Source organism: Xiphias gladius, chromosome 8, assembly GCF_016859285.1.
Source record: "Xiphias gladius isolate SHS-SW01 ecotype Sanya breed wild chromosome 8, ASM1685928v1, whole genome shotgun sequence".
NCBI lineage: Eukaryota > Metazoa > Chordata > Actinopteri > Istiophoriformes > Xiphiidae > Xiphias > Xiphias gladius.
Genome location: NC_053407.1, coordinates 20,261,715 through 20,313,877, shown reverse-complemented (window position 1 = coordinate 20,313,877; position 52,163 = coordinate 20,261,715). Strand labels below are relative to the sequence as shown.

The following is a 52,163-nucleotide window of genomic DNA, read 5'->3' as shown; positions in this document are numbered from 1 at the left end:
GAGCTTTAATTTCCCCATGCCTTCCTCTTCGGCCTACTTTCAGCTGTCTGGAATGTTTTTTCTATCACTGATGTAGACAGGAGCTTTACGGTTTGCAAGGTAATTGGTATGTTGCTGTTTGAGCCCATGGATGGGAATATTGGTTTGATTTCTGATGTTATTGCTGTTTTCATGAAGACTTATAATCTCAATGCACACATTGCAGTCAGGGCATCTTTGGTCCAGGCGTCTCGAAAGCTATAAATTATTATTGTATGGGCTGTTTTCATTATCTTTGTAATGAGCAGGCTGTTATTTGTGGTTGATGTTATTTTTGTATGAGAAAAACTTATATATTCTGAAATGTTCTGTGCTATTTTCTGATGAGTCCCCCAAACCCACAGATAAAGAATGCTCATTAAAATGAAATCTTCACCCTTTTTGCTTGAACTTTCTTTTTGCCCATTATCATTTCCCACAGTTCACTCTCCGTATCTTCCTCTCACTCTATCATTCGTCTCCTCCAAGCTTTTGCTGACTTGAGTGATTTATTCGCATCTCAGATTCAGTCTCTTGGCAAAATGTGAATGACGTCTGTGTCCCTGGGGCAGCTGGCTGACCACACCTGAATACACTCTGAGCCCACTTCTCTCTGTCCCTGCTTATCATTATCTCCCTATTTTACTTGAGCAGTACAGAGTCTACTTATTCTCTACAGAGAATAAGTAGACTCAGACTAATGCAATAACATCAAACTTCCTGTATTTCAATCATTTTAGTTCTGCAGACATATCAAAAAGTTTTTCTTAAGCTTACTTGGTTATATGATAAGTGTGTGGGTGGTTTTTGCTGCAATGATCCATCAAAATAACATAAGTGTCTTAACAATGCATTAAGTGGGATATCTTATGTAAAAATAATATGCTTCACATGGCACTGTTCAAACAAAACACTCATCTTAAGAACCTAAACGACAAAGCGCGGCTAGGATAGAGCAGAGTGTTCTATCTCCCAGTGTAGGTGCTGTAAATGCCATTTATACTGTGTACCCAAATAAAATTCTGACATCAGATGTGGCTACTGCTCTGCCGAAAGATAAATCAGATGCAAAGAAGCACGGAAGTAATTTGTCACCATTCGTCTTTTAGATACATTTCAGTAGAAAACAAGACCTATGCCACATTCACTTCATGTGGGATGGACAATAGAGATGGGAAAGATTCCCATGTTAAGGACTTGCGAGCGTTCATGTCATTGCGACAGTCATATGAGTAAAGAGTTTGTCATGCGAGGATAAACATACTGTGGAATGACAATGTAACACCATATCTATAAATTTGAGTTAAACTTTGCTGGACAACGGTCTGGACTGATGTGAAGCATCTATATTTGTTTGGTTTTCAGGCATTTCTGTATTACTAAGTGCCAAGTTGGATATATTGGCAGTTTCCCGGTTGTAATTATGACTTGGAAGATGAAATGAACGCAATTTAAAGGCCAGAAACTCGTAATTATGTTAACTCTGATATGACATGAATACGACATATAGAGTCTACAGCCGCTCTGTGAAGCTACACTCAGCTAAATGCTAAAGTCAGTATGCTAACATGCTCACATTGACAATGCTAACATGCTGATATTTACCAAATCTTTACCACGGTCACCATTTTAGTGTTGTGTTTTAGTATGTTAAGATTTGGTAATGAGCACTAAACGCACAGTGGCCTACAGATGAGGCTGATGGGAATGTCAATAGTTATTAGTTAGCATAAACCAAATATTAGACAAAGTGAAATTTTGACCCAATGATGGAGCTACAGGAAATGTCAAAAGACCACCAAAGTCAGTAGGAGTCATCTTGCGGGGACCATGAATGTCTTTTGACATTTTGAGATATCTCAGTCTGGCGGACAGTGTAGTTTTGGAACGACAGACTGTTATTGCCATCCCTAGCATCATGCTGCTAGCATGGCTTTAGGTGATAAAGTTAGGCTTACCATCATGTCTTTTCAGTACATTTCAGCCCAAAACAGAGTAATATTGGTAAAAATGAGCATGCTGCGTGCCATTTACTGCATTTTCCATGATATCTTGATACTAAGGGTCAAATTTCCAACACCTGAGTCTCACTGACAGGTTCGCAGTGTAGTTTTAAGTTTCAACAGTTACAGAAAAAAGTCTTAGAAAATTAATTTAGTATTCTTTTCTGTGAATTCTGTGAACTGGAAAAACTGGGAAATATTCCTCTCTGTAAAGGTTTACACAAGCTCAGAATTATTTCTAAATATGGTTTGAGCCGGTGACAGGAAAGACATTATGTACCTCAAATAACTGCTATGACACTTTGAAGGAGCTGATCACATTGACTTTGCCTTTGGTCTTTAGTGTTCACCAAAGGAGAAGGTATTCTGATCTAGAAATAAAGGACTGGAAGGAGCAGAGTGAAGTGTAAGAGAACTCGGCTGTCCTTCTATACAACCGGAGAGAGCTGTATTTTCGAGTGTCAGCTAGGGTCTCATTTCACCTCCTGTTGGAGAGGCAAGAAAGAGACAGTTCTCACAGTTCTCTCTCTTCACATCAATGCAATGACCGGCCTGTCAGCAGGGTATGGGACAAATCAATATGTGCCTTTACACGCGAACGTCTTTGATGAGCTGAGGTTGTCTAACCAACTCACAGCTAGCTATCAAGGCACTAGATGAGCCTGATGCACACTTCAAGAGTTTTCCTCTCTGACTTCTGTTAAATTATTCAGATTTGAGTTGAACACAAACTTTTACTCAAGTCATTTACTGAATTTTTTCTAGGAGTCAAATTACCAGTATGCAGGCCCATCACCTTCACTCGGTTTCATTGGAGGAGTTAAATTGTGCCCATTTATTTGTGGCAAAAAGAAAAAAACATCTTTCATTTATTTTTCAAGCCCCTGTTTTTCCTGTGTCTGTGGGCTGTGGGTCGTTTGCTGAGGTGTGAACCCTGACAAAGACAACCCTGTTCATCTACTCACAGTATCAACTGTAATCTCTCAGCTTGCTAGAGATTCTGCCCAAGAACTTTCAATCCTCCTCTTTTATCACGGGCAGTGAGCTGGACTCTAACCTATTTTTTACATTCTACTGCGCACATGCATCTCCCTGTGGGCCACGGTTCAAGCTGTTCTTCAATGGTTGAATCATATTGTATAATTTTCTCCCAGATTTCTAAGAGTAGGACACATAGTGAATGTCACAATATACTCTATTGTTATACATGATATATTTGCGATATTAATAGAGTGCTGCAAGGATGATGTATTTTTGTAGGCCAAACCGGAAGTTAGCATCACAATTGGGTTTTTCCATTGGCTTTTGGATTACTGCAGAAGATAAACGCTGTGACAAACAAAGTTTATGATACTTACAAGTTTTGTTCAGCAAGATCATTGCAATTTATAGATTGGTTTTCATGTTCAGCATGATGACGGTTAATGTCCCCAACAACCTCTGTAGTCTCATTTAGCCACTTGTTAGCAACTGCCTTTTTTAAGACACGTAAAAAGCTTAAAAAAATCATGAGCAGGGTATTTACTGACATAATTTATGTCGTAAAATAAACTGTGAAAATGTCTTGAGCTCATGTTAACCACAGACCTTATTTCAGGCATCTAACCAAAAAACCCATTCAAAAAACCACTCGACTTTTGAAGTGCAAAAATGCTGACTTATTTCATGGTTTTAGGACTCATTCCTGCAGCACTCTAAAACACTAGCATTGCAATAATCACTGTTGCGTAACTAAGCAGGATTTACAGGATTTCAGTCCTTTCCTGCACACATCTCATGATCTCTTTTGCTTATTGATAGTTCATCCTTTTAGCAGATGATACCTGTTTGATATTGAAATTATGTATTCATGTTGTGTATGTGTGTGTACTTAGGAACAACAGTGCTTTGAACTAAATACATAAACGTCAGCATGTTAACATGCTAACAATGACAATCTTAATATGTTCATTTTTAGCAGGTACAATGTTAACAATGTTCACCATCTTAGTTTAGCATGTTAGTGTGCTAACATTTGGTACTTTCAGTGGTTTTGCAGGTAAAGTAAAAAACTGACATAATGATGGCAACACCTAAGATGTTAAGGAGTCACCAATTTATAATGGTTACATGAGTGTGTGTAACAAAATTCATGGCTTTACATCCATTGGATTTCATGGCTTTATGTGCAAAATGTTGTTAAAATCCATCTAATAGTTTTGGAGACATTTCACTAAAAACCAAAATATCAAACTCATGGTGGCACTAGAGAAAATGTAAGAAGCTCACCAAAGTTAATCGTCCCCTGGGGACCACAAATGTCTGTAAAAGCTGAAATGGCAATCCATCCAATAGTTGTTTACATATTTTAGTCTGGACCAAAGTGGTGGACTAACCGACTGAGTGACCGACCAACATTGCCATCCCTACAGCCAACTGTGAGCATGGCTGAAAGCACAACCAGATTATCTACATTTTGGTACACACAATTTTGTCTAAACTGTATTATATTAACAGTATAGGTTAATATACTAATACACTTGTTAATAATTTAGCCTTTTTAAATGTTGGCCTTCGCTCTTGTGAGATATTGTACTTGGTAGAATCGCCATGTAGTGATACTACTTGTCAACTAAAGGAAAATATTAAGATCATACCTTGTGATTCTCGGCCCTGCAATATAAGATTATTGGCTACTGAACACAGAAGGTAATGTTGCGGGTAAATGCACCTGTCTAAAAAGTCAGGATATTTCCTGCTACTATACATTACAGAATCTCATTAAACATTCCAAGTCTGTGTTGTACCAGCAAAACAAAGGTGTCCTTTATTTAAACAGCGTTCCGTTTCTGTGAATGCTGCAGTTTGTTCCTTTGTGTATCCTCAGTGCTCATGGATGGAGGGGAGAAGCTAGCCCATATCGGCTATGAAATTATTCACCTCTTACACTAGGCAGTTTTCTTCCTTAATGATGACATATCACATAAACAGTGTATGCAGCCATGTGCAGGACGTCATAAATTAGTTCTAGAGGCTGAAGTGTGTGTTGATCCCGAGGGAAATGCTGTACAGGCCTAGATTTATACCATCTTTGGTGTACACACAGCTGATGTGGGTGTTATAGGAGTGTTTTTGACCATTTACACTTGCAGTTATTGGTTTAAAAGGTACAAACACTATTGGTGATATCTGAGCGTGCAGTCTTGTCTGTGCATCCAGTCAGCTGATAGCACAGTCAACACTCACTTTTCATTTCAAAACAGAATTAATTAGAATGAATCTGTTTTTAATTAAGTTATTAGCATTTCTTCTAGCTGAGACCTTTTTCCGCCTTATATTAAAGCCTCCATATCTGTATGTGTTTTGTAATTATTCTATAACACCCCTGGGACATCGTTCACCTTGTGAAACATTGATGTTTCGTTCATCATATAAAATCTGATTTTTAAAATGCCCTCAAATCCGAATTAAGCCTATGTTTGGGTTAATAATTTTCTCCCGCTTGGAACAAAGAGCCAGCATCTCGAAATAGCTCTTGGCTGAGGCAAAGAGGAAATTTAATTATACTTGAAAGAAGGAACACCATTGTTTCCATAAGAAGAGCAGCTTGGGTACTAAATATTTAGTTTGATCCAGCGTAGCAGCACAATTTGCCAAAGCCTTCATATCAAAAGACTATTTCCTTTTGCTTCAGCTTTTTGAATATACCCAATTATCTGTCTGTATGCAGTGTTGTAGGATGCACATCTCCAAAGTGCATTTCAAATTGACAACACCTCGATTGTGTACCACAAAGACATTGCTCCTCTCCTGTTTCCTTGTCTCGTATCTTTCACTTTTTATTGAAGTTGTTCAGTGGAAAGGTAATTCAGTTTGTGTCCTGATTATAATTTAGTGGGTTCTATAATTTTCTCCAGGATTGAATAGAGAAAAAAAAAGATTAATCTCAAAGTAAAGGATGAGCCAAGGAAATGATTAACTGGCTGTGCAATTGTCGAGTCTGGTGGAGGCCAGGTCAACAAGCCTGCATGTAGACAGAGTGAGGGGGAGAGAGGGACTCTAGCTCGAGTCTGCATTAAACTGATACTTGACCTCTGCCTCCTTCCCTTCGAGCAACTGTTGGGCTGAAACCGAGCCTCCTGGTAGATTCTGATTAATAAACAGCCAAACCAGAGGCACAGCTGTATGCTGCGACCCACCACCCCATTCCACTTCTCCAATCCCCATCTTTGTGTTTACATGTGACAGAAGGAGCAGCCTCCAGGACAGTTGTACTCTTGATATAGTAAACATTATTGATAACAGCTATATTGGACAATGTTTCTTCTAGCAAACAGAAAGGTTGGGGTCAATATCCTCCTCTCCATTTGCTCAAAAATGCAGAAATCTCCTCCCATCTTCCTGTTTTACAGTGTCTGCTTCAACATATCCTTTTACCTGGCAGTACTTGCTGTGGACAGTATTGGCTGATTCTTGCTCTTTTCCAGGAAGTTGCTGTCCTAATCGATTTTCTTCCTGTCTTACTGTTGTGGTTTCCTGGCCTGCTGGTAACAAGCGTAATAATCCATTACTTTAAATGAAACAAATATACCAATCCTGCTCTTAAACAGCATATCCAGCTGTCCCGAGGCAAGGGAGGAGGATTAAGACGATTCGAATTTTTGGACTCTTAATAAATTTTTAAGGCCACATTATTGCCAAATGCAAGTGATATATCATGCTTTAAAAACACCCTGGAATCCTGGGACGTGAAGTGAGATGAAGCACAGCGGGTGAATTTAAGACTAATGCCTGGAAGGCTGTCTAAAACGATTAGCTGAAGAAGTAAGATGTCCGTAAGTGAGCTGATAACATGACCTTAGAGTGTCATCGAGGTCCACTGAAATGTCTAGGAGCTGTTGATCTGAGACAACTCTTAATCCATGTTGTATTCTGTGTTTAGCTTGTCAAGGATTTATATTCTTTTACAAAAGTGTAACAGGACAAAAATCCTTTGGATCCCATGGTCAGCTATTGTGGTTGGTGGTGAAATCGAGTGACCTTGACCAAGAACCCTGATTTTAAAGGGATTGTAAAGGTATTTCTGTTTCCTCTCACAGTTTTTTTGTTTTACCTGTAGCAAAACATGAATTAGTCTCAATGTATCATATAGGACTACATGAAAGGGGAGTAATCAAATAAAGAATTATAAATTCAATTTTTTTATTTTCTTTTTTGCCAAGGTGTCAAAAAAGATCTGATTTATACAGTAGAGGGGAAATATGATTTTTGATCCACTTTTAAGTGCATTTTGAATGTACACTTACCTGCGTGCTGTTTCCTTCAGAGAAATGTGTGCCTGTTGCCATGAAGCTGTTGTATTCAATCTGTGCTACTCCATCCTGCCGCCAGCCCGTGTATTGTTCCCCTCCCACACCTTTTATTCTGTTGCTGCCAGTAAATCCACAGAATTCCCTCCTCCGATACTAATCCAGCACCTCTGTTCAAAATTGGGGAGCTTGTTTTATTAGCACCGCGTGATTATCCTTGATGCCGTTACAACAGCAAACACAGGCAAACAACCCTGCCTTTCATCCACTCTGAAGACAAAATGTGCGAATGGAAGACTGTTAAACTGTAACTGTTCTGCAATATCAAGAAATACTTCATGTTGAAATACCAGAGAGATAGTAAGAAAGCAGGAGTAGTTTATTCCACAAATGGCCCGTTTGTTTTTTGAAAAGATATTTTGATAGTTTAGTGTAGTAGATACTGTGTTGGTATGGCAAGGTGCTTCATTGGAATTTGCATAGATGGGTATCAAGAATAAGTATATAACAAATCTGTATGTAAACAGGTATGTTAAAAATTCTATAAATACACTCAGGTTGTACAGGATGTTTTGCACTTCAGGGCCACCAAATATTTTTGGCAGGGAGTAACACAGTCAAGTCAATCACCTTTGAAGTGTCTAATTAGAAACAAATGAGAATCAAATCAATCACTGATTGATGTCTGCAGTGAATCTTCCAGTTTTTTCTCGCCTGCTGTGACACAATCATTGAACAGAAAGCACAATTCTCAAACCACTGTGATAAATTCTTAAATCTCCAGCTCATTTTCTTACAATAGCATATGCACTTCTCATTGCTTTCATACTTTGTTCATTATGTTTATTTAGAAATTCTTAACAACAGCATTTGCTTTTGAGTGTCTTCACCTTTCAAACAGAAATGTTTCTTACCACCGTATTTTGTTGTTGTTGTTGTGACATGTCCCACGCCAGAATCGAACCATAGACTTTGTAGTTATGGTGCATGCACTGTAACCTTTTGGCTGACCAGAGCGTTCAAAGCTACAGCTACAGTGGATGTTTGTTTTTTTTCCGTAGACTACATTCACGGGGTAGTGTTTGTCTACGTATTACGGTAGAGACAATCAGATGTGCGCTTTCGTGTGAGCGCAGGTTATTACGGTAACCGGCAGCGCTCTGTCTCTCTCTCTCTCTCTCGGATAGTTTGCTGCTCCGGGGCTTGTGAAAGCACGGAGCGCTGCCTGTAATGAGCCTCCACACTATCCACTCTGCTCACTCGCCGAAATAACCGCCAACATTTCGCTCTGAGGCAAACTCTGGACACCACGCCGCTTCCTCCTGTAAGTTACACAGCTTATATATTTACTGTTGTCTTTCCCACGAACTACAACTTTACTTTAAGACGCTTCAAGCTATGTTTTGTGTCTGTCAACGTCTTGGAGAGTTAACAGTAACTGCTAGCTAATATATATATTTCATTTCGCGCTGCTTGGTCGGTAGAGCTTGTCGAGTGTTTCTGTGAGAGATATTTGAATTTAGCTCTTAGTTGTTGTTTTGTTGTAGCAGTAGTTTGTGTTAATTAGGTAAGATTACAAAAGCTGGAGAAGAAGTTGAGCAACCGTGGTGGACAGCTCTGTCAATAAAACCGCTAAGGAAAAAAACAAAACAAAACGAAGTAACTAAGTATATATGAAAGGAAAACGTTTCATTAGGAAGTGAACCCCTTCATTTATTCTCTATTTTTTTTCTATCGTTTAGCTCCATAACCGTATTAACGGCTGAGCTGCTACACCCCACCCAGTAACGTTAACTGTGAAGTTATGTAGCAGCTAAAGGTTAACGTTTGCCAGTAACCAATTAATTTGGTTGCCCACTTTAAAGCCCTCTTTAAAAAAAAGTGCTGCCATTATTCAACATGAAAGAGGTGTTTCATAGTCTGTACCCGCTGGGTTTTACCAACCCAAAACATCTCACAAATCTTTGTATTTTATTAATACATTGTAGTTTTTTTAAATGTTAGCTTTTCTTCTTAAAAAAAAAAAGGAGGTGGGAGAGTCAACTGCTTAATAAGTGAAAATGGATTGACCGGTGTGGTGGGGCAGTGAGAGCCGTAAGTGTTTATCAGAAGGAAGACGGGAAACATACACAGTAGTGTGCTATGATGTTTAAAAAAAAAAAAAAAAACGGCAGTTCGTTTAAATTCATGCCTTTCCATTGAAATTTTAAAGTTAGATCAAGTGCAATAATCAAATGAGACTGACTGCAAAGGTCGTGAGGTGTGGTGGAATAGTTGCTCTGGAGACATGGATCACTCACTGTGAGAGTCTGCTTAACATCTAACAATTCCGGTTAGTGTTCGGTGTGTCGGGACTTGTCCCAAGTGCCGTTCAGCAATGCCGCAGCATTCTCAGTAAGAACAGTCATGTTGTCGGGGTTTTGTGCTGAGCTATAACTTACTGTGTAGGAGTCTGCGGGGAAAGTCTCCGTCCTGTTTCCCAAGAGGGTTGTTCATCAGATGTCTTCAATGTAAGCTTAATTTATTTTCCAACCTCCAGCTGCTGCCTGTCTTGAGTGTTCAGGTGGAAGAGGAGACAAAGAATAGTTATGTTTTTCCCTGCAAAAAGACACTACTGCATAATGTGCATGAATATGCCCACGTTTGTAATGGTAAGAGCATTTCAACACACAACAAAACTTAACCCAAGGTGCTGGCCTGAGTCAAAAAGAAGCCAATAACATGAGGGAGGCGACAGGGTGGCTAAAACATGCCTAATATCTCACAGTGAAAGAAAAGTGGCGTCAAATGGGGAGACAAATGAGGGATTTTATCCCTCCGCACAAAGCCTTACAGAGATCTTATTTGGTTGGCTTTTCTCATGAATCAAGCATTATTCCCATGGCAGCAGTAGCACAGTTGTTCTCTAATCACCTTGTGATCAGGAATCAACATATCATCCAGGCTGTGTGTGTGGGTGGGGGTAGCAGGGGGCGCAGGAAATAGGAAAGATGAAATGGGGTTTCCTTCTCTGTTCGTAGTGCCCAAGGTGACAAAATTTTCAGTTTTGTGGAAAATGAATAAAACTGATGTGGAGTGGGCAGCAGTGGATGTCTGTTGGAGATACTGTGGCTGGGCTGATGTGGCCATCAGCATTTTTTTTTCTGGCTGAGACAAGTGTTCAACAGCATCCCTGTCCATCTCTTTCATTTTATCTAAAGCAGGCATTATCAAAACATTTGGATATATTCTCTGTTAAGTTAGTAGCACACTGTCTGAATGCAGAAGTGGCTCTGGTAAATGGGTCAGATCTGGCCTAATGGTGACCTTTTGGACTGTTCTCTTTTTCCATGAACACTTGTGACTGCAGGTTATCTTCACCTCAGCCAACCCTCAGAGTCTTTCAGCTTTTGTTGCAACCCCTTCTCCCTAATGGCTCTCATGCAGAACAACAGCACAGCTCGTTGTGTCACAAGGAAATGGTGCACATAGTCATACAACTGTACTTAGCACCTGTATGAGCAATGGGCATATTACATTATATTATGACCTCCCTATTCAAAACAGTCAGATTCAATTCAGGTTACTGTTGCTGGAAGTAGTACTATATTTACTACAAAACCGAGCGGGGGGAATAATTTCTCTTTTGTAACTTTTGAATCAGTCCCCTTGCATTCTACCAGACCAGATAGAGGGTTAAGCAGGACTCAGTGCAGCTGGGCTGTGAGGCTGAAATGATCCTTCGAGATTTCAGCAGAAGCATTTGTACATGGTTTTGTTTCTCTGTGTAGTCTTTGTGAAGAGGCACTGAGGCAGGCCGTAGCACTTAGTACAACCCTGGGCAGTCCCACAGGTCCCTCACACACACTTGGCGTGCAGCATACTGGGTAGCCAAAGCAGATGGTGACCCCTTTTTTTTGTTATAAACCGTCAGTGATTCATTAACACTGAGGGGTTAACAACACAGTCTACCAATGACACAATACGCTTTAAGCAATATAATTTTGATGGCTATTTATAGTTTAGCTGTACAAATGGATATTTGTATAGCTAAACTATAAATGTTTTTCATTGTATGTTTGAGGATCTTATTTAAACTGCCTGAGGCACTTGTCCCTGACAAATCAGACACAGTAGCACAAACATTGCTGTTGAGGATCTTTGCCTCGAAACTCTCGTTTTTTATTTATATTTTTTTGATAATAAGAGAATGGATGGATTGTTCATTAATTTACAAGCATAGCACTCGATGTAGGTCTCTTCTAGCTTTGTTTTGGTGATTGTTGCTTTTGATTTATTCTTAAAAGAGCAACAGATATGATTTACCAAAGCAAAATGGTGGTGAGCTATTTTTAGTTTCATCTTTCTGTAATGACTTCTGGCTTGTCTCTAGGGACTGTTGTGTGCCAGCAATATTATTCTGCCACTGAGGATATCTTTCTTCGTGGCATCTTCACTTTTAACTTCCTACTGTCTGGTGTGACTGTGGGTGAGCCATAGGCTTTAATAATGACCCCACAGCAGATGTGCTTCAGTTTATTTCCAGTGGACAAGATTAGAAGAGCTAAGACCATATGCTGCTTTTAAGACTTTTCCATATTATGGCAGTGAAAGGCTGCTCAACTAATTGATTTTATCTGGGTAAGACAGAAAAACAAATCTATTGTTGAGTGGTGGCATAACACTGTGGACAGTTTCTGTGTATATTTTGCAAGTAATTTCCTTCAAGCAGTTCCAGCAGTCAGCATAAACTCTGTAAAATCTCATTTTGAATTCATTACCTTTCATAATCCCTTCACTTCACATTGTAATGTTGTACTTCTTCATTTGTTGTTAGGAACACGGTGTGAACTCAACATACCCAAATTCAGTAAGTAAAAGTTTCATTTTTGGTTCACTTCACTGATGTATAGTTGTTAAGTAATTGGTATGTCTGTGGTAAAAGGCCTGAAGACACCCGAAATGACAAATATGCCAGGCTGTGTTGGTCAGCTGTTCAGCAAGCTATGCTGTGGAGACTGGTTGTTTGGAGTCTGTATGTATTCATTCTCACAGTAGAGCATTGTGGATTTTTTTCTTTTAATGCTTCTGTGATTTCATGCATGGAACTTTTAAAAAAAAAAAAAAAAAAAAAAAATTGATTCACATTTTGCCCTTGCCATTTAGACAAAGTCGCCTTTCACTTCTCCTCAGCAACACTCATACATCACATCTCACATTTTCACCATTAGCATTATATATCTGGTTAGCTGACCTCTTGGTAACCTTTACTAGAAGGACCCAGTTCTTACAAAATTATGTAAGAAATGGAAATGTCTCAGCTGCTAAATGTTAAAGATTAGGGCAGCAGCTTTATCTCTCATCACCTCAGAGCCATCTGTATGCAGGTTGCTGAACCTTTATCTTACAGGCGGTCTGTCTTTTTCATGTACTCACTGTTTACATTTAGATGTAAACATTTGAATCCCTCTGAACTGACAACTGGTGCTTCTTTAGTACATTATGGATCATTTAACATCCTGGTTTATTTAGAGGTTGCTTCTCTAAAGTAGTGTCTCTATGATTTGAATAGAAAACTACTGATTTGGGTACAAAAGTAGAGAAACAAGGTACACCATCAAAGCAATCTGTATGTTTTTTAGAGCTTTACATTTTATTAAAATATCATTGCTTGTGTGTTTGGGTAATGTCAAGTCATATTTTGAGGAAAAATTGATTCTTTAAGTAATAAAGAGGTGCAGTTAACAATCATTTTATATTTTGATTAATCTGTTGACTGTTTTTCTCACTTAAACATTTAATCTAGAAATTGCCAGAAAATATTGAAAAAAGTCTTAAACCATTTTTCCAGAGCCCAATTTGATTTATTCCAATTCTTCTTTTGGCCCACCAACAGTCCAAAACCCAAATATAATCAATTAAATAGAAGAAAATAGAAGACGAAGAAAGACTTAGTGTTAGCTCTAAATTAATAAGGATATTGCGTATGGCAAAACAAATAAATCTCTGTCACCACATTAAAAGATGTTCAAAGATAGTATGGGTTACCAAAGCATCAGACATAAAACAAAACCAGAAGTTTGCATAAATCGTCATATATATTGTTGAATAAAGGTCAACACATTCAGCAGCACCTGTGTTTGTTTGTGAACAGATGTATGTCCTTGGTCTAACTTGGCCAAACTTTAGTCAGCAATATGGTTTTTAAGTGACTTTTCCTGTTGTGATAAGGATGGCAATCTCATTCCTATGACGCAGTTCCCAAGTAGTTTTTGTCTGACTTTTGTATGTCTGGCATAACCATGCATTCAGACCCTTTTCAGGCCAAAATGGAGTAACTCCAATATAACTGACCAGACTGGTCACGAGAACTCTCTCTAAGCGGAGTTCCCAGTGCAGTACCATGGAAGAGTACGCAGGTTTCCAGCTAGTGTATTTTTGACATCTAGCATGCATGCATTTCAAGTCAAGTCAATTTTATTTAAGTAGCTCCAAAGCCCAAATTTGCCTCAAAAGTCTTTACCGTTTTTACAGCATACGACACCTTCTATCCTTAGGACCTGAGTTTGTAAAAACTGAAATTATATCTTGCCCAAAGTCTGTGTATCATACACTGCATTTTAAAAGCTTTAGAAAACATCTACATGTAGACAGCAATAAAACTGTGTACTGTTCTGTATGTAATTAACAGAATTCAGACGTGTTGACACAACAACAGGGGCTCCTGTTTTATACCCTTTCACAACTGGCATGCTGCGAAGACTGACACATGCTGGTGGTTCCAATACTAAAGGTCACCCATATCTCCATCCCACTCCATGCACTCGATACGGACGGGACTACCTGCAGACATTGGACTTCTACATATTTGCACTGTATGTGTGTTGATTGAAGCATATTAAGTTTTTAATTTGAATTCAAGTTTTCCGACCCCCAAACATTCTCTATTTTAAAACAGATGAAGTAGTAATAAATAATACCCCCTGAATGATGAAACATATTTAATGCAAATGTATGCTAATGCATGCTAACAACCCAGTCGCCCTGTTATGTGGAATGATTGAAACCCAAGGTAAAATAAAATTCAGCCTGGAAGCCAACCAAGTCCTGTCCTGCAACACATATTATACACACACACACACTCACTCACACATACAAACACATAAAAATTATGTCTTGGTGAGTATGTTAGTGGGCCAAATACATTCTTCTTGACACTGTAGGAAAACTCTTCTTGCTAATAGGACACCTTTGGTAACAGTTTTGACACTTAACTTCCTTTCCTCAGGGACAGAGCTCAAGCAGCTCTAACACAGAGCCTCTAAAAGACCGGCTTTGTTAAGACTACGCTCTATGGTAAAAACATCGTGCAGTTTTAATGCTTGTTGACTCATATGCCCCACTGAGTAAAATATATTTTGAATCCAATTTCATCTAATAATGCCACACAATAACGCCAGACTGTGCTCACTTCTTACATTCTATCATATTATTTTTAATGAGTTAAGTTGCTTATTTTTTACCTTTTTAAAAATGCATCCATTACATTACAGAAATCGAATAGCACCTTTTCAAAGAAAAGCTCTTCAGTACTTAGTGCAGCAATACTTAACAGGATTTCCCAAAGCGTTTTATAGTTGAGGTGCCCCCTTCACCTAAAATAAAGAGTGCCTCTGCTAACGTTAGAAGAAAATTATTACATTTTTATCAAATGTAATATCAAGCTTCACACTGCAAAGGCCACATGTTTAATGAGTAAGTAGATTGTTTAAACTGTCATCTAGTCACTAAAGGTAGGCCGTTTCGTAACAAAAAACTGCATTAAATAATTGTTGTTAAAGTTACGAGTTTCCCTCACATAGTTTCTCCACCAGAGAGCATCAAGTTGATTTTTCAACTGTAAAATATCCCGATCAGTAGGTTTGTAGGTCACAATTTAAAAAAAAAAAAAAAAAAAAAAAAAAAAATCTGAGCGACCCATATCAAGATTGTTTGTCTTTTGTGTTAATGTTAAATAAAATCACTGTGGACCGATGTATAGTTATCATAGTTTTTCAAATTCCCAAATATTGGTATTGGTATCAGTGTCTAAAATCCTCTATCAGTCAGGCTATACCAGTAAATACATTGATATCAAGGTGAGATACAGCTGTCTGATTCAGCTCAGCAGGTGATTGATCAATAAAATTGATGAATGAATAAAAATAACACACACACACTGTTGCAGTGCAGATCAGACACAAAACTCAAGTCTGCTCACCACCCTCACCTGAGGGGAAACAAATCTTAAGAAATTTTTTGGAATTGCATGGCCCATCACATACTATTTTTGTCTTTATTGCTGCTCAAAATAAATGTTGACTAAGGTATTCTGCTGGCTGACGTTTTAGCTCTTTTATGGTAGGTCGAGGCATTAGTCTGTATATTGCATCTTTAGGTCTGGGCAAGAAGTCAGTATTATAGTTTAGATACTTACTTTATACACTTATATGCTTATATGATCATATTGTGTTGTTTGACAGTTGAACAGTTACACTATTAATCAAATTAATGAGTGTTAGCAAATAACAGTCAAAAACAAACTGAGTTATTTAAGTTTTTTTGTATTAGATCAGTTAAAAGTTTTGTTTAATGGTGGAACATTGTTTTAACAGTGTTATTTGCCATATTGTAGTAAATATACTGCATATTTGAGAAAATATTTTATAATTACAGTAATTCTCACAACTAGAGTCTGACTGCTTTAACCGTTAGCTGATTTTTATCAGCCAATATGCGATATAGCGCAGAAAAAGATGTTTGAGGTAATTTAGAAATTGTGTCATCACATAGTTTGCCCATCAGAGCATGCTCCAACTCCACTGTTTATACTACTCTTAGCAATGTCTGTAGCACATTTGGCAGAGTACACACAACAGGTGAGCACACGGTGGTGTGGAGTCATGCGGTGTCTTCAGGGTAAGTTGTTAGTTTGAGAAATACGTTGCTGGAAAGTTATTAAGAAATGACCCCATCATTTTCCCTTTTCAACATAACTAACATAACCATGACCCAGAAAACTGTCATGTCACTCATGCTTATCACATCTATTTCCTTTGTTAGCGAGGTAGCTACCCAGGTATAGTTTGTAAGTACAGTCAGTAATGTAGCAGATTGAAAGGTAAACATCGGAGAATCTCTTCCCATTTGTTCTGCAGCTCAGATGACGACGGTGTGGTCATGAGTTGAGTCTGTTGAGGGTTGACTTCACGCTGCGCTGTTACCTAGCAGATGTGATGCAATGCTAGAAAGTAAATAAACAATGCCCCCATCTTTTACTCTCCTGTGACACACCCCTCATGTCACTCATGCTTATCATACTCGTTTGCTACATTAGCTGGCTAAATAACCGTGTAGCTACTTTCATAGCTTGTCAGTTGAGTTGAAGCCATGTGTGAGCATCTCAGCTTATTCTGCCAATACGTGGTAACGTTAAGAGGAGTGTAATTAACAGTTAAGTTACATGTATTTACAATCAAACTGAACAATTCCAGTTGTTCAATTTACAAAAATTAAAATTTTAAAGTCTAAATTTCCACCAGCTGTGCTGTTTATTTCCTTGGCTCGGCAGCAACAAATCATGAGTTATTGTTTCTGACCATTATACATTAACTACCTACATACGTATAGACTGTGATATGACACTGGAATTTATAAAATCGGCATCAACCCCAAGAATTCTGTATCGGTTGGGTTGTACTTACAACTATATTGCTCAGCCCTAATAATGTTTTATTTTTAGATCTGTTGATATTTTGTTTGGATGATTGCTGGTCCTGACAAGATTTCTGACATTGATGAGGCAGAAAAGTGAGCAGCTTCTCGCTATTGAGAAATTTGGTTTTCTTCTAAATGGATTAAAATCATTCAGTCACAACCAGACTCCTGCCAAGGGATTAAACTGAAGCTAATAAGGCCAGGAGACAAATGAAACCTTTTTCCTGATTAGATAACTACCTCATCGTGCGTGAACATTAGCCGTCCCGTGCAGGCATTGATTTCCTGCTGGCTAAGGTTGATTCCCTCATTTGTTTCTGTGTAAACTCAGCTTAGCCCTCATGGCATTTGAGGTGCTGGGTAAAAACCTGATTAGCAAGCTGCGTGGGTGTATTCACAGTTACCAAGAGGTGGCTTTGACATATTTGAAGATGAGTTAACAGTATAGACTGTGGAAAAAATTGGCAATAATGACCCTTTTATAGGGAACCTTCTTCTGGATGTAAGCTGGAAAGTTTTACCTATGGGAATATTCAGAGCAAGCATCAAGTACATGAACACAAACACATTATTCAGCAACAGTTTTATTTACTTTTCCCACTGTGAAAGTGAAAAATTACCTAATTAGCTTTCAGGTCTTCAGAGAGACTACCCAGAGCAAAGTCTGCCCACAATTTAAGTAACAGGCTGTCTGAGCTGTTTCTGGCAGTCTTATAAGGCTTGAATGTGTTCAGGGCAAAAGGGTGATTTCCCATCAAACGCTTTGCACACATGTATACACACACACAAACATGCCTTGACAGACTTTGGGGAAGTATTGAAGTGTTTGAAAAAAAAAAAAATTCTGCTGCAAGCTTTGGTCTGGACCAAATCCAGTAGCCTTTACAAACAAAGACTTAATTTAGGTTTGTCTGTCTACTTGTAGATTGGGCTGTGTCCACTACTGCTGGTCAGCTATAGGCCAAATTTCACTTCCTGAACAATGACATAAAACTTCCAAGAAAAGATGTGATAATTTCTCAAAGAAATTGGCTGAAATTGTGTTGTCTGTCACTTGACTATTCTGCACAATTCTTTGCTGTCTACCAACAAACTACAGACTACATCACTGCTGTTATCCCTATAATTAAAACAATATTATGTTGAATGACATGCTGTTAGAGGTACTTCATTTTTAAAGATTGTTTTATACTTTCTGCAGACAGTCAATAAGAAGGTTGGATTTCAGCAAGGTTATAACATGCAATGTTTCAAAGTATTGGTTTTCTGTCACAGAGAACCTTTATTATTTGCACTCTGTCTGCAGTGATGGACAAACCAATCACAGAGTCTGAATAGTAACAAGATTGGTATGTGCCTCTGTTGGTATGGATGCAGCTGTGTGTATTGCACTGTTTGTGGAAGATGATCTGCTTACTGATAGGGGGAATTGTTTCAAGTGTTTCTTCGATTGCATCAAGCCAGGTAACACATAAACAACGACATTCTGATGAAATATTGAAATGAGGTTTCCTTGTTTTAGACAGGGGGTTAGCTTGGGGACAAAGATTATCTCAAGAGAATAGACCTCCTGAGAGAAGACATTCTAACCCTGACCTACAATAGTAAAAGAATTTGTGTGTATGTTTTTGCACTAGAGCTGGGTATCGAATTTCAATACTTGAGCACTGAGAATTGAGAGAGTACTGAGAATTGAAAAGTATCGTGTATTGAACACTTAGAGTATTCACACAGGAACATCACTGTGTTAAAACAACATAAGTGGCTGCAATGGCAGGGGTGTTTATTTTCAACTACCAGTGAGATGATGAAACAGGATCTAGGAAGGGTGGTTTGAGTGGTCTATGAGTTTGAGGCTGCTGTTTATAATGCCATGAGATAAGATTTTACAACTCTGGAAAGTTATCAAAGAGACTATTATTTGATTTTCGTTGTGAGGTAAATGGTAGCAATACCTCAAGAATGCACACCATGCATTTTCTTGATTAAGACTCAGCATAAACAAACATAATTTGACCATAACTGATTAAAACATGTTTATATTTCATAAACTAAGCCATGCAAGAAAAGTCAGGTATTGTATATGAACGCTTTCCAACTGATACCAGGCTCTGGTCATGATTAGGTGTCTGTAGTCCTGCCTGTCCTGAGTCAGTCAAGCAAGCTACAAGGATGCCAGCAAGCAAAACTGATGAAGTATCATAGTTATAGAACAAAGGCAGCAGTGTCTTCATATTGATAAAGAATTGGTTCGCTTTTGCAGATTTCAGACATTGAGCCAACCACTGTGCTTTGCAAAGTAAGACAGTCACAAGAAATTCAGCACAACAAACTAAAGACACTCTGAACACACAGCAGACGGGAAGTAGTGTGTGGCATTGCTATACTACTTGAAATTTATGATGGAATGATGAACAGACAGCTTTTTAATTTCAGGGTTATTGCTCTATTTTGGACCCTTCCATTTCTAAAGCCATTAAAGCTGAGAAGGTGTGCGTGTGTGCGTGCGTGTGTGCGTGCGTGTGTGCGTGCGTGTGTGCGTGCGTGTGTGAGTGCGTGTGTGAGTGCGTGCGTGTGTGTGTGCGTGTGCGCAGCATTTATATAGTGTGTATGTATATGGAGAGAGAGAGAGAGAGAGATAGCGATAGATAGATATCTCTATCTCAGATGATTTACTTGATCCAGCCAAAGTCACTGCCCACCTTTGTTGCTTGTAAACTCTGAGAGAGGAAGCACTTCCATGATAATTGCTGTCCCATTTTTGTTTGATATTTTCTTAATTGATCTTGCAGTGTGAGCTGTAAAACAAGGTAATTTTTCACACTGTCCATTTGCCAAAAAAAATGACAGCATCATCAATCTTTGTTGTTGGAACAGGCAATTTTAAAAATCAGTCTGTAAAAAGTACGTTAACATCTCAGTTGGAAACAGATTGCAAGGCTATTACCATTAAATGACCCCGATGAATGAAATTTCAGTGTTTGGTGGATCAATAACACCAGTCTGTGTTTTTTCAAAAGAAAACATTCTCCTCTGTGTAATCGCTGTAGCGTTAAAATATAAAACTAACATTCTTTTTTTCTGAAAGCTGATCGTTTGTTATATACACACAGTCACTTGTCATGTAATAAATGAGTCCTCATTATTGTCCAATCTTCAAGTGTGGAAAACAAATGGAAGTTGTTGTGTCTGGTCTAGTTTGCATCTGGCCTAATATGGAAAAACTGGCGTGCAACTGCACACACTACTGTTGATGTTGTTGGCTGTTACTGTGGACTCCTCTTGCTGGCTCATTTGAACTATATAGGCAATAGAAGTGTGTTTATTGCTGTGTGAACCAACATACGTGTGTGTGCATCCATTACCGCTGTCGTGTCTGGATTCATGAGCACAGGATTATATGACAAGCTCTCTTACACATGTTCATGGGAAGAAGTGAGATGACAAAGGATAAAAATTAAAACATTTAAAAATGCCAAAGTAAATGGCAACATGGTAGATAGTTTAAGAATTTGTTTTTGACCTTTACTGAGCAATTAATTACACATGAAGAAATCCTTAGTGACGCAGACTGAGCCCTCAAATGAGTACTCTTCATCATTCAACAGGGCTGCCTAGCAACCAGCTAGCACTTCAGCAAGAGCAAGAAGGGTCCAAGTCGAGGTCTTGAAATAGTCATAATGTGGCACCTGAGGGATCAATCCTCTGTGCAATTAACATTGTTTAATTTATTGTGAAACTGACACTTCTTGATTTGTGCAAATGAGAGTATACAGTATCTACAATCAGAAACAGCTTTCTTTGGTAGCACATGCAGAATTATTTTCACATGTTAATTATGGTATGAATTCAAAAATCAGTGAGAGACAGTATTTCTATTCTATTGGTGTTCACAGTCTCTGGGCTTCAGGAGGTTATCAGGCAGAAAGCTGTTTTAGTTGCTTTAACAGTTACTCACTGACATGGAAAGAAAGTAAATGTCCCCGGCCCCATGGGTTTCCCTAGGAACAGAGAAACATCTCTACTGTACGTAAAGTAATTGCAGATTATCACACTCCCTTTTTGGTTCTTCAGCACAATGGTCAGCAAGATCGGAGAAGCAGAAGAATGTAAACAGGAAAGTTAGAAAGATGGCATAGAGTTAAACAAGAGTTAGAAAGAGGACCAATATTGTTTTGCCTACATTTTCTGCTCCGCTTGCTATAAAACCAATATTTGAATCCTGTTTCTAACCTCACTATCCACATGGAGCTACAAAACACAAAATTATTTGATACAATTATTTTATTTGATACAATTATGCCTATTTTTTTTTTTTTTTTTTTTTTTTCCGCCTCTCTGCTGGTGAGAAACAGTAACAACAGAGAATAGTTGCCATCATTTATAAACTCCAGTGTCTAACTGCTTAACCACTGCTGTGATCTCAAAATGCCGCTATTACTGAGCATTACCCATCTACTGATTATACATCTACTAATATTCCTCACAGCTCTTATCAATATACACTTGTAGATACAACACAACCCCATAAACATAATGATTCTTCTCTTAATCTCCCAAGCAAAATTAACAGCACTCTTAAAGGCTCCACCGGGTCTGTTGCTGTGTGTGTTTAAGGGTATGCAAGTAATAAGTCTTTTTGACCAAAAAGCTAAAATGTTCAGCATTCTAGCAGTTTAATCCACAAAGTGAAGTAACATAACCTGTTGAGTGTGATTGTGTTTTGAGTGGTGTAGGGTGTGTGGTTTCCCATCAGATTTTCAAAAATCTCCCATAACATGCCAGCAGTCTTGAGGGGAAAATAATTGGGTGTGCAGACTTTTGTCCACTAATAACCATTTGTTATGCGTCATTAAAGCCTGTCTCATTAGATCATTTAATTAGTCTTGGCTAACAGTTACCCTGGACAAAAAACATTTGACATCTGGTATTTTTAACTACCTGTGACTCCACTACACCACCGGTGTCTTCTGATGTAACTCTGCAGATATTTAACATTGTACACTTACTAATATCACTGTTCTGCGGTAAATCCTACCTTTAAAGGAAATCAATTCTAGTCCAATACACTTTTTGTCAAATTCAGTGAATATCTCCTCATGGTCCACTAGCTGTCCGTACTGTGTGTGCACTGAAAAAAAATCTGATGTTCCTACACAGCCCTAGCTCTGTAAATGGAAAACAAACAAACGTGGCTCAGACCAAGCCACACAACACTATTCCAGCCAGTTAGCAACAGTTGATCTTCGTGCTCCTGCATAGGACAAGGGAAAGAAGAGGAGAAAAGAGAGTTTGAGACGGTAATTCTGGAACATGCTAACAGATAGGATTATTATTATTAGATTAAGGATTATTTTGAAAGGTGTTGCTATTATATTTTCAATCCCATTTATAACAATGAAGATAGGCTAAATAACAGAAACACCTCTCTGTATAATGCAATAAAGTTGAACAGCACCACAAACTGTATCCTCCAAAATTATCATAAAATTGAATCAATGCCTCTATAAAACTTTCAATTAAAAACTGAACATTATGACCTTCATGAAGGTAGGACTGTTGTATTTGCATTCCCCAGCTATGGCACTATTTTATATCCTCTGTGAAAGTTTTGTAGCCTTAGTTGAGGTTTCATTATAAAAATCGAACAGAACATCTACTTTTTAACATGTCCTATGCAATTTTAATTATCACACATCTTAAAATCATAATGACAGTGCAATAATATGCAACTGCAGACTTGAGCAAATCAGCAATAACCCTGTTAGTCACTGTGTAACAGTAAAATAATAATTATATATATCTATAGTAATAATTACTGGTTGGCTGTTTTTCACTGCAGTACATCAGAGACAGAGCTTTGAAGCTTTGTGTCAGCTTTGTTGGAGTGTACATTTGAAGGTGGGGCCTCATTCTCTTCTCCTCTTCTCCATGTGTGATGGATCCCTGCGGAGCTCTGATGCTTTTGCTCCTTGGAGGAGATCATTCACCTCCCAGCTGCGCATGTGCACTAAATGTCAGCTCTGCTTTACCTCACCCCATTTTTGTAACTTCTGAGTTGGCTTCACAGTGAGCCTGCCATGTCAAGATGGCTCCAAAGATAGAAACAGCAAATTATCACTGGCAGTGACTTTATAATACTAACCCCCCCACATCAGTCCCGTGCCCCACTTGAGTGCTATGTAACAGATGGTAAAAATAAACCACCTGTCTTTCTGATACACCATTTAAATTAAACATTGTGTTCATGCATTGCAGATGAGGATTGCAAAGCAGTGTCAAATCATGACAAGTCGTGACTTGCTGTGGGGTTTTTTTTTTTTTTTTCAAAGTTTTTACCGATGTAGCTACCATACCATATATACACAAGTATATTTTCTGGAAATTACATTTGAATAAAGTATTAAAGTACACAGTATTTACCCTTTTAGCCAGATTTACCATTTTTTACTCCTGGCACCTTATTTTTAGTAAAAGCAAAGGTTAACACAACAGTGCTCAAACCAGCATTGCAAAAATAGTTTATTCCCATTTGTTATTTTCCTACTTGTGCTTAATTTATGAAGGAGTAGTAGTAATGTACGGACGATGGATAGAGGGCTGCCTTCAGTGGAACAAGAGACCGGCAGGGAGTCAACAGACACCCAGCTGGACTGCTGTACTGTCAACTCTGTCATTATCCACAATCCTTACAGCTGAGTTCATAGGACAGTGTTTGAAATTGTTGTTCAGAGAACCACATTTTTGGTTGATATCTCACAGCATTTTGTTGTGATACCAGTAATTTTGAAACTAGGTTTTTAAACAGATTTCAACTGTTAAAATTCCCCAGAGATCTTCACTCTAGCAACACGCTTACATAATCACATGGAGTAAGTCAGTCAACAAGAGGGTAAATTCCCTTGGTACAGTGTGATGTAATAACTGCATATTAGGCAGGGAAACTCCAAATCCCAGGAATCATTAGAATTAGTTCATTCCATGTTATCTGTTGCCAGATGATTCACCAGTATTAATCTGTTGGACTCAGCACAATAATCCATTGATAGTAACTGAGGAGCAGTTCTCCTCAGACCGCCTGCATTTACAGATCTTCTCTGTGTTGTATACAGTACAGTTTTCAACGCATGTATTGGTGGCCTGTTCTAACTCAAGATAGGAATTCACTGCCTTCTCCGTTGTCTTTTGTTTATCACCAGTAAGCACTGCTTTCTGTGTTCATCTGTTTTCTCTGCCCTTTTGCTACAACTGAGCCTCACTTGTAATTTGCACTACATCAGAGCCAGCCTGTCAGGTAAGGAAACCATCACTTTAGTTGATTTGAAGAAATTTTAATTACAGCAGTCCTGGATAGCTGGATAATTCTACAGGATCAGTGTCTCCACTTACACAATATAATGTGCCGAACTGAGCTGCACTGATATCACAGTCAACTGAATGTGTCAAATGTGTGATCTCACAGGACACAGGAAGAAAAAAGGCACCATTTAAGACATCATGAAATGAATTGTTTCTGATCTTAGTACAAACACGGGCTGATTATAGATTGTGCAGGTGTTCACAATAATGTTAATTACAATATGACTGCAACAAGTACTTACCATGTACAATTCTGTTCTGGTTGTTTCGGACCTGTCGATTTAACTCAACAACCTCGATTCAGCTGGAAGACCTTTCAGTGAAACTAACTAATACAAAAAATATACATATATATATATATATATATATATATATATATATATATATATATATATATATATAGGCCTGTTCCTCCCCTGCAGTCTTAATTGACTGTTAATGCCCAACAGTACACATTAAAACCCTCCCACTAGTGCCTATTCACACATTTTATCGTCCCATTAGTGATTTTTGTCCTACTTCATTCGGGGTTTGAAAAAATGTGTAGATATATAGCGAAATTGATTTTATACAACAATGGCAAAACCATACAGTAGAAGCCTTTTTTTTATCTACAAAATAAGCAGTTTAAGACGTGTCGAGTTTATCACCAAGATTAGCTTTTTTAAGTGTGTACCACCTGGCCTGAAAAATTTCTAGGGGAAACACTGCAATCACAATTACTCATGGTACTGAGAATCTTCAGACATTTGTTCACAATTGCTCCTCTACACCCACACACTGCTTTGTTCGCATGATACAATTATTTTTTACAGAACATCTTTCTAGTCACTAACCACAGATCTCTCAGGGAGTTCTCACCTTTCCCGCAATATCTTCCTCCTATGTTGTATGCATGTTCTGTCACAAACTTGCAGAAGGAACAGAGATAGTATTGTTTGTTACACATATTATTGCTTTTACTTTACTCCCAGCTTTGGGTTCATTCTTCACTCCAGGTGGACTAACCTGATCTCTGTTTGTCCCCGAGGGAGGTAAATGGATTGCTATTCTGCAAAGACATGAGGGGTTTTAATTTTCCATATAATTTAATTCTTTCAACTAATAAACACTTAAAATGGGGAAGTAGTATTTCCCGAATAGAAACAGCATTCCCTCATTAAACAGTACCTCCTGGAATATTTATGTCTTCCTGAAAGTTATCACTGTTATAACATCGAGTTGATTTTAAAATGTTTAAATTGTCTGTTGCTTATTTTGCTGAGTAGTGTTCTGGAGGTATTTCTAGATAATGGTAGTTTCAAACAATAGGTCCTTCTCGTATTGAGTGTCTTAAATTATGCTTTCACTTTGCATTCTTCTGGCCTTATCAGCAGGGGCTTATTTTGTTTTATACTTCAGACCCTTTAATTTATGAGTGCAAATGATAATAATTTTCATTAGTTTAATCTTGTGATTATTTTGTCTATAAAATGTTAGAATACTGTGAAAATTTAAATATTTCCGAAAGCCAAAAGTTTCTACTTAAAATGTCTTGTTTTATCTGACCAACATATTCAGTTTACAGTGATTAAAAAAACAGAGAAAAACAAAAAATTCTCACATTATGCATGACAGGTGACTAAAACAATTATTCTATTATGAAAACAGTTGCAAATTAATTTCTGCCTGGCAATGGAACAATGCATCTTTAATTCAAATGTTCTTAGATTTTGTATAAAAAAACAGCCCATACCCACATTAAACATAATTTATAATCCTTTGTAAATGTATTTAATGCATCAAACAACCATCTTACTGAAGTGTTGTAGAGCGCTTAACTGCTATAAGTTAGAGGACCAGTTATGTTCGCACTGAGGAAAAAACACCTTTATGTATCAATGCAGATAAAGATCTCAAGGTTTTTTTCAATAGGGTTGAAAAGCATTTAAAGCTGTACTCTAACAACGGTTCTCCAACCACCCTTGTACATAGTTCCTAGTCCTTTTGTACACTTACCTACTCCATCTCAACAGCATCTCAATACATCCTCTGTGACTGAAATTTATTCTCAGCTGCCTAAAAATTGACTTCTATTTCAGTTTTTCTACTCTTAAATTCAGCTTCTCTTCATTCATCCCTTCCACTTCACTCAATAATTCATTGTTTTACACACGTCATACCTTTATCTCATCTTTACATATGACCCCTCCTTTCATCATCCAGGTGTGATGTGTTTTGGGTTCACAACTCAAGAAAATATCTATGTTGCCTGCTAAAGTAGTGAGATCTCTGAAACATTAGTTGTAATTTTTGTAATCACTAAGACATGTATCTACCTTTGAACTTCAAAGGGTAAGTTAGCCCCTCTTCACATCTTTTATTCTGAAAAGCCACTCATTAGGAAAGCATGTCTACTCCAATTGACTGAATACAGAACAAAGTCTCTTAATTTATCCTAAAATGTCCCTTATGACAGCAAGGAGAACGACAGTGGAGTGCCAGTTGTTCTCCGGAGAGACTTCATCATCAAAGGTGGTTTCAATCAAGAAAGGTGCTTTCAATAATGAAAAAGCAATTGGTCCATTGGCAGTTGCTAGGCAACTGCCTCAGCATTACTTCGGCAAGTCAAGGAGCACTGGTAGGGAAATTCAAAGGGAGAGACATGCAACGGTATTTTAGCATGTGAGAGAAATGTTTATTTAACAATACCTGAAGCACTGAGGTGTGTCTTATTTACTGCTTTATCACAGATTTTGATGGGGTCATGGTGATGGAGCAGATCAACATTCAAGGGCCACAATGTCATAGCTGCAGTTTTGCATCATTTATAGGGATGTCATGCAGTGCATCTGGTCTCTGTGCCTCAGACAGCCCAGAGATGTGGCGATGAAAGAAGGGAAGTTGTTGAATACAGTTGGTCACTTTTCTGAATTAAATTAGTATTGATTTGAAGGTAAACAATAAGGCTGAACAATATATCATTTTAGCCTTGATATAGCAATGTATGCATATGCAATAATCATATTGCAAAGGAAGTGTAATAAAGCAAACTGGGCCCACCATGGTACACTTGATTTTACTGCTTGAAAATGAGTAAAGTTTGCCTTTTGTGACTGATATAACAGTCTATTTCATCTGACAATTGACATAATTTCGCCTGAAGCAAATGTCTCATCATAATCATTCTGAGCATGCACTGTTTAACTGAGCATAAAAAAACAAACAAGATTCTCATGGATTTTTCCATCAAATTTTACAATTAGCAAAGAAGAGGAAAGATGTTGAGATAATTGTAGGTGAAAAAAAACTTCAGCGTTGTTACAAAGTGCGTTGGTTTTTTTAAGATATCAAATAAAACCTGGTACTACCAGAGATCATGGATCTACTAGAGTTAAAAGTTGCATAATGTATTTCTGGCAATATGGTGTAACTTGTTTAAAAAATTGGAACAGAAATTACAATATTTATGTCTATATTTGTAAAAAGATGCACTCAGATTAGCAGACTTTCCACCTGTCTGTCCCTCCCAAACACATATGGGGTGGCAGGAAGTGGATGATAGAAGAATAAAGTATTAGGAAGACCTTAAAATATAATGCTGCCCAAGTATGGCTACAGCCTATGTTTATTTACATTATCAATGTTGTTTTCATGTAATTCATTAATCATTTTATCTGTGATGTCCTCCAGTTATTAATTTTGTCTCACCAGCAGTCCAAAATCCCAAAGGTATAAATCATTTGGAGAAATTATGATTAGTTAAAGACAGTCGATTTATTGGTTCAAAACAAATTCCAATAAAACATCCAATAAAAACTATACGGCCTCATAAATTCAAATGTAATTAAATCAACTACTGTCTGACTGAGCTGTCACTAAAATGGAATATATCCTGGAAAATGTGTGGCTGGTCTTTTGTATTGGAGTGTTTTAGCATGAATAGGTGTTTATGATATTATCCACTCACTTTATTTGTTTATAATCTGTTCTCATGTGCAGCCTAGCTGTGCAGCTGTGTAAGAAAACAACAGTATTTCTTCATATTTACTTGATGCTTACCTTGTGCCATATAACTGCAATGATTCACTTCCAATTTGGGGGAAAAATGAGCAATTTGTGTTGTTTCCTGGTTGCACTGGGACAGAGCTCTCTGTTATAGGGGCTGTCCTCATCCTTAGCAGAATGGTTCAATAATTGCTCTTGTTTTACTCCTCTAGAGAACTGCCGTGTGGAGAAGCCATCAATTTTTATACAAGCCATCCCACTGTCTGTCTGTCTGTCTGTGCGTACGTGCGTGCGTGCACACTTGTTTGCATATGCTTTTTTGCCTTCAGTTGAACCAAGTAGGTTGGATGTTACATTATTAAGTTGATGATTATCTCTCTGGATTTGACTGTTGCTTTTGCCCTTTGAATCCACACGGACTTTTCATGAACAAAGTTATATTACGAATGAATTGCAAATAAATGTTTATTTATAATTGTTTATAGTTTTATGCACTAACAGTTAATAATACTGGAATTACAGCCTTATTGTTAAGGTTTAAAAAATGTTTCAAACTTTCCGACTTACAAAGCACAACCAGAGGTTTTTTTTCACAATTTCTTGGTTATGAAATGCATTCTTATCGCTTTAGAAACTAACAGAGCCAGCAAGCTGAGCACCAGTGTAGTTTTAGTCTGTTTTAATCACAACAGTGGGGATAAAAATAAGTCATGCTGAGAGCTTAAAGCAAGAAACTGACAAAAATGAGAAGAAAGTAGATGATGAAATCATTTTTGAAGTAAAAGGCCATTGAGGAGCAATTTCAAGTGAGACATAAATGTGTCTGTAGCCAAGGTTAGGGCATATGTCGTGTAGACAATACAAGCTGACATCAAATCCACCTTCCACTTGCTGATTCACATGCTGTCAGTAGAACTTGATCAATATGGACAGTGTTGCCCTCAGTCTTCAAACAACCCTAGTTCCATTTACGTGTGGGTGTGTACGTGTGTGAAGCAAAGGCCTAAGTCACTATCAGATGCATTGGATCTTTGAGCAGGCACCTGCGCCAGTTGGCCTCCAGGCAGACCTACAGGAAATCTGACTCCTGCTTCCAGACTGACTTAAAAGGAAGGTTTTTATGGGTTGTTTCTATTCGCTGGACACGCGTTATGTAATTGTGTTGCATAAGTCAAGTCCTCAAGGGGATTATTTGTAGATTCGTAGATACCTCTTCCTGCCTGTGCTGTAGAGAGGTGTCTTCTTCGGAGAGAAGGGTATTAACAGAAGAAAAACTCTGATATATTTTTTACATAATGGAAACTCAAAAGTAACGTCTTGAAATTTTCCTTTTTTCCCGTCTTCTTTCCCACACTTCCTCTATTTCATTTACTAATTTATCCCCTCCAACAATACTACTGTGCACACAATGCTTGCCTTCCCAACTTCTCTCAACGTGTGCCTCTCTTTCCACTTTTTTGTCAGGTGTGTGCCCCATGGCGTCTAAGCCTCACCCTCCTCTGATGAAGAAGCACAGTCAGACAGACTTGATAAGCCGTCTCAAGAGCCGGAAGATCCTTGGAGTCGGCGGAGAGGATGATGATGGTGAAGTACACCGCTCGAAGGTCAGATTACTTCACATGAATATAGTAGTTATTTTTATTCAGTAATGGGCAGTAATGCAAACAACAAGGGAAAATGGCTTGTGCATTAGTGCAAAAAACAGCTTAGTTACAGATGAAAGCACATGTTAAACCATCATCAGTTAAATGGATATATTGCTGCAGTGTATTAAAAAAAAGGCACTAAAACACAAATGCATTCATTAACCCTGAGAAAAGCTATGGATTCCTTTTAAAAGCCACAACAGGCTGCTAATTGGCTCATCACTCTCATAGTGTGCCATTGTGTGCATTTGCTAATTATGCTTCAGTGAATCTAGATCAGTTAATCCCATGAGCTCCTGCTGCTCCACTGAGATGTGACTGGCTTCCCTGGGAGACTCCCTGCTTCATGCATCTCGTGTGTTGTATTTCTGCCTCCTATGTATTTGCACATTCATATGGACAGTGTGCAGTGATGTGTACACCAAATCACGACAGCGCACATGCTGGTTCATGGTGGTAAACACTACAACACTTGTCATAATCATGAATGTCAAGCAGCACAGTTGCAGGCTGACAATAATTTCTGGTTTTGTTTCAGGCTGATCAATTATCAAGATACCACTGCTTTGTTTTTGTTTTGCTTTTGCTTGTTTTTTTTTAAATCAGATACCATTAGAATGAGCATAGACAGAGCAAACTGTTCCTCACTGAAATATTAATTAGGCAAGTGGGAACAGGGAACAGAACAGAAGGGATCAGGCATACGGTGGCGGCTGATAGCTTGTGATGAGATGTCGCCCCCCTTTTCTCAGCCCTCTTGAGGGTTTGTTTTCTCTCTTAATGTTTTAACAAGGAGCCTAACCAAGACATCTGCCGCTTAGATCCCTTTCACAAAGCGTATCGATGGAGACAGATACATATAAAGAGAAAGAAAAACATAATCCCTGAACATCCATGGCAATAACACTTATTTGATTTGAGAAAGATTTTTGAGGTTAGAAAACTTACTATAATGATGACAATAAGGCACAGTTCAGTATGAAAATACTTTGCCTAATGTGGCCTATTGTACATGCTGTTTTGAAATGTGGCTTTCCCTATTTAACCGTGACATTGACCCTAATTTAGAAATTAAATTGTTGCTCTTACAGTGTAATTGTTCACTTGCTCTCCTGCATTGTGCTGTTACTAGAGCTGTTCCATTTATCCTTGCCACAAGTTTGTAGTAAAGAGGCCCATGGGATCTAAAAGTAAGGTTAGCTGCATAGCAAGAATTGGTTTGGATTGGGAAACAGCTGACTTGTCCCTGTAAACAAAGGAGGGAAGTGCTCCTGTGGTCCACTAACTGTCTCTTCCTGCTTCTGTTACTGCTTAGAGATAAGAATACAGTTCCTATTACCTATACTCCAGTAAGAGAGAAGGTTTGTATTTGTGCCACTGTACTGTATTTGAGTGCAGCTGTGCTACATTACGTTTTTAGCCCATGGTGTTACTGACAGCTTCTTGAATCCACTGGTACACTACTTTAGTGACAAGGTCATGTAGCAATAACCAAGCTCTGAAGGCGAGAGCTCAGGCTTTCATAAATAAGACATACAGCAATGTTTTGTGAATATTTTGTGTCCCAGAGGAATATGAGTGAGACATGAAATGGTGATTTACAATCTACTTAATATGAAACTGACAACATCCATCAGATGAGAAATGGAAAAAAATTTAGGTTGTGGGATAACAGATTATACTTCTCCTGAATATTTTTCATGATCTTTGACTGAAAACTTGCACTTTGTTTTACTGAAGGTGGCTGACTAAGTGAGTGATGACAAAGCCAGTCCATAGCAGCTGTGGTTAAGCGTCTCTCTCTGCAAACAGCATTGTGTGTTTCTTCCTTTTCCTGTTTCTCCCTCTCAACAACTCCCTTCCACTCTATTCTATCCCAAGCCAGCCCTGTGCCATCAGTTACCTTTGAATATTTCTCATGTTAGTCATGAATATTTATGTGTTCCTGTCAAACACAGCCCATGAAACCATGGCACAGGAAGGCTGATTCGCCTGGTCACGTGATTCACAGCTGGCACAGGCGGATTCATGTACAGGCAGTTCAGCGGCAGTGCAAGGAGGGATGTAATGGGTCTAGTCTACAACTCTTTATCTTGATATTTTTAGCTCTAAGGGAGTCTTTTCTTAAGGGTTCTGATTTGAGATCAAAGCTAGCAGCAGCTATGGGTGAGAGGAAATGTTTAAGAATCTAAAAAAAAAAATCAGTAACACAAGGGTAGCTTTTTTTTTTTTCCTCCATTTTGTATAAGACACATTAAATCATTCGATGACTTCCTCTCTTGCTTTTCTGACATCATAAAATGCAAGTTCTAGAAAGCTATCTAAAAAGAGGCTTTGTGGTCCATTGGCATTGCTCATTTTGTGTGTGTTTCCATTAAAGTTTACTGCAAATGCACACATGCATGAGTATCTTCATCTATTTTCTTTTAAATGTGTAATCATAGCATATGTTTCACTGCACTGGAGTAATGCATATAACACTTGATGTGCTGTGAGAGTAGGGAAGTGATTATTATCACATCTTTAATAAGGGTCTTTTCCTATATCAATATACATCACAATATGGTAAATGTATACAGAATCACCTTTCACACATTAGTATCAAACTGATGTACAAAGTTATAAACTATGTTCCACTGTCATCCATTACATAAGTGTAAACTCTTATGTGTAAAACAAAACTTTCAACAACTCATTTTGTTAGGTTTTTGTTTTTTTTTTGTTTTTTTTTACATCTTGCTTGGAATAAGTAATGTGGATAATAGAAATTTGCTTAAAAAATAGCATGATAAGATAATTTCAGCATGATATGATGCCACTGAACATCCATAAATTTCTAAAATAGTATTATCTCCCAGCCCTCTGCAAGAGACTAATTAAATAATGGATTGCAAAAAAAAAAAAAAGTCACATATGATGGCAATGACTTGCAAGATGGTCTGGTATTGTTTTTGTGTGTGTGTGTGTGTGTGTGTGAGCGAGAGAGATCGTGGCAAAATGTGGTGAGAGAGAGAGAGATTGTGGCAAAATGTGGTGAGAGAGAGAGAGAGAGAGATCATGGCAAAATGAGGTGAGAGAGAGAGAGATCATGGCAAAATGAGGTGAGAGAGAGAGAGATCATGGCAAAATGAGGTGAGAGAGAGAGAGATCATGGCAAAATGAGGTGAGAGAGAGAGAGAGATCATGGCAAAATGTGGAGAGAGAGAGAGAGAGATCATGGCAAAATGTGGAGAGAGAGAGAGAGAGAGAGAGAGATCATGGCAAAATGTAGAGAGAGAGAGAGAGAGAGATCATGGCAAAATGTGGAGAGAGAGAGAGAGAGATCATGGCAAAATGTGGTGACAGAGAGAGAGAGATCGTGGCAAAATGTGGTGAGAGAGAGAGAGATCGTGGCAAAATGAGGTGAGAGAGAGAGATCATGCAAAATGAGGTGAGAGAGAGAGATCATGCAAAATGAGGTGAGAGAGAGAGAGAGAGATCATGGCAAAATGTGGTGAGAGAGAGAGAGATCATGGCAAAATGTGGTCCTGGAGACACCTTGAGTACTTTGGCATGTGCCTGTGTAGTTGAGATCAAAGTGTAGGCATAGTTCAAAGAGGGGTGTGGTCTGACCCACGAGTACAGAGTAGTCCTGTAATAATGAAGAAATGACTGCTGAGTGCTCATTAGTCGGAATGTCAACATGTTGATGGGCGTCGCGGCTGGTTTGTTCCCATCACATCATGGTCTTTAGTTTCCTTTCGCAGTGAAATTGGGTCCCATTCTTATAGTCATAATTTATAATAGTTTTGACTTTAACCTCTCTTAAATGCATGGGATCATATTTCATCACATAAGTTGATGGAACAACTAGATGAAATACAGTTGTTTTTGAAAATGTTCCAGCTGCTCTGCTTAGTCTCCTTTACATGGTGCAAAATGAGAAAAGGCAAAACCCTTGAAAACCCTTGTCTTGATGTTTCAAGTATATGACAGGAATAGTTTTGTTTCATTCACTCTGACACTTCACAGGCTCATAGAGCAGAAAACTACTTTCCAATTGATAGTGAGGTTCATGCTTCGGTGTATTTTTGGTTTCAGTGATGCCGTGTCTGCAACACAAGAACAGTTTTTGAGGGAAGAAATGATTAATGATGAGGAGAAATAATTTATTTTAGGGGAATGACAGGACCCACAGGCTTTGGATGAAAGAATTCAACTTCACATCCAGCCAACAATTGTAATTTCTCTGTGGGTTACTGTCTGTTCAGGCGGAAAACTGGGTTTATGTTTTCCACTTGCCCTCTGCGTGGTTTGTCTGTGACTGTTTGTTTACTTCCCTGTCCTTGTGTATTTGAAGTATGAATCTGAATTTGTCAGCATTTCTAAGCCTGTATCCCCCACTAACATGCTAAATGCTCTCCCTCTGAACCATCTCCTTTGTTATTTTCCATGGTTTTACAGACATACATTGCATATACAGATATACATCCTATGCTGTGGACATCAAACTTTTGATTAACCACTTGACTATATAGTCTTCAAAATGAAAATCTTGAAAAATGCTCAGCATAGTTTCCAATAGCTTGAGGTAATGTCTTCAGATTGCTTGTTTTGTCTGACCCAACAGTCTTAAACAAGTTGACAATGATATAAAACAGACAAAAGCAGCAAATCCTTACATTTTTTTAAGCTGGAACCAGCAAATGTTTGGCATTTTTCGTTCATAAATCATACCAGCCCTTATACAGTTATTGATGTTATTAATGTTTACCATGCTGGTAATATAATACTGAACAGAAATTGAGCCACAGTGTGTATTTGGATGCTCTAAATTTGTGTTTTTGGGAGAGGTCCATGTGAATATATTAGTGCTTCATGGAGCATAGCTAGAAAAATCAAGTTGCCAATCATTAGCATTCCAGCATCTTCTAGCATCTGTGATAACAGATGCTTCAGATATTATGAGGGAAGCACTGGGGTGTGTCTTTTCAATATTGCAGTATGATAACATTCTCTCTGTCTAGCATTTCATGAAATATTAACTGTTATCAGTCATTTGTATTCAGCTTTCAGTTTGTCAAAATGATCTCCCACTATTGGTTTAGGGCTTTCAGGATTATAAACCGATTATTGCATTTTCTTCTGCCATAAACTTGGTAGTTGGTTATTCATCCAGAATTCACTACAAGATGTTGTTATGACATACCCTCTTAATCTTCAGGGGGTGATTAAAGAGGTGAAGACATTTACAGTCTCCAATTAACATCCTAATAGGTCCTTCCCTGACACTCGTCTTTTCTTTTTTCTCCATCGCTTTGTTTAATGTGCTTCTTTCCAGTAGCTTGCTGAAGATGTGTCGGCAACAATAAATACATGTCCATGGAGAGCGCTTTATTCTTGGTTATGTGGTGCTTTGTTGAAGGTTGTCATAATAGATATCTGATAAGATTACACGATCGCTGTTACATTTCCCTTCTCATAACTCATTTCCTTTTTTCTTTTGTCGTGCCTTGTTTGCTCACAGATCAGTCAGATGCTTGGAAATGAGATGAAGTTTGCAGTGCGAGACCCCATCGGGCTGAGGTGAGATTTCAGATGCTCAGAACATCTCACAATTAACACAGCAGAATATGTGCGGTCATGTGTGCATAACTTCCAGTGAAGCTCAACATCTTGTAAACTCTGAGAAAACAAATGTACAATCAGTAGTGGCTGCAGGAAGGATATCGTATGTCATGTAATGTCTTTCTTCTTAGGGTGTGGCTACTCCTCTCAGCGGTGGGTTTTACAGTTATGGCCCTGATGGTAAGTGGTTGCTTAAATTATCAACAAAGTGAAGAAGTTGTTTCACCTTCATAACTTTAAAAGTCCTCATTCAATTCTCTCAATAAAAGATTTTGCAGAATTTGGAGAGAGAGAAAGCACTCTTCTTAGAAATAGGAAAAACCATGTTATAAACCCAGTAGTATAGTGAAGGACGTCTGAAGAAACAGCTTTGTCTTCGTCGGCCATATAACCTAAATGCTCAATATCCTCAGTGTTCAGGGCTTGCACAGTGACTGTAACTCACAGGAAGACTTTGTCAATACTGCTACATTTTGGGGCCATTATGGGGGCGTTTGGGGACGACAGAATGCTGTTGTGTTGATATGACAGAGCCGTGTTGTGCTTTTGTTTTCCTACACAGGCCCTGGTGTTTCCCAACCAGCTATATGAGGTTTTTTTTGAGGAGGAGCTCTCCACGACTAGCATCTCCGTTCGCCTTTATGGAGGAGCACTGCTTAGTACGTCTTCACTCCTGAAATGCAAGAAAGACACAGATAATAAATACATAAAGCTATTCATGTTTCCTCATGTATAGTTGCAGTACAGTGAGTATATTGCATATAAAGAAGCAGTACATTCACAGTGCTGCAATGATGCTGACAGTGTTTTAATGTTTATATACTTGCTAAAAATATACACTGGTATAATGCTAGTCTCGTGATAATGCGTTGATTACAATTCATACACAAGCATTCAGATGATGTACAGAAAGGTCTCTTCATGCTGCAAAATCCTTCCTTGAGGCTACAAAAAGAGGCTGTATAATTTGATTCTGTTTTGTGTATTTACAGTCCACTATGAGGGCATGACAGGGGTACAGAGACCATTTCTCCAGAATAATCACAGCAGCGGCCCCAGTCGCCTCTGTTTCTGTGGCCTCATATATCAAGTCTAAATCTGGTGGGAACACAGTGGGGGATGGCAGGACAGTGTATGTATTGTGTGTGTGTGTGTGTGTGTGTGTGTGTGTGTGTGTGTGTGTGTGTGGGGGGGGTCCTGATCTGAGAGGAGGCAGTGTATTACTCTACATACTCCACATTCAAATTTTGCAAATCATTCATGCAATTGCACATGAAATTGAGCTTATTTATTTATTTTTATTTATTTTATTTTTTGGCTCTTCCATGCCTTGCATCCAAAGGGGACGAGCGATGCTCATAAATATGCAAGGTAATTAGGCATTTGTGCTTTGTTCCCCTGTTACAGAGCAATTATATTGTAAATGTAAGCGATTACCTTAATGGCCTTAGTTTTAGACTGCTGTCAGACAAGTTGGTGAGTCAGTCACTCAGTGATTACAGTGCCTGGGACAGAGAGGCAGGTAGCACACAGGTTGTCCTTGAAGGGAAAGTAAGCAGAGAAAGCAAGAAAAAAACGACCATTTTATATATATAAAATATTTCATCTATTTAAAATGCTCTCCTCACAGGAAATTATGGGAAAACTAAGGACAAACCACATACTGTAGTCTAACATACTGTATGCATATCTTGATAAATGTTAACAATAAAAAATTTGTACAAATCAAAAATAACCCTCTGCATGATCACAGCATAACTTGAAGAGAGAGAAAACCTTAAACACATGGTACTGTGGAGGAAGATATGAATGAAGCAACTCTGTCTCATAAGGACAACAAAAGACTAGCTTCTTCATTTTAAATGTCAGCAGGGCTTTGGGGATTAGCAAAGAAAAAGGGTGATGTCTGACGAGACAAGGAACGGTAAAGGGGGCGGCGGATGGGGTCTCATCTGCCACACAGATGGAACCTGGCAGGGAGAGGATACAGTCCATCAGCCCTGCTCATTTCCTTAGCCTCACACGTGTGTGTGTGTGTGTGTGTGTGTGTGTGTGTGTGTGTGTGTGGATGTGGATGTGGGTGTGGGTGTGGATGTGGATGTGGATGTGGATGTGGATGTGGGTGGGTGGGTGGAGTGAAATACAGGAAAATTAACTGGAATAATGGTGGGGAATTAAATTATTTAGCACAGGCTTTTATGAGAATCAATGAGTCAGAGCATTCAGCAGAATCAATAGGCCAATTGTCACTGTCGGTACGTCTTAGATTACAGTACAGCTGCAGGTAAATTGTTCTCATAGTTTTGTTGGTGGAATTGCTTTTGAATGTGTAGGAGTCGTCTTAGCTGTTTTCATTCCCATGCCCCTGAGCCTATAAATTCCCTTTTATTTCATGCCTTTCCAGGTCTGGCCCTTATCATGTGGAACGGTTTGTACACAGCAGAGAAAATCATCATCCAGTGGACCCTGCTCAGTGAAGGCTGCTACTTTGCTGTGCAGTTTCTAGGTGATTACCCTTTTTCAGCACATCATTTTACAGGTTTAGTTGTCTTTTTGCCCCTAACTGTGAGAATCATGTTATCAGAGTCCCCCATCACACTTGGTAACTTGAGTTTGTTGAACTGAAACAAAACATCAGTCAGATTTGAGTTCGGCAGGGCATTTTGTATGTATGTGTTGATACTGCCCTCTTGTGTTGAATAAGTGTACTCAAAGCTTTGCATTTTATTTAAGGATTGGTTCACACTTTTTCAAGTCTTAAAACAATACACACATGCCCATATGTACATTTTCACAGTATAACTATTCCTCCTGTCTGCACTGGACCTGAACAGACCTCTTTCTAAAGCAATGTCAACACAAGTGATAGTGGACAAATTCCACAGTCCTGGTTCTGTGGAAATATTACTTTAGTTCGGCTGAAGCTAATATGAGGCTGTGGCATTTTGAGTTACACAAATCAGGTGGGTTTCTTCCAAAGTTAGTCTTTAGTACAGAATTCCCTCTCTCTGTTACTATCCCTCCACTAAAGCTAGAGATACTGTCCAGGGAAATTCAAAGAGGAATTTTGTACTAAGAAGACTGTAACTTTGTATACCCAATTGATTCATCTAAAGGCCCCTTTGCACTGTGTGAGTTTGGGCTGTCAGAGATGTAAGTTGACAGCCATAAGAGAAACAAATCTGTGGTCTTCACTTCAAGACAGTGGTCCATGTTTTCACTGTGAGACACATCCACCAACAGCCATTTTGAAACTTTGGCAACCAAAGAGAGCCTGCGGCAAAATTTGAACAGGGTCAGATATTTAGGATCAAATTCTCGTAGTGTGACTTCTGCTACAACCTACATCTACAAACCAACCAATCAGAATGGCCGTCATTACGTCATATGTGCCATTTTTTTGTATAACGTTTACGAAAAAAACACACACAAACACACCTCCTTTTTGGAGCTTATAAGTTTGTGTGTGTCTGGCAAAGAAAAAAACCTTGCGGAGCTGCAGTTTAATAACATAAGAGCTGCACAGATGGATGACGCAAGCTGATGATGTGTCTTTTATCTTGTATACTATTCCACCTCCAGACCCCTCACATCTGATAACCAATTACTGCTCTCCATTCCACAAATCCTGTCCCACAAATCCAAAGGTGATGGAGCATTTTCGGCTGTTGGTGCTACATTGTGGAATAGTTTGCTCACTATTAGTTCTTCCCCCTCTATTGAAGGGGAAGAAAGCCTGTCTTAAGAACCATCTCTTTTCTTTTGCATTTTAATAGTCATCAATAGTGATCAGACTCTTTTTTTTTTTTTGTTTGTATTTATTTATTATCTGTGCAACAATGTCGTGTCGTGTTTTTATCATTTTTATCCGGATTTTCTATACTTTTACTAATTTACTTATCCTCTTATGTTTTGTTTTTATTTGATCATTCCTGTGCTTTTATTCTGTGTTTTTATTTGATTGTAATCATCAATCCAATATTTTCATAATTTCATCTCTCTGTAAATCACTTTGGACAACATTTGTTTTTTCTATAAATAAACTGACTTCACTTTCGATGTACTTATGGGTGATTATGTTTTAGGACAGAATAGGAAAAATGTGAACCCATCCTTTTAGATCCACTTTTCATATGATCAAAACTTGTGCACTGTGCCTTTTAGTTATGATTAAAAAAAAACAAAAACAAAAAACCAACATATTTTAAGTACTGAGTGTTGCTCTGTGGTTTCAGTGACATCCATCACCTTAATGGAGATCGGGATCCTGCCTAATGCTGCCATGCTCCTGCTCCTCAGTCAAGTGCTCTTCCTGCTGCTCACTATGGCTTACTACTACCACCTGGGCCGTAAACCAAAGAAAATCTGAGCTGCTTGTGTGATACTTCCAGGGAGGGGACAGCTGAGCACAGATCACAAACGTGGGGTCTGAAGGTTTGGATTATTATTTGACTGGGGCTCGGAGCATTACTTTCCCAGGGGATGCACCCTACCCTTTTCCATGGGACCCAACCTATTGTAACCCCCAGTATTCAACAGATGAGCACAGTCTCACATTCCAGACTCTGAAACATGAACGAGTAACCTCATAGTGAAAGTGAAATACTCTTTCGCTGGGCTGTGAGGTCAAGCCCCTCTTGAGACACATTCCTCCTTTGTGCAGTTCTGAGTGCTGTTGTTATAAAGGAGATAGCAGTATGTAGTGCATTGCGTTCTTGTGACACTTAGTTCTGTGATTTCATATGTACAGTATGGAGTAATTTCAAACATCTGATTATCTTGTTAATGTACATGATTTCCAGATTCAGCATTTAGTATTATCTGTTAGATAAAAAGTTGCATCTTGACACCATTTCTTAATCACACTCAAGGACCAAGAGTTTGAACTATAATTTGCTTCCTGTTTGATGCTGTCGATGTTAACTCAAAGTGTATGTATGCTCAAGTGAAGCCTGGATATCTGTGCTCTTGCATGCTTCTCTGACAGCCTTCCAGTGAATATACTAATTGGAAAAAAACTTGCTTTGTGTAAGATTCAGGTGCAATAAGATAAGCTGGATGAGTGACAATGAACCTTTTCTTACACTGCTGACAGCTTTCTTGGTCAGCATACTGAGGAAACTGCTCAAGGTCAGTTTATGCTCTCAGCCATTCCCAACAATCATATTCAGATTTAGATTACCCAAAAAGAAATGCTGAATCAAAACATTTTTTCAGGGACATAGTGACTTCTTCCTTGAGGTATCAGTCATGAGGTTCTACCAAAGTGAATAAGAATTATTTTGTACTGAATATTTACACTTCTGAGATTAATACATGTAATGTTGATAAATGCTCATGTGAAATCACTCAAAAAAGAATCGTTCTCTCCTTGTTGTGTGTGTACTGTTAGGCAGGACTTTAGCCCAAGTGATCTTACAGGAGGTATTTAATTATCTGAACTTTACTGTAAAGGTAGTGTCACAAGTCGAGCATGTAAGTGCACAGGGGGAAAAAATCCTGACCTGGTTCCTCTTTAGTGATGTAGCACAGTTTTTTACATACACCATATCCTTAGTCTATATCTTAGTATATATCCTATATCCTTATCCTATCCATATCCTTAAAACTACTTAAAATAACAGTCATGAACACTGCATCCTACTTCCTGTATATATGTAAATAGAATTATTTGCTATTATGTGGTGTTCTTGTGAACCAAACAGGGAACCTGTTCAATATTAGATAAATGATTTTCAATGGTTGATCTTTCTCTTGGCGTCTTATTTTTTATCTATTTAAGTGACATTTGTGTATTGATGCCATGTATGCGATATGATCCACCAAAAGAAATAACTCAAACGCTGTAGCACGCTGCCACCAACAAGAATGCAGAACTGATATATAAAGATGTTAATGGGGGCGAATGGATGCATTAGCCAAAAATTACTATTTTTATAATTTATAAAGTAGTTAAACTCTGCGCTTTAAACAGACATAACCCAACACTTGACAGTTTTCATCATGACCATGTCGAGTTAATTTGTTCAAAACATGTTTTACCTCCAATACTTCTGCCCTCAGGTATGTGTCATCCCAGCTCAGTTTTAGAGCTGTGCCAGCAATGCCAACTCGTATGCTTCAGCATCTAAGGCCAGTCAAAAAGACTGAATTTAACATGAAACATAATTTTGAGTCGAACAAGAGACTTACTGTAAGTCTCCTCCAAAGGTGGTCCATATTGTATCAAATGACTATGTTGAGTCCTGCCCTAGAAGGGAGTGGTCCTGAGGTCACAGTGATTGGGGGTTCACACATGTGAGTCCAGCGCTGTAGGCAGATGTGCTTGTTACTTGGGTGAGCTTTCAGTTCAGATAGGGAACATGAAACATGGGTGAGGTCTCCCATACTCCTGAAAAGTAGTAATTATCCTTTTTCCAGTGTTTAATTAGATGTAACTCTCCTGAGTGACATTGTGTGCCCCAACCTACTGCTCTGTCATAACTAGCATGGTAATTATGGAGTTCAAGAAAAATGTCATTCCATTTCCGTCGATACTACAGGCCTCAAATCATCAGCCTTTTGAAATGTTCAAAGGTCTCTAAAGCAGGTTATTTTAGGAGAGTTTGGCAGTTTCAGGGGGATGGGCAGCAGAAGGGAGGCAAAGAAATGGCTCTTTCATCCTCCTGGTTCTCTGACGTAAATTAGTCAAGATATTACATTGGTAAGTTGTGTCCTTGACATTTTTAGAGGAATGGTAAGTTGAGCTATTCATTCCCTCTGATGTAGATCCAAAATATATCGTACTGTTGTGACTAGCATACCAGGTCAAACTGTTTCAAGTAATAGCATTGTGTTTTTATGTATTTATGTGCTATACTGTACCTCAAAAATGAATTATGGATTTCCACTATTTAGTTTGAAATAAAGAACACTATTGTTTGTTTTGAAGACTTCAGAAGTGGTGCAATCAACTTTGTTCCATCATGTCCTTTCTGATAGAAATACAGTTAAGTACGTAAGTATTTGGACCGTGACACAGTTACTCACAGTTACTTTCAGCTTCAATACAAGGGGTTTAACAAAAATATTACATTAACTGTTTAGGAATTACAGCCATTTTTATACGTAGTCTTTCATTTTCAGAGGCTTAAAAGTAATTGGACAAACTAACATAATTAAAAATGTAAGAATTATTTGTAATACTTGGATAAAAATGGTTTGCAGTCCTGCCAAATGCTGCAGCCCACAACTTTAAATTATGCAAAATGTAATGGTAATGTAAAGGTGTTCTGCTTTCTATTGTAAATTATATCTCACATTAAGCACTTACAAGGAGCCTCAAATGTCTACTGGAATGATAAACATCTCGGGCACTCATTTTGAAGGCATTGAATTAACAAGACTATGTCAAAACCAAGTATGTGGCTCGCCCGCCCTTTATTTGTTTTCTTCTCTCCTATTCTCTCTGCTAACATATATATATTTGATTTCTGCTATATTTACCTGTAAAATGGTCATTCAGAGAAAGTTAGAAGCTCATTAAGGTCTATGTCAGCTGCCCTACGGTCAGTTGAATGAGATGCATAGAGAGGTGTACCTGCAGAAGGGCAGCCCAACCTAGTGCTCAAGGGGCAATACTGGCGACTCTCTTCTGAGTAAAGAAGCTAAGGTTTGTCCAAAAAGTTGCTAGATTTGTAGCTAGGTGCTTTTGTGAAGAAAAGTCACTAAAAGGGTGTGAAAAGTCGGTAAATCTAGCAACGAATGCGCCAAATTGGCAACACTGCCTGTATGATGCAATAGAACATGTTTGTACCAATTCCTTTTGAAAGAATAATGGCCAATGGGGAAAGTCCAACACCCGTCCGGCCAACCAATGGTGTAATGTCAGCACTCAGTCATGCAGCATTGGCCTGACCAATGGTTTGACTTTTTCAAGCACACACTCAGTCAGCCAGCCGGTCAATCAGTCGGACATTTTCATTGATAGGGCTGGCCCCACTGTTGTGGCCCAGCCAAAAAACAAAGTTGACATATCAACTCCTTGAAACATAGTGAAATACCATAAACGCCTAACCGGTAACAGGATACATAAGTTGGAGAAAAGCTTTCTACTTGATCAAAACATCCAGTGTAACTCCACTTGATGATTCCCATGATTTCTCTGTGAGCTGAGCCTGAGTAGGCTTTAAACTTGTTTTATCATTGATGGCCAGCATCAAGGGGGAGGCTCTCATTCTCATTTTGATAGCTGAGAGCCTAGAACTCAATGCCTTCTGCTTAGCTGTAGTAACCTTGAAAATGCAGAGCCTTTAGCAAATGTCATTTTAAATTCAAAAAGCAAAATACATCACAAAACAGAATCTACAACTTTGTTGTAACATGTCTCAACAAAGACACTTAATGGCTGTTAGGCAATCTCCCCTTTTGTTTAGTGTTTTCTGTTTGGAAGGTGTCGAACATGTCATAACATGATCATCTTCAGGTCTCCAAAAAAATCTTTTCAGTGAATTTAAATGAATGCATCTGGTGTAGCCTACCAAATATACTAGCTTAACTTTTCCCTTCCTATCCCAGCATTCTCTCTCCTTTCCTCTTACACACACACACACATTGGGCAAATGGTGAAAAGGAGGATTGAGTCACACGAGAAATGTGTGTGTGGTTAAGGTTGTTTATGGGCAAAAAGCTCCCATGTGTCTGTGTGTTTGCATTCTCCCCATACTTTCCACTCAATATATTGAGTCCTGGTTTATATCTTAGGGCATGGCGATAAAGGGTATTTTAAAATGGCTCACAAAGGATAATTTAAAAGGCCTTATGATCAGCATAAAAGTAAATCAAACCAGTTGATCATCTTCTGGTATAATTTACATTATTTTTCAGTATATCGGGCAGGCAATGGCTGTCAGTCTTTTTATATTGTGTTCTCTCGTGATCAAAGAATTATTTTGTGGTTTTAAAACCTTTGTATTCTCATGATTACAAAAAAACTTTGGATAATCTCAACATAACCCGTTAATGTGATCATCAGATTAAAATTGATAACTGAAACTATAATCAATGTTAACTACCACAGGCTGCCACTAATGTTTCTATAGTACTGCAAGGATTGATAGTGTGCCTGTGATGTAATCAACATTTAGTTTACAATATACTGCATTAAAGAGATTGAATTAAATTCAATTTTATTTATATAGCGCCAAATCATACCAGAGTTTATCTCAGGGCACTTTTCACTTACAGCAGTTCTAGACCGTACTCTTAACAATTATATTTACAGAGACCCAACATTCCAAAATGAGCAAGCACTTGGCGACAGCGGCAAGGAAAAACTCCCTTTTAACAGGTAGAAGCCTTGAACAAAACCTGGCTCATGGTGGGCGGCTGTCTGCCCCAACCGGCTGGGTTAAGGGAGAGGGAGAAGGGGGGGGCATGGCACAGTAGGCGTATAACATAAAGATGTGTAACAATAATGAGACTAATAATAAAACTAATAATTATAATAATAGGGTTAATAATAGTACTAAATATAATAATAGTAATGATAATCATAATAATTGAAGCAGTGGGTGTTGAGCAGGATCATGGAGGCAGCAGGTGGTTTGCAGTCACAAATCCAGACTCTGCAGCACCAGGGGCAGAAATACCTGCAGAAAGCGACAGGAAGAGAGAGGAGAGGGACAAGAAAGCACAAAACTACGGGAGAGAGAAAAAGTCAAGTTAGTAACGAGCATTGATGTCATATGAATGTGTGCAGATGGAGAAGAAGAGGATGATAGAGGAGCTTGGTGCATAATGGGATGTCACCCGGCAGTCTAGGGTGTCTAGGCCTATAGCAGCATAACTAGGGGATGGTACAAGCCAAGCCTGAACCAGCCTTAACTATAAGCTTCATCAAAAAGGAAGGTTTTAAGCCTACTCTTAAATCTGGAGAGGGTGTCTGCCTCCCGGACCAAAACTGAAAGATGGTTCCACAGTAGAGGAGCCTGATAACTGAAGGCTCTGCCTCCCATTCTACTTTTGGAGACTCTAGGAGACTCTTTTTTTTGCAATGTTACATGTTTGGAAAAAAGGCAGTCCTTGAAGTTTGTTTTAGGTGAGAGTTAAAAGACATATACTGGTCAAAGTGAATTCCAAGATTCATAACAGTGGTGCTGGAGACAATGGCAAAGCCATCTAGAGTAACTTTATCATTAGATAAGGTGTTTCTGAGGTGTTGGGGGCCAAGCAGAATAACTTCAGTTTTGTCTGAATTTAACAGCAGAAAGTTGCTGGTCGTCCACATCTTTATGTCCTTAAGGCAAGCTGGAAGTTTAGCTAACTGATTGGTTTCACCAGGCTTTATTGACAAATAATATTGGGTTTCATCAGCATAGCAATGAAAGTTTATGGAGTGTTTCCTAATAATATTGCCTAAAGGAAGCATATATAAGGTGAATAGAACGGGTCCAAGCACAGGACCTCGTAGAACTCCATGAGTAACTTTCGAGTATATGGATGATTTATTGTTAACGTGCACAAACTGAAATCAATCTGATAGGACCTAATCCAGTTTAGAGCGGTTCTTTTAAAGACAATTAAATGTTCCAGTCTCTGTAATAGGATATGATGGTCAATGGTATCAAATGCAGCACTAAGGTCTAACAAGACAAGTACAGAGACATATCCTTATTCCGATGCAGTAAGAAGGTCATTTGTAATTTTCACCAGTGCTGTGTCTGTGCTATGATGCACTCTAAATTCTGACTGAAAATCCTCAAATAAACTATTATGTAAAAAGTCACACAACTGGTTGGCAACAGCATTCTCAAAAATCTTAGAGAGCGAGGGAAGGTTAGATATGGGTCTATAGTTGGCTAAAACATATGGCTCGAGGGTAGGCTTTTTAAGAAGAGGTTTAATTACAGCTGTTTTAAAGGACTGTGGTACATAGCCTGTTAATAAAGACGTATAGATTATATCTAGTAAAGAGGGGCTAACTAAGGGTAAAACTTCCTTCAGCGGCCCAGTTGGGATGGGGTCTAAGAGACAAGTTGATGGTTTAGATGAAGACATTATTGAAGTTAGTTGGCGAAGGTTGATGGGTGAGAAACTGTATACATGAGGTTGCGCAGCTGTTTCTAAGTTGCCTGTGTTTGAAGATAGGTCGGTGCCGGTTGAGGGCAGGAGGTGGTGAAGTTTGTCACTAATAGTTAGATTTTTACCATTAAAGAAGCTCATGAAATCGTCACTACTGAGAGCTGTAGGAATACATGGGTCAATAGAGCAATGACTCTGTCAGCCTGGCTACAGTGCTGAAAAGAAACCAAGGGTTGTTTTAATTTCCCCTATTAGAAATGGGTAATAGGCTGCTCTGGCGGAGCAGCGGATTTATTTAGCTAACATATTATTCATAACACAGCCAGCTTATATTAAGCAATGTCTGGTATAAATTGCTCATTGCCTGCTGATTATTTTTCACATCAAAATGTCTGATTTTTAGAAATGTGAAGGAAACAGACGAGGAAGTAATTATATGTTATCACATGAAAATACACCTGTGTGTAGTGCTTGAGGAAGTATTCAGGTCCTATACTTAAGTACAAGTAGTAATAGCGCAGAGCTAATAAATAATGTTCCATTACAAATACAAGTCCTGCATTGAACCTAAGTAAAAGTAAGTAAGTATAATCAGGAAAATATACCTAAAGTATTAAAAGTAGAAGTAGCTAATGCAAAAGTTGGCACCTAGGACCTTTATACTATACTATATTACTAGATTATTATTACTCATGCATAAATATAAAAGCAGGACCTTATTGTTGTAACTATATAGGACTGCAAGTAGTGATTATTGTCATTAAGGGCCAATCTCCTGATTAATTTCTCAATTAATCAATTGATTGTTTTGTTTGCAAAAATTTTGAAAATAGTAAGAAATGCCCGTCACATTTACCCAGAGCCCAAAGTGGCACCTTTACAATGCTTGTTTTGTCCCAACCTCAGAAATTCTTAAAAAATAAATCCATATTAAATAGCTGTCAATTAATTAATTAAGCAACTAATCTTTCTGCTGTAATTGTACTGACTGTTGGGTAGTTTAATCTGTAATAAAGCATCAGATTTAATAATCACTTCATACGTTTTGTATGCAAAAATCTTAATTTGTAAATTAATTAGTAACTAAAGGTGTCAAATAATTGTAGTGGAGTGGACAGTACAGTGTTTCCTTCTGAAATGTAGTGGAGTAGAAGTGTAAAGTGGCAGTAAAGGAAAATACATAGTGTACACAGCACTTGAGCAAATGCACTTTGATCTGCTCTACGGTTGCTGGACTTGGCAGGACAGGAGAGGGTTAAAAAGGCAGCTCAGCATGGCTGCCGCACGGTGGGGGTGTGAACACTTTCCCACACACACACACACACACACACACGCACGCAGACTCACAAGCAGAGACCGTTTAGTCACACAACAGGCAGGACAGGAGACAGTCGACCCCGCAACCAACTGTTACCACCTTCGGAGAAAAAGTCCAAGTAAGTGTTTAATCATATTTGCGCGTTTTCTGACGAGCCGGTAGAAATACGGGTATACGCCAGAATGTGTAAACTGGTTGTAAATTAGCGGCCATCTCCTAGTGCCTTCAGAAAACTCTGTCTAGCGCCAGGACAGAAATGACTGAAAACCAAACTCTTAGCAAATTAACCCGAAAAAAAAATCCACTATCTGCGTTACAGCAGGTCGGTTAGCTGTGCCGGGTGAAGGGACGTCGGTTTACAGTTGACGCTAATGTAACGATAGCTGACGTTTTTTTGTTTTGTTTTTTTTAACGATTGCTAAAGTCTTGGAACTGATCCGCCGAACTGATTTGGTTCGGATGACTTTAGGTGAAGGGTTCAAACCCGTGAGATAAACCAAACGTCGCCCTTCGTACAGCTTGTTACGTTTTGTCGGCGCTAACACTGTGAAGACCTGATTTATAACGTAGACGTAAAGTTCAGCGGCTGTAACGTTACGGCAGCGAACCGCCTGCCAATGCTCAGGGTCCTCGCCTTTGCCTGCTGCTACCTGTTAAAGGAGTGGTTCGCGGTTTTTCCAAACCTCTCTCAAACCGTAGCCAGGTGTCCAGGTGAGCACCGAAACAGGTTTCTCACACTGTAAACAACCCCCGTGTCCATACTGGCCTTTTCAAGATGCCTGCCTAGTGCGCTTTGTGTAGTGATGGGGGACGAACATCTACGGTCCACATCGAAACTGTAATCCAAAGTTTATCTGAAGCCCATCTGAGGCTTTGCTCCGAATTAGTCAAATCAACCTGACGTCTTCCAAAGTTACAGCGTTTGTAGTATGATATTCACTCTTTTTGTTTACGATCTCTTCGCTGTAGCTCAACAGGGGAACACAAAGAGGCGGTTTTGTACCGAATACACTAACTTTGAAAGATATTCACTTGACACGACTTCATATCGATTGAAGATCAATGTTACAACGCGCTCGGCACTAAAACAGGGGACTGACATTGACAGCACATTATGAAAGGATCTTATAATGCCCACTATGAAAAGAGAGCGAAAAACCTCTGTCAGTGCTCACATGGGCACGGGGATATTGTTTTAAGACAGACTTAAACATTAAAGCAGATGCCAAGTGGTCCGGAGAATGAAGGGCCTCCAGGATTAGCTGTATTTCCAGGGGTTCGGACATACGGAGAAGTGGGAAATTTTCATTATTTCACTTAATGGAAGTACTAGCTCACTTACAGTATGTGTGCAGCGTGTCAGGAAAACGGTCCTCATCACAGGGTTCAGTGTCTCAACTTTAAAGTGTATTTTGGCCTCCCCGGAGACTTTTTTTTCCCCTGAGTGATAAAGAGTATTACAAAAGTGTTTTGTGAATTGTATTCTTGAACAACGTGAAAATAAGAATCAGACCCCTTATTTTGGACGAGGTGTGATGATGCTGCAGAAACAGTATGAAAGTGCAACTCTCTGGTTGTTCTCTTTGGCAATCACCCTGGTTGTGTACAGATGTCTTACACTTCCCTGCGCCATTTATTTTACAACAAAGCTGTCGGAGAGGGTTCTGTGGGACACAGACTTATTTTTGACAGGTCACCATATGTCACTATGTTGAGCTGTACCATGGTATTTCTGTGGCAAAACCGAAAAGAGGCATTGAGTAAGCCGCACTCATTTGAGGAAACATCCAGTGACCACGGTGCTTTTATAGCCCTCTCGCATTAGATGCAAGCTTTTAACCAATATTATGGTTTACAAGCAGAAGTAACCCTCGGTTACTTTCGGCTCTCGTACCCTGATACTCTGTACTTGCAGCAGTTATTAGTAGATTCATCAGTTACTCAGCAACAGAATTTGAATGGGTATACTGTTTGCGTGTGGGTCAGTCAAAATGTTCCAGTTGGCCTCCCTCTGCATCCAGCTGGCCATGTATTCGGCAGCCGGTTGCCATGTCTACAAACTGCAGAGTACCACTGGAAGTCTTTAACAGCTGATACACCCACATGGTGTCTTTTGAAAAGCCGAAGTAGAGCACTGTAGGGGAGCTGTTTGATGCTTCGTAGGACACTGTACCCTCAGGCTATCATTGAATGAATCTCCGTTCTGCTGGTTACAGCCTCGACTGGGCTTTGAGAGGTTAGCAGTATTTGCATTGTTTTTTGATGGAAACAGTTTTTTGTTTTTTTTTATTTGGCCAAAAAAGTTCAGAAGTTGTTGTTGTGATGTTTTCATCCTGTCACCAACACCACAACTTTTCTTATCTCTGTTTTATATTATAAAGTAATTACTTTGGTGCTTGGTTTTAGCTGGTCAGACTAAGATAGGAACATAAGGGCATCTGTTTGCTTGTGGTAACTTATAATAGGTGTCATTATTTTTCGCACTGTATAAAGACTAAATGATTAAACAGACGATCGGTAACATCTAGTAGAAGTAGGTTAATGCCGCTTGTGCTCTGTGTAGTTTTGTTGCCGCAGATGCTTCACCATTTTCACTCGATAGTGGGAAGTTCCCTAGCACTGAGCACCAGGGGAGGATTTCACTGCCTTATATCATATGGTATAACACATGGAGTGTCCCCTAGATGCTAAATGGGAAACGCTCGTCTTCCCACTGAATTCGTTGAAGCTTATCGGCTGATGAAGCATTGACTAGACCATAGTTATTGCATGACCCGGATGAATGAAAACCTTTAGAGATGTAAGAAATAATCTGATAATAAAAATGATCATTACTAGCAGTTCTGGTCCTCTCGCCTGAAAGCTGCAATATTAATCACAAAGCTGAATGTACACAAATAGCTTTTTTAGAAATGTTTGTATGGTGACACCGTCTCCTCTTACTCCAACAAAAATGCTCACCTTTTCAGTTTAGTCACCAAAACTCCACTGTAGACAATAAGCTACATCCTGTCTATACAGAGGGATAAACGACATTGTTGCAGATGTTAAAAGCAGGATTCTGGCATGGTATTAAGGGCTTTAGTACCAGGGTGATGTAGGCAGGTCCATGCCAGCACAATGGCCTCGCAGATGTGTAAATGGATTTTATTTGATAGGAGGTCGGCACATCGCCTGACTTTTTGTGTACAAACGGGCTGTAGTTGAGTCATGCTGGGTCCAATACAGACACAGTTGCTGCTGCCTGCCACTTATGCTGTCTTCATCATCATCATCTCTGTACCCTATGCTCCTGAAATGACTCTTTGTAAAGTAAACAAGTATTGATTTCAATTGAACACCCACTAAAAGAGGTACTTAATTGTGTGATCACACTTTTGCCAAACCACAGGGAGGGAAATGGAGGCTACGAAGGGGAAAAATGGCTCTGTGAGGTCACAGAGTTTGGAAAGTGCAGGTGACTTTACAGCTTTCTCAAGGGAAGTTGTTATTCTGCACATGATTTTTGCACCATGAGCTCAAGCCTCCTCTGGCCTTTTTTTCTGCTGCCTCAGTTCAAATAAACTACATTGTCTCTTGATTTCAGCAGCCTTTAGAATACTACTGTAGCTATTATAAAAGGTTACAATGGCACTGTTCCTTGGAACTGCTGTTGGGCTCTGCTTTGAATTTCCATTGCACTTTCCAGTCTTTATTTTCACTTTGGAGGCGATTTGTCATTCAATTTCAGGGAGTCCAGTGCAATTTGGGTTTGCCCAGGTAGGCTCAGAAGAAATTAAGCTTTAAAATACTCCCACAGTTTATCTGCTCCATGTGTGAGCTTGCATGGAAGTTTTGCAAAAAGAATTGGAGTGTATTTATGGTTTGGCTTGGCTCTGCTCCTAAACTCCATATAGTCAGTTGGCTGCTTTAGAAGAAATTGGGCTGGGCCTGCTAGCCTATTTAATTTGTTTTTTGAAAAATATAATAAGTACCACTGAGGCATTGTCAGGAGTTCTTTTCACGTGGACAGGGCTTGGTCAACAAACAATGGTAGTCATAACTAAACCTTTTTTAATCTGCACTGCTGCTCACCATCTAGACAAAGAGACCAGCAATCTCCTTTAAGGATTATCTACTTTGCAGGGGTATCTGCTGTGTG

General features: G+C 38.8%; 2 protein-coding genes across 4 annotated transcripts in view; both read left to right on the top strand.

The window, feature by feature from the left end:
- The first annotated feature begins 8,476 nt into the window (after positions 1 to 8,476).
- On the top strand, positions 8,477 to 40,991 carry tp53i11b (tumor protein p53 inducible protein 11b). Of its 3 annotated transcripts, XM_040133970.1 has the most exons (9): positions 8,477 to 8,633; positions 9,849 to 9,960; positions 12,126 to 12,158; positions 29,855 to 29,994; positions 35,543 to 35,601; positions 35,775 to 35,823; positions 36,206 to 36,302; positions 38,048 to 38,149; positions 39,879 to 40,012. In XM_040133970.1, exons 4-9 carry the CDS (start codon positions 29,866 to 29,868, stop codon positions 40,010 to 40,012), a joined length of 570 nt encoding a protein of 189 aa, XP_039989904.1. In that variant the 5' UTR covers positions 8,477 to 8,633; positions 9,849 to 9,960; positions 12,126 to 12,158; positions 29,855 to 29,865. The 3 variants fall into 3 exon arrangements, with proteins under 3 accessions (XP_039989904.1, XP_039989903.1, XP_039989902.1); XM_040133968.1 differs by lacking the exon at positions 9,849 to 9,960 and having other exon boundaries at positions 8,482 to 8,633; positions 39,879 to 40,991; XM_040133969.1 differs by lacking the exons at positions 9,849 to 9,960; positions 12,126 to 12,158 and having other exon boundaries at positions 8,478 to 8,633.
- A 7,019-nt stretch (positions 40,992 to 48,010) lies between these two features.
- cd82b (CD82 molecule b) overlaps positions 48,011 to 52,163 on the top strand; it is a 24,642-nt gene continuing 20,489 nt past the window's right edge. The window contains exon 1 of the mRNA XM_040133898.1: positions 48,011 to 48,140. The gene's annotated coding sequence lies outside the window, so the exon portion shown is untranslated. The remainder of the gene's footprint in view (positions 48,141 to 52,163) is intronic.

What these genes read in the sequence shown, in the direction of transcription:
- tp53i11b (XM_040133968.1), top strand. Translation starts at nt 29,866, where the DNA reads ATGGCGTCTAAGCCTCACCCTCCTCTGATGAAGAAGCACAGTCAGACA. An exon ending in GTGAAGTACACCGCTCGAAG is followed by an intron (nt 29,995 to 35,542) that starts GTCAGATTACTT and finishes GTTTGCTCACAG; the next exon opens with ATCAGTCAGATGCTTGGAAA. An exon ending in CTTTGCTGTGCAGTTTCTAG is followed by an intron (nt 38,150 to 39,878) that starts GTGATTACCCTT and finishes CTGTGGTTTCAG; the next exon opens with TGACATCCATCACCTTAATG.